General features: G+C 42.9%; 3 protein-coding genes and 1 pseudogene across 6 annotated transcripts in view; all 4 read left to right on the top strand.

Annotated features, from left to right (window-relative positions):
- LOC115150230 (helicase ARIP4) overlaps positions 1 to 671 on the top strand; it is a 31,407-nt gene extending 30,736 nt beyond the window's left edge. The window contains exon 22 of the mRNA XM_029693313.1: positions 1 to 671. This exon is cut by the window's left edge and continues 2,886 nt beyond it. The gene's annotated coding sequence lies outside the window, so the exon portion shown is untranslated.
- A 15,229-nt stretch (positions 672 to 15,900) lies between these two features.
- Positions 15,901 to 32,159, top strand: LOC115151178 (ras association domain-containing protein 1-like; annotated as a pseudogene).
- A 153-nt stretch (positions 32,160 to 32,312) lies between these two features.
- Positions 32,313 to 38,232, top strand: LOC115150229 (tumor suppressor candidate 2). The gene is made up of 4 exons (XM_029693312.1): positions 32,313 to 32,459; positions 34,634 to 34,923; positions 36,435 to 36,555; positions 36,961 to 38,232. Exons 2-4 carry the CDS (start codon positions 34,769 to 34,771, stop codon positions 37,024 to 37,026), a joined length of 342 nt encoding a protein of 113 aa, XP_029549172.1. The 5' UTR covers positions 32,313 to 32,459; positions 34,634 to 34,768; the 3' UTR covers positions 37,027 to 38,232.
- A 4,235-nt stretch (positions 38,233 to 42,467) lies between these two features.
- LOC115150228 (hyaluronidase-2) lies at positions 42,468 to 67,601 on the top strand. Of its 4 annotated transcripts, none has more exons than XM_029693308.1 (4): positions 42,468 to 42,738; positions 61,167 to 62,136; positions 65,045 to 65,134; positions 65,701 to 67,601. In XM_029693308.1, the coding sequence occupies exons 1-4, from the start codon at positions 42,542 to 42,544 to the stop codon at positions 66,091 to 66,093; spliced, it is 1,650 nt and encodes a 549-aa protein (XP_029549168.1). In that variant the 5' UTR covers positions 42,468 to 42,541; the 3' UTR covers positions 66,094 to 67,601. The 4 variants fall into 4 exon arrangements, with proteins under 4 accessions (XP_029549168.1, XP_029549170.1, XP_029549171.1 ...); XM_029693310.1 differs by lacking the exon at positions 42,468 to 42,738 and adding an exon at positions 44,636 to 45,144; XM_029693311.1 differs by lacking the exon at positions 42,468 to 42,738 and adding an exon at positions 56,348 to 57,400.
- Positions 67,602 to 72,089: the final 4,488 nt, after the last annotated feature.

Here is a 72,089-nt window from a genome sequence, read left to right as displayed (position 1 = left end):
ACCACACCCCTCACAACCTCAACTCTACCCACCCACTACCGCTTACTTACCTGTCCTTATCCTTACAGCCTGTTTCTAGTCGATCATGTATGTTGGATGTTTTCCTCACCTCGCAACCTCCTTAACCTTTTTCTAGTTGGCCCGGTCTTGTGTCCATCAAATGATTCAGCCAATCATCCCAGTCCTTTTAATAGAGATGATTATTTCCTTGATGGAGGAAGAAGCCCCATCATCCCTCCCGATCAAAATTGTTTTACTGTGCTTCTTTTTTTTTGTTTTAAGTGTCATCATGAGGAGAACGTGATCCATATGTTATTTTTAGTTTTTTTTAGTAGCAATGTTCTTTTTTTAACATCTTGATGTTGGCTCGCCTCTACTAGTTTGTCCTTTTATTTCAATGTATGAATTTACCAAAATTATTTATTTATAATGATCTAAATGAATTCATCTGTCTTTTTTTTGTACATTATGGTCTCGTTTTTTATTCTCTTTTTATCCACGTTGATCTTTTCACCAGTGTCTGTGAAAGAGCAGACCAGTGTCGCAAACTGACTGTGAGAGATCAGGTCAGTCACCACATGTATCCAGCATAGAGGCGAGCATAAAATGACGACTGTGTTACTTTGTTAATATTATTTTAACAGTGAATAAACACTTATCTTGCGTTATTACATCATTTTGATTGTGTATTACACTGACGTGATGCTCTTTGCGCAGATGTTTTTTGAACATATATTCACATGGAAACACAAACCAATATGCTAAATGTATTTTTATTGAAATTGCAAGAATTATGTTCAACTCAACCTTCAATTGCACTCTTGCAGCTGGGAATCTGTGAAGGGTAATGGATTTGGATATGATGAAAAACTATGCGTATGTCCTTATAGTAAGACAGGTGCGGGAGTTGCAGATAGGATGGAAGCAAATACTGCACAGCTTTTTGACACTACATTGCAGTCAGACTACCACACATATGATATCTTACGTATTTGGCTGGAATTTTATACCTGAGTGTTAAAACTAGTACAATATTAGCAGATATCTGGTCCTCTGGTTTCAAGACCTGCCATTTTGGGGGCACAGCACAAGTGTCAACTTTGGAGAAAATAAATGAATCGCAAGAAATGTGCATTGGTCCATTCAAGCCTAAAGGCAATGCAAAGAAAACAAAGCAGCAACATCAGTAACGAGCTGGTTACATGACACCATAAAATATTAACATTATCAACAACCAATATCACCACTTACTGAGTTTTAGACACAAAACCGGCTTTCCTTTTCTCCTTGGCTCTCAGATACAAAATACTACTTTACATTACTAAATACTTCCAAAGACATCCCTCCGCTGTCCACCCAAAATAACCGTGAAGCAGATGAAGGACTGAGGCCTGTCATGAAAAAAACATCCCCAAAAAGGCAGATGATCGGCAGCAATAGCGCTCTCTCATGGACGTTCCACATATGAAGTTAGTAAGTATACACTACTACACTACTGTGTAATTCTCTGCCATACAATGCTTTTCTACTAGGCCATGCTGACATGTGCTATCCAATTCTATCCTTATTGGTGATTCCATACCACTTCTTTGCTCAAAGTTAAGTTAACACACAATTTGAAACAATTACCAAACTATGAAATGCTCTTCCACTTTGACATTAAAACTAGTTCAGGAGTAGATGTGACAAAATCAAAGTTGCACCATTGTAAGCCACCGATACTTTTGGGCATTAGGCAGAATGCATGTTGGTCCTCCAAAGAGCTCGACAGTAAAGCTTCTATTAATGCTTTAAAGGGTAAGTTCACCCATTTTTACAGGTGGCCTTATTTTCACTCTTTCTGTGCTTGTAGTTGATCCCCCAAACCGTTTTTTAATATTTTGTTTCGTTACAGAGAAAATTTGTTGTCACATTTAGCTGAGTCATCACTTGCTATGGACTACAATGCATAAACAGTAGCGGTGTGTAGGTAAAAGCACTGGAGAACCCAAGCCAGAAAAAAAGACCATATTATAACCTATGAGTTGTGATAATTGCCTTGTTTTCTTTATAACCTGTTCATTTGCCATGCCACTGTGATAAATAGGCCTAAGGCAGGGACAATAAGAAGACACAGTGGCAGAATAAATTCAACCACACCTTTTTTCCCCATCACAAAACCGGAGAGCTACCTAGGTCCGGTAAAGTCCACAAAGCATATTGCATGTAACAGTTACATGACATACCCCAAGCAAGTTAATATTTACAACATTTTCAGACTACTAAAACAACTATTAATTTATAACCAGGTTAGAGATTTACCGCAAGTTGGAAAGAAAACAGGAGCTGCGTCCACTATTCCAGCACCATTTCAACTTCAACATTTCAACATCAAATCCCCTATGCTCACAGTGACAACTAAAAGATACAACAACAAAAATTGTCCAGTCAACATAAACTAAATATGATGTGGCTGTCCATGGTTCTGATTTCTCTCCTTATGTGTGCGTGCGTGCAAGTAGAAAAAAACATGTTGACCCTACTTGAAGAGAAACGTCAATGTCATCCTCTCTTTCATGTTGACGAAACGGTCTATGACTCTGGCATACAGTACACAATTTTAGTTGTTGTCCTAGGCTACCTGGCTAAAATGCTTGCTCTCTAGTCTAACTTCCTTTCATGGGCAACAATGAACCAAAAAGTTAACATTAGCCTACTACATCTAGCCACATTTTGAACTTCCATCCTCTTAGGACAGGGGCACAATGTATGAATTTATAGTTAGACCAGAATCATACTCTTTTTGACCAGACAACATCAGATAGATGGGCTACACATACAGAAACAGAGGGGTGCTGTTTGGCTCGCTCGGATGCTTTCTCTGCTGAGATGCATTCAACCTCTTGCAAATTGAAGGAAAATTATGAAACACATTTTACAGACGCTCTTATCCAGAGCGACTTACAGTAGTGAATGCATACATTTCATTATTTAATTTTTTATCCATACTGGTCCCCCGTGGGACTCAAACCCACAATCCTGGCGTTGCAAACACCATGCTCTACCAACTGAGCCACACAGGACCAGAGAGACTGGCTTCCCTTGGCATCCATGAATACAAACCACTGGTTATAAAACACTCCAAACTACCTCATATTACATCAGAAAGTCATTTTGGATAATGTCTCCACTCAATATTAGAAAATGTTTTCCACTGTTCCATGAATGCATATTTGCATATTTTAGTTGGTGTAAACTGCATTATTCAAACATTGATTTATATCACAGTGAAAAAAAAAATGTGAGTGCAAAGGCATTATTCAGATTGAGATTGTGATGTAATATGAGTTGGTTTGGAGTGTTTTATTACATGCTTTAGACACATTTTCATAATGCATTGTAGTCTATAGCAAAATATGACAACCAATTTTCTAATAAAAAATAAATGTTTGGGGGATCAACTACATGTAATGGACATACACAAAATAGTCCAAATTGGTGAAGTGAAAAAAATAACATGTTTCAAAAAATCATCATCATTGCTATGAAGCCAATAAGTAAGTTCTGGTACAACCAATTACCTTCAGAAGTCACATAATTAGTTAAATAAGTCCACCTGTGTGCAATCTAAGTGTCACATGATCTGTCACATGATCTTAGTATATATATACACACCTGTTCTGAAAGGCCCCAGAGTTTGCAACACAACTAAGCAAGGGGCACCACCAAGCAAGCGGTACCATGAAGACCAAGGAGCTCTCCAAACAGGCCAGGGACAAAGTTGTGGAGAAGTACAGATCAGGGTTGGGTTATAAAAAAATATCTGAAAATTTGAACATCCCACAGAGCACCATTAAATCCATTATTAAAAAATGGAAAGAATATGGCACCACAACAAACCTGCCAAGAGAGGGCCGGCCACCAAAAGTCACAGACCAGGCAAGGAGGGCATTAATCAGAGAGGCAACAAAGATCCCATTGATAACCCTGAAGGAGCTGCAAAGCTCCACAGTGGAGATTGGAGTATCTGTCCATAGGACCACTTTAAGCCATACACTCCACAGAGCTGGGCTTTACGGAAGAGTGGCCAGACAAAAAGCCATTGCTTAAAGAAATAAATAAGCAAACACGTTTGGTGTTTGCCAGAAGGCATGTGAGAGACTCCCCGAACACATGGAGAAGGTACTCTGGTCAGATGAAAATGTAGCTTTTTGGCCATCAAGAAAAATGCTATGTCTGGCGCAAACCCAACACCTCCCATCACCCCGAGAACACCATCTCCACAGTGAAGCATGGTGGTGGCAGCATCATGCTATGGGGATGTTTTTCATCGGCAGGGACTGGGAAACTGGTCAGAATTGAAGGAATGATGGATGGAACTAAATACAGGGAAATTCTTGAGGGAAACCTGTTTCAGTCTTCCAGAGATTTGAGACTGGGACGGAGGTTCACCTTCCAGCAGGACAATGACCCTAAGCATACTGCTAAAGCAACACTCGAGTGGTTTAAGGGGAAACATTTAAATATCTTAAAATGGCCTAGTCAAAGCCCAGACCTCAATTCAATTGAGAATCTGTGGTATGACTTAAGGATTGCTGTACACCAGCGGAACCCATCCAACTTGATGGAGCTGGAGCAGTTTTGCCTTGAAGAATGGGCAAAAATCCCAGTGGCTAAATGTGCCAAGCTTATAGAGACATACTCCAAAAGACTTGCAGGTGTAATTGCTGCAAAAGGTGGCTCTACAAGGTATTGACTTTGGGGGGTGAATAGTTATGCACTCTCAAGGTTTCTGTTTTTTTTGTCTTATTTCTTATTTGTTTCACAAGAAAAAATATTTTGCATCTTCAAAGTGGTAGACATGTTGTGTAAATCAAATGATACAAACTCCCATAAAATCTATTTTAATTCCAGGTTGTAAGGCAACAAAATAGGAAAAATGTCAAGGGAGGTGGATACTTTCGCAAGCCACTGTACATATTATTCAATCATTGCACCCACACTGCTCACGAGTGTCTGCATAGCCGGGCTCTAAAATAGAATTTGGTGGTATTTGTTACGCTTGATGCACTGCAAGTCCCGCCTCTCCCATCTCCTCATTGGTTTTTAGGAGCATATACCCACGTGGGTGATTGAAAGATGAACTGAGATCCACACTCCAGCCCAGTTGGTGGTGGTAATGCACCTTAAAGTTGGGTTGCCAACTGCCATATAAAGTCCGAAGAAAGGAAGCCTGAAGGAGGAGAGATTACTAGAAACAAACTCGGTTTACCCTATCATCTGTGGATTAATTGTCGGAGTAGAGGACCTCAGACATTTCAGGTAAAATAACAACCCAATGTTTATATCCCAGGACAAATTAGCTAGAAACAGCAAGCTAGCTAGCTAAATTGCCATAAATGTTTAATGCTTTTTGACCTGTCCCCAAATTATATAGTTGGTTCAGAGTTCGTTTTGATATTTCAACCTGCGTGTCCTGATCACGTCTGGTGTGGGTGGACGAAATCAACATGCGTGCGAGCGTTCTGGTCAGCATGTAATAAATAGTCCATGACTGTTTGTGAGCTTGGTGTTGGCACTAGCCTGTTTAGGACACCATTCGTTTCTTAGCCATGTAGGTATTGGACACCTGGCTCATGATGACCAGGGTGCTGACAGCAGAGTAGGGTGCCACCAGGTGTATCTTCCCACAGCGCCTGTAAACCACACAGAGCAGGTGCCCAGGAGCAGACTGGCACTGCCAAGCTGATAGGTGATGAGGCCGGACGCTGCGTAGCGCTTCAGCCTAGCCAGGGACCAGCCCTTAGCCAGAGAGTAGTAGAGGAGGGGCAGAGCTGCAAGAGTCTGCACCCCAACAACACATACCATCTCCAGGCCCACCAGGCCATGCCACAAGGTGAAGTGGGGTTTCCTGTTCAGGTACCAAGGTGGCACAGAGACACTGCAGGATCCAGAGGACATGTGTCTTGGTGGGGAAACTTCAGGATGGGAGAGCAGTGTGGAGAGAAGAGGTGTCATAGCCTCTGTCATGAAGAGGGATAACTTAGAGTGGAGGAGAGGAAAGAGGGGAATCAAAATGAGATCGGAAGAGAACAGCAAGTAGGGTGGCGATCAGAGAATGGTAGAGGAAAAATGTATGTCACGCTTCTGTGACATTTGAGTGAGATTCATTTACAAACTACATTATGTACACACAGATGTGTCAACTTACTGCTAGGAAAGGGTGCCAAGAAAACAAACCTGAAAAACAGATTAAAACCAAACCTATTGGGTTATTTAATCTCAATAGAAAATATTTATAGTGGGTTAAGGTGGAACCCAGTAGCTATGTAACCCCAAGGTTGGGTTACTCACTTGTTCCAGGCTTGGCCAGTATCCCACATGCTACTTTCCCATAACTGTTAATTCGAGGCTCTGATTCTAAGTTTCGCCATGGTTTCCTGCCTTTCCTTTGCGCACAAGATGGACAGGTAGAACTGTGCGTGCGCATCTGATGTCAGTTCAACCCCGTTTGAACCGACAGATAAGCCTCAACTTTTAAGGGGGAATTGATAACTTTTTCCTAATAAGTGGAAAAAAAAAATTTTTTTTAAATGTACATTCATCGAAACCCATAGTAGAGAAAATTAATTACAAAGTATTACACCAGTTTCTCACCAAATTCATTCTGTAAAGTGAAATAGGCTACATGAGAAAGCTGTTGCAACCCATTATTGACAAGCAAGAGTAAAACTTAAGCAGTCACAGCTGCAGCCTACCTAACATTAGTCGTTACACAATAGATGACAAGTTTAGCTAAATAACACAGTTAACTACTGGGCCAATAATTGAATTACACAGATATGGTAAAAAGGGTCATTCATTGCATGGAGTGTTTTATTCTCATCAACAGAGTCTCTGCGGCATTTATTGATATTGAAATTCAAGCTATGGTGTGACTGTCAGAAACCGTCTCTAATGTGTAGGAGGGGTGAAGTCAGGCGCAGGAGACAGAACTACGTGAAACACACGTTTAATGGAATAAGTCCAAAAATCCAAGGCAGGGTATAAAACTCAAAACAATAAGAATAAAATCCAAAATGAGTTGGGACGCAGCCCAGCAGACCCTCATGCCTAAAATGCAGCACAGTGGAGCATAATCAAATCCCCAAACTACGTAGGACGAAACAAAATGAATCCCGCACAACCCCAAACCAAAACCAGACAGTCTAAATAACCCCACTAATGACCTAACCCAAAACAGGTGCTAACCTAAACGGCCATCACAAAACAGAAAAGGGGATCGGTGGCAACTAGCAGGCCGGTGACGACGACCGCCGAGCGCCACCCGAACAGGGAGAGGCGCCACCTTCTGTGGACGTTGTGACAGTGACGTGAACAGAATCAGTATTATTCCTACTTTCTCATGTGCATTTTGGGAATTGTAGTTCCGATGAGCTGTTGAGTGAGTTCTAGATACAGTCATTGGTTTCACACTATTTCTTCCTTGACCAGACTCCATGAAGAGGGGTTAATTACTTAAATTTGCATTGTGGAACAGACTGTGAATTCCAATCGTTAATGAATAACCTCTATGGCACCAATATTGTCTTTATACTCAGAAGGAATGTTTAAAATAATCATCATGGAGCACAAGCCATCAATCAGCAGCCCTACATTGTCTTTTATTTTCTTCACTAAATTAATGAACCTTTCCTGATAATTGTTTTGTAGAGAAAGTTGCAACTGGGCAGTATAGTAGAGCTTGCAAGTATCACGCAGTATAGTCCTAGAGAATGAAAAAGCAATCAAGATTGCAACTGAATGTCCAGAAGTAATTGCCAAAATCTAGAATATTGCACAGTCTGCAACCTCATCATGGTGTGCATATAATGCTCTCTCTGTGGAGCCATGGTATGATGGTATGATGGTAGCATTGTGCTGTGTGTGGCTCACTGCTGTTATTAAACCGGGCACCTGGAATACCGCCCATTCCAAACCTCACCACTCAATGGACACTCAGTGCTCCTCCATTCATTGGTCATTGTGCTCCAATTCCTCCCAAACTAGCATGTGACTCATCCAACATGGCTAAACACTAGACTGCCACATTCTAACTAAAATGGTGCCGGAGAAGAAGGCAGACGTTTTACATGTCCCCAACTGATTGTGTTTTTTTGTTAGTTTATTTGCGTTGTTTGTAACTTATTTTTTTACTTATTTTGTACATAATGTTGCAGGCTTCATCAATAAGTGCATCGATGACGTCATCCCCACAGTGACCGTACGTACATACCCCAACCAGAAGCCATGGATTACAGGCAACATCCGCACTGAGCTAAAGGCTAGAGCTGCCGCTTTCAAGGAGCGGGACTCTAACCCGAAAGCTGATAAGAAATCTCGCTATGCCCTCCGACGAACCATCAAACAGGCAAAGCGTCAATACAGGACTAAGATCGAATCGTACTACATCGGCTCTGACGCTCGTCATGTGGCTGGGCTTGCAAACCATCACAGACTACAAAGGGAAGCACAGCCGAAAGCTGCCCAGTGACACGAGCCTACCAGATGAGCTAAACTACTTCTATGCATGCTTTGAGGCAAATAACACTGAAACATGCATGAGAGCACCAGCTGTTCCGGAAGAATGTGTGATCACGCTCTCCGCAGCCGATGTGAGTAAGAACTTTAAACAGGTCAACATTCACAAGGCTGCAGGGCCAGACGGATTACCAGGACGTGTACTCTGAGCATGTGCTGTCTTCACTAACATTTTCAACCTCTCCCTGTCTAAGTCTGTAATACCAACATGTTTCAAGCAGACCACCATAGTCCCTGTGCCCAAGAACACTAAGGTAACTTGCATAAATGATTACCAACCCATAGCACTCACGTCTGTAGTCATGAAGTGCTTTGAAAGGCTGGTCATGGCTCACATCATTATCCCAGAAACCCTAGACCCATTCAAATGTGCATACCACTCCAACAGATCCACAGATGATGCAATCTCTATTGCACTCCACACTACCCTTTCCGACCTGGACAAAAGGAACGCCTACGTGAGAATGCTATTCATTGACTACAGCTCAGCGTTCAACAACATAGTTCCCTCGAAGCTCATCAATAAGCTAAGGACCCTGGGACTAAACACCTACTTCTGTAAATTGTATCCTGGACTTCCTGATGGGCTACACCCAGGTGGTAAGGGTAGGTAACAACACATCCGCCACACTGATCCTCAACACAGGGGCCCCTCAGTGGTGCATGCTCAGTCCCCTCCTGTACTGCCTGTTCACTCATGACTGCACAGCCAGGCACAACTCCAACACCATCATTAAGTTTGCCAATGACACAACAGTGGTAGGCCTGATCACCAACAACAACGAGACAGCCTGTAGGGAGGAGGTCAGAGACCTGGCCATGTGGTCCCAGAACAACAACCTCTCCCTCAACGTGATCAAGACAAAGGAGATGATTGTGGACTACAGGAAAAGGAGGACCGAGCACGCCCCCATTCTCATCGACGGGGCTGTAGTGGAGCAGGTTGAGAGCTTCAAGTTCCTTGGTGTCCACATCAACAACAAACTATCATGGTCCAAACACACCAAAACAGTCGTGAAGAGGGCACGACAAAGCCTATTCCCCCTCAGGAGACTGAAAAGATTTGGCATGGGTACTCAGTTCCTCAAAAAGTTCTACAGCTGCACCATCGAAAGCATCCTGACTGGTTGCATCACTGCCTGGTATGGCAACTGCTCGGCCTCCGACCGCAAGGCACTACAGAGGGTAGTGCGTAGTGCCAGAACAAAGGAGACGATTGTGGACTACAGGAAAAAGAGGACTGAGCACGCCCCGAATCTCATTGACGGGGCTGCAGTGGACCAGGTTTAGAGCTTCAAGTTCCTTAGTATCCACATCAACAACAAACTATCATGGTCCAAACACACCAAGACAGTCGTGAAGAGGGCACGACAAAAGCTATTCCCCCTCAGGAGACTGAAAAGAGGTCCAAGAGGCTTCTAAACAGTTTCTACCCCCAAGCCATAAGACTCCTGTACACCTAATCAAATGGCTACCCAGACTATTTGCATTGCCCCCCCCTCTTTTACACCACCGCTGCTACTCTCTGTTGTTATCATCTATGCATAGTCACTTTAATAACTCTGCCTACATGTACATATTACCTCAACTAACCGGTGCCCCCACACATTGACTCTGTACCGGTACCTCCCTGTATATAGTCTCGCTATTGTTATTTTACTGCTGCTCTTTAATTAGCTGTTACTTTTATTTCTTATTCTGATCCCTATTTTTTTAAACTGCATTGTTGGTTAGGGCTCGTAAGTAAGCATTTCACTGTAAGGTCTACACCTGTTGTATTCCGCGCATGTGACTAATAAAATTTGAAATGATTTGAAAATTTGATTTGATTTCAACACGAAGATACACTGCAACCAACTGTCTGTCCACTTACATGTGCTCACACCATGTTCTCTCTCTCTCTCTCTCTCTCTCAATCAAATTTCAATCAAATGTATTTATAAAGCCCTTTTTATATCAGCAGATTTTACAAAGGGCTATACAGAAATCCAGCCTAAAACCCCAAACAGCAAGCAATGCAGATGTAGAAGCACAGTGGCTAGGAAAAAGGAAGAAACCTAGAGAGGAACCAGGCTCTGAGGGGTGGCCAGTCCTCTTCTGGCTGTGCCGGGTGGAGATTATAAGGGTACATGGCCATTTAAGGCCAGATTGTTCTTCAAGATGTTCCAACGTTCATAGATGACCAGCAGGGTCAAATAATAATCACAGTGGTTGTAGAGGGTGCAAAAGGTCAGTACCTCAGAGTAAATGTCAGTTGGCTTTTCATAGCCAAGCATTCAGAGGTCGAGACAGCAGGTGCGGTAGAGAGAGAAAGTCGAAAACAGCAGGTCCGGGACAAGGTAGCACATCCCGTGAACAGGTCAGGGTTCCCTAGCCGCAGGCAGAACAGTTGAAACTTGAGCAGCAGCACGACCAGGTGGACTGCGGACAGCCAGGCGTCATCAAGCCAGGTAGTCCTGAGGCATGATCCTAGGGCTCAGGTCTTTCGAGAGGGAGAGAGAGAGAGAATTAGAGGGAGCATACTTAAACTCACACAGGACACCAGATAAGACAGGAGAATTACACCAGATATATCAGACTGACCCTAGCCCACCGGCACATAGACTATTGCAGCATAGATACTGGAGACTGAGACAGAGGTGTTAACCCTCGCAAGGCAGCAGGCCCAGACGGCATCCCCGGCCGCGTCCTCAGAGCATGCGCAGACCAGCTGGCTGGTGTGTTTACAGACATATTCAATCAATCCTTATCCCAGTCTGTTGTCCCCACATGCTTCAAGAGGGCCACCATTGTTCCTGTTCTCAAGAAAGCTAAGGTAACTGAGCTAAATGACTACCGCCCTGTAGCACTCACTTCCGTCATCATGAAGTGCTTTGAGAGACTAGTCAAGGACCATATCACCTCCACCCTACCTGACACCCTAGACCCACTCCAATTTTCTTACCGACCCAATAGGTCCACAGACGACGCAATCGCCATCACACTGCACACTGCCCTAACCCACCTGGACAAGAGGAAAACCAATGTAAGAATGCTGTTCATCGATTACAGCTCAGCATTTAACACCATAGTACCCTCCAAACTCGTCATTAAGCTCGAGACCCTGGGTATCGACCCACCCTGTGCAACTGGGTCCTGGACTTCCTGAGGGGCCGCCCCCAGGTGGTGAGGGTAGGTAACAACATCTCCACCCCACTGATCCTCAACATTGGGTCCCCACAAGGGTGCGTTCTCAGCCCTCTCCTGTACTCCCTGTTCACCCACGACTGCGTGGCAATGCACGCCTCCAACTCAATCATCAAGTTTGCAGATGACACTACAGTGGTAGGCTTGATTACCAACATCGACGAGATGGCCTACAGGGAGGAGGTGAGGTCCCTCGGAGTGTGGTGTCAGGAAAATAACCTCACACTCAATGTCAACAAAACAAAAGAGATGATCGTGGACTTCAGGAAACAGCAGAGGGAGCAGCCCCCTATCTACATTGACGGGACAGTAGTGGAGAGGGTGGAGAGTTTTAAGTTCCTCTGCGTACACATCACGGACAAACTGAAATGGTCCACCCACACAGACAGTGTGGTGAAGAAGGCGTAACAGCGCCTCTTCAACCTCAGGAGGCTGAAGAAATTCGGCTTGTCACCAAAAACATTCACAAACTTTTACAGATGCACAATCGAGAGCATCCTGTCGGGCTGAACCACCGCCTGGTACGGCAGCTGCTCTGCCCATAACCAGAAGGCTCTCCAGAGGGTAGTGAGGTCTGCACAACGCATCACCGGGTGCAAACTACCTGCCCTCCAGGACACCAACACCACCCGATGTCACAGGAAGGCCAAAAAGATCATCAAGGACAGCAACCACCCGAGCCACAGCCTGTTCACCCCGCTAACATCCAGAAGGTGAGGTCAGTACAGGTGCATCAAAGCTGGAAACGAGAGACTGAAAAACAGCTTCTATCTCAAGGCCATCAGACTGTTAAACAGCCATCACTAACATTGAGTGGCTGCTACCAACATACTGACTCAACTCAAGCCACTTTAGTAATGGGAAAATTGATGTAATCAATTTATCACTTGCCACTTTATATTATTTCTATTAGATAATGTTTACATAACCTACATTATTCATCTCATATGTATATACTGTACGCTATACCATCTACTGCATCTTGATGTATTAGATGTATCACTAGCCACTTTAAACAATGCCACTTTATATAATGTTTTCATAACCTACATTACTCATCTCATATGTATATACTGTACTCTATACAATCTACTGCATCTTGCCATCCTGATGTAATGTATCACTAGCCACCTTAAACAATGCTGCTTTATATGTTTTCATACCCTACAATACTCATCTCATATGTATATACTGTACTCTATACCATCTACTGCATCTTGCCTGCCGTTCGGCCATCACTCATTTATATATTTTTATGTACATATTCGTATTCATTCCTTTACACTTGTGTGTACAAGGTAGTTGTTGTGGAATTGGTAGATTACTTTTTAGATATTACTGCATGGTTGGAACTAGAAGCACAAGCATTTCGCTACGCTTGCATTAACACCTGCTAACCATGTGTATGTGACAAATAAATTTGATTTGATTTGATTAGGTGGGTCGGGGGACACTGTGGCCCCGTCCGATGATACCCCCAGACAGGGCCAACCAGGCAGGGTATAACCCCACTCACTTTGCCAAAGCACATTCCCCACACCACTAGAGGGATATCAACAGACCACCAACTTACTACCCTGAGACAAGGCTGAGTATAGACCACGAAGATCTCCTCCACCGCATGAGCCCAAGGGGAGCTGGTGCGGTCTCTCTCTCTTTTCTCTCTGTCTCGCTCTCTGTCTCTCTTTCTCTCTCTCTTTCTCTCTGTGTCTCTAACTTTCTCTCTGTCACTCTATCTGTGTCTTTCTCTCTCTCTCTCTGTCTCGGTCTCTCTCTCTCTGTCCATCTGTCTTTCTCTCTGTCTGTCTGTTTGATTATACACTACATGTATCTTAGTTTCTATTTCAACTGTGTACAAATGGACAGGAAGGAAACAAGCTGTTTGCATCATTACTTTTTCCTCTTGCCTTCTATTTGCTTTCTCAAGAATGAGAAAAAAAAATGTTTATACAACACAACACATCAAAAGGTAGGAATACACTTTCTTGTAATTCATGAAATGGTTTCGGTTCAGGATTACCAACTGGGTCAATATTAATAATGCAACATAATTCTTGTGAATTAGTTTTGCATCCTGTTCATTAATGTTGGTTTACTCGGCAGAAAATAACCTACTCTGATTGATTCATTGAAATGAGGGGATAAATTTCGGTTTTCAGCAGCCATAGCAAATCAGAATGGAAAAACAATTAAAATTTGTGTTTTTTTTCCAATGGGAGAGAAGTAGAGGATTCCTCCCACCACTGTGACCCATGGCCCAGTGTCAGACTCTCTCTCTCTCAGCCCAGTGTTAGGTTATCTACTATGGGCCTCTTGGAGTCCCTCCCCTCCCTTGGCCCTGAAAAAGATGGGACTTCCTCTCTGAGCAAGGAAGAAGATCAAGGATGAACATAAACTCACGCTGGGAGAAAACCATAAAAAGCAGGGAACATGATAGTGTATAGGCCAACCATGCAGATCACTATAGGGGGGGTCTGCCTCCCCATAGCCTACACCTGCTGTTTATCACTTCATTCATCTTGTTCTATATATATTGCCTTTAAAATTCATACAATATAGCCGAACTCCTCTGCTTACAGGAGAACATGGCTCCATATTTCTAACCCGAGGCTTCTCTTCGGGTGATTTCCAAAACATTGATCAGCTGAACATTTTAATATTTAATCAGTCAGACAGGGCATTTGGAGAGTTGGAAATTACACAATGTCTTGGAATATCATATCTGATTAATATTTTAATATACAAAATTACATACCTAGTCTAGTATTTTAATATCACATCTCATAAAATTGACTTTCTCTCACACCTTACTGCTGATCGATTTCAGCACCTTCAGCACGCCTTCAGCACTGGACAGCTCTCTATTGGCATGTACTTGCAACTTGTTTCATGTGAACGATTACATTTTAAAAAACTTTCAGGAATTTGTAGCCTGTAAAAGTAGTAAATGTAGAAATATTCTGCTCTGTTTGATGGAGAAGAAGCTATCCCGGTAAACGGATGAGTGGGGAACGACCTGAAACAGGATCGGATTAGGCATCAGTAATCTCTCAACGACAGTGTGCATGCACAAACATTGATGAGATTGACAAACAGATTTGGGGGGAGAAAAAAACGAATCTATGGCCCTAAACCTTGGACCCCAGTCAACATTTGCCCACGGTTAATTCGTAACCAACGACGAGGAGGTGAACACAAAGAGAGGTGAGCAGACTTCCAAAATCCTCTTTTACGAACGTACGGTTTGTGGTGCATCATGGTGGGTCGCACGCGGTGTCACTAAAACTGGGTAACTCACCCGGTTTCAGAGAGCCATCGGATTAAAACGGGTGGTTAACTGGTCGTTATTAACATCATCATCGAGACTAGTGATGTTGTGGAATGTATATATATCTATAGCCTAGTGTTAAATTACGTTTAAAGAAACGATGTGATGACCTCAATAACATCTCCAATGGTAAATTACAATTTAACACCAATATACATTATAGGCTTTCCTTTTAACCTATAGATTAAAAAAAAACTGTTAAACATGGTCGAGTCTGTGTAACTAATGTGTAACCAATGTGGATAGTTCCCTCCTGTCTCAGCCTCCAGTATTTATGCTGCAGTAGTTTATGTGCCGGGGGGCTAGGGTCAGTCTGTTTCATCTGGAGTATTCTCTTGTCTTATCCGGTGTCCTGTGTGAATTTAAATATGCTCTCTCTAATTCTCTCTTTCTTTCTTTCTCTCGGAGGACCTGAGCCCTAGGACCATGCCTCGGGACTACCTGGCATGATGACTCCTTGCTGTCCCCAGTCCACCTGGCCATGCTGCTGCTCCAGTTTCAACTGTTCTGCCTGTGGCTACGGAACCCTGACCTGTTCACCGGACGTGCTTGTTGCACCCTCGACAACTACAATGATTATTATTATTTGACCATGTTGGTCATTTATGAACATTTTAACATCTTGACCATGTTCTGTTATAATATCCACCCGGCACAGCCAGAAGAGGACTGGCCACCCCTCATAGCCTGGCTCCTCTCTAGGTTTCTCCCTAGGTTTTTGGCCTTTCTAGGGAGTTTTTCCTAGGGAGTTTTTCCTAGCCACCGTGCCTCTTTCACATGCATTGCTTGCTGTTTGGGGTTTTAGGCTGGGTTTTTGTACAGCACTTTGAGATTTCAGCTGATATACGAAGGGCTATATAAATAAATTTGATTTGATTTGATTTGATAGTTGTTGCTGAGCTACGCATAGTGGTGACCCAGTTGGCGAGGTGTGACCGTGCAGCGCCTGTTCTTATTCTTGTCAATACAGTATGCTATAGGGGACACAATAGTTCCAACTCCAACAACTGCATTCCTAATATCAAAAATATTATAGTTGCACTTGACTTGGTCACAGCTAGGGGGTATAGGGGGTCGACCTTTGTCAGGGCTGCTCTTTTAGCTAAGATATATCACTTGCAGTTCAGAGTGAAGGAAATCCTTTATTCTATTCCAGAAGTTATAGCCTAAATGAGCATACAGCATATGCTTGGAATAGCAATATATAGGCTATTGTCATTCAACCTCTCAATTGTATGCATTCCCTAGTAGAATAGTGCCTTTTTGTCTACGGTCTGTATAGTCATGGATTATTTTTTCCTCATGTCAATCCCTGCTGAGTGCCTCTTTCCCAACAGTCACATGAATACAGGTGGCCTGTCATGTTGTCATGTTTCTGTCATGTCAAAAGCTTCCATTGAATGTCTGTAATATCTTCCTCATTCGCTGTCACGTGAAAGCTATGCTCTCTGCTGTGCTCTCGTGCAAGATTAAACTAGTCAACTTTCCCAACTTGTCTTTCTCTAGTTTTGGTGGATGAAAATACAGTCTGTGAATGGCATGGTGAAAGGAATGAGTGCAGCTAGCTGGTTCATCTTCTGTCTTTCTGTTCCAGGTATAGACAGCAGTCAGAATACTGGGATGTGATGAAGTCTGATTGTGATTATAGAACTCCTGTAGAAAGCCTGGTTGGTCTGTAACAGAGCCTGAAGAGGACTCCATGAACAGATGTTGTTCAGCTGACACCTGTTCTGGCACACTGCTCATCACGCCGAAGATAGCTTTAAATACAGATGCTGCGAAGGTCCGTGGACGGATTAATACCAGCGAGACTGAGTTCGCTGCATGGACCAGGTGTAGGTGTAGTCCATGCTAACCATGGGCAGTGAGCCCCCACAGGCCGTTGCCCGGCTGTTTGCCTGGGTCAACGGGATCTCCAAGTGTGAGCTGATTGAGCTGAAAGATCTCAGCCTAAATGATTGCATTGAGCTGGCACCGGAACCACCAGCCGCTCTGCCCCCAGCAGCACCCCTGACTCCCAGGCAGGTGAGGTATTCGCAGAGGTCCAGCCAGGTGGTCCGGCTGGTGGAGGACAGTGTGAGAGTTGAGGGGCCCTCGTGGTTCACAGGGCAGGGTGGGAAGGGACATGACTTCCAGCCCTGCAGCTACACCCAGATCACATGGTGCGACCTGTGTGGAGAATTCATCTGGGGCTTTTACAAACAGAGCCTGAGCTGTGCTAGTAAGTACCAACCCTGTGTGTGTGTGTGTGTGTGTGTGTGTGTGTGTGTGTGTGTGTGTGTGTGTGTTGTGTGTGTGTGTGTGTGTGTGTGTGTGTGTGTGTGTGTGTGTGTGTGTGTGTGTGTGTGTGTGTGTGTGTGTGTGTGTGTGTGTGTGTGTGTGTGTGTGTGTTTGATCACTATATGTGTGTTGGTATGTGGGTATATACACTGATAATACCAAACATTTGCACCCCCCCTTTTACCCTCAGAACAGCTTCAATTCGTCGGGGCATGGACACTACAGGGTGTCGAAAGCGTTCCACAGGGATGCTGGCCCATGTTGACAACAATACTTCGCACAGTTGTGTCAAAGTTGGCTGGATGTCCTTCGGGTGGTGGACCATTCTTGATACACATGGAAAACTGTTGAGTGTGAAAAACCCAACAGTCTTACAGTTCTTGAAACAAACCTGTGTGCCTGGCACTTACTACCATGCCCAGTTCAAAGGCACTTAAATATTTTGTCTTGCCCATTCACCCTCTGAATGGCACACCTTTGCAATCCATGTCTCAATGGTCTCAAGGCTTAAAAATACTTCTTTAACTGGTCCCCCCCCTTCATCTACACTGATTTTAAGTTTATTTAACCAGTTATATCGGTAAGGGATCATAGCTTCCACCTTGATTCACCTGGTTAGTCTATGTCATGGAAAGAGAAGGTATTCTTAGTATTTGTTATACTCAGTGTATGTGCGTGTGTGTGCAGCATGTCAATTTGTGTGAGAATTGAGAGAGTCAGAAAGTCACACAAGCAGGAATATATATATATAAGCGTGTTAGCATGTTTTCTGTAGCAATCTCTTTTTCCTATAGTGTGATAGAGCCTTAAAATATTATTTCTCTCATATCTTGTGTACTCATCCCAATAGGATGTTTATTGACTGGGAATCAGATCTGTCTTATTGCATCTTAATAAAGATAACTAATCAGACTAATCTTTAGATAAAGTTGATTATTTCTCAAATATATGAACTACTCCATAAGCCAAACGGCCTGCTTTTTGGATTTGTTTTCTCATCCAATCAGGTGAGAGCTTGTCCCAGAGCACAACCCTATCAGCAGGAAGCCTAGAGCATAGGGGATAGCAGGAGCATGGGAACATTCTTGTCTTCTAAAATAACCTTTGGACTGCATTTATTTCTGTGTTGTGTATTTTAAGTGACAGTGAAGAAAGGAACTGCAACAGCCATCAAAAATATATGGCCAATCCCAAGTGGGCCACTAGACCCTATGCACTTGTGGAGACCAGAGAAGATTTCACATGTGGTATCTTTAAGCTTTCTTAATATGAATGCACTAACTTTAAGTCCCTCTGGATAAGAGTGTTTGCTAAAGGACTCAAATGTAAATGTAAAAATTGTAATAGCTCCCCCTTGCCCTCTGATTTCTTATAGCAATCAAGTCTTCTCAGATCTCCACAAGGGTGTACAGTCTAGTGATCTATTTGGGATAGAGCTCACCAGCTTTGCTATTTTGTTGTCTTAGGTCTCTCTTTATGTAGTGTTGTCTCTCTTGTTGTGATGTGTGTTTTGTCCTATATTTATATTGCATTTATTTATTTATTTTAATCCCAGGCCCCTGTCCCCGCAGGAGACCTTTTGCCTTTTGGTAGGCCATAGTTGTAAATAGGAATTTGTTCTTAACGGACTTGCCTAGTTAAATAAAGTTACATTTTTTAATAAAAAAATAAATAAATTGCTTGTAATCCTAAAATCCAGAAATTACTTACCTCTGGTTCGTTCAGCCATCCCTATGGGAATTGTTTTGGGGGAATGAATAGGGATTTGGAATAAACGCAGAAATTAGGAGATCTTACGTTTTGTTATATGAGATAATATCAGTCAGTTAACATGACCTTTATGAATTATGAAGCCTTTATGTGTTTTTATTTAAGGTATAATGCCCGAGAAGCTGGTGTTTGGAGGATATATTGTTGTTAGACCCGAGACAAAGACGAGGGCCGGCAAACCGTGCCAATGTTTCCTCCAAACATTGGCTTCAAGGCATTATCACTTTTATACAACGGCTTACATATTCAAATAATAATTGACATATTTTCATGAACTTTATTTTTATGAATTTATTCATACTATTTAGTCTTTGCAAAAGACACAAATCTATGTTTGCTACCCAAACCGGCTGGTCGTTCGTTCTATCGGTTCGGTTCCCAGAGACTCGACTCAGTCGTTCAGTATTTTTGTTCTGTATCTATGGACATAACCCAGATGTTTGTTCTAAATGTTCCATTGCCATAGTGGCTGGCAGCGTTCTTATCCCTTGCTTGCTAGCTAGCCAACTACGGCTAACTCAGTCACGTCAAACAGTGCAGCCAGAATAACAAAAGTAGCTTCATTTGTTTAAGCTGCTTTCTAGTGACATTTATTTGGATACATCCATAACAATGAGCTAATGAGGCATGATTTCGCCTGGCATAGAAAATGTGCTCTCTCATCAGGTCACTGTTGTTGATAGGAGCTAGCCAACACAATCACTTCCAACTGAAGCTGGAAAGACTGCAAACTAGCTGCACACCTTATTTCAATTAACATTTCTTTGTAAATATTCATAAAAAAATTATACCAGCTGATTCATGATTTCGACTGGCTGAGTAACGCTGCCTGCCTGTCTGTCTCTCTCATCCTGACTCCCGACACGTTCATTACTATGGGAAAGCTGGAGATCTAATTTGAATATTGAAACAATGTTTCAAATGTCAGAGAAACAGACAGCAAGGTTTATACAAACCTTCGCTGTTGAAAACCTAATGTTAGTCTAAAAGAAATGTGAGATAATATCTAGATGCTTTTATAGTGGAGATCAAGTTTATAAATTGCCTGGATGGGCTGATGAGACAACAGATTGTGCAGTCAGAGGAAAGAAAGTAAATATACATTTTAACGTCATAGATTTAGCCTTGTGGAATAGCCACCTGCTGGAATGCGCTTTTAACCAATCAGAATTCAGGATTAGACCCACCCGTACCTCGACCTACTGGTGCCCCCGCACATTGACTCTGTACTGTATATAGCCTCGCTATTGTTATTTTACTGCTGCTGTTTAATGATTTGTTACTTTTATTTTCTATTTATCTATTTTTTACTCAACACGTTTTTCTTCTTAACTTCTTAAAGCATTGTTGGTTAAGGGTTTGTAAGTAAGCATTCCACTGTATATCTGTTGTATTCGGAGCATGTGCACAATCAACCGTCTCTCGTCTTCACATGTGACCCATCTCCATCTATCTACCTCTCCCCCCCCCTCTGTCTCCCATCTGTCTGTCTGTCTCCCATCTGTCTGTCTGTCTGTCTGTCTGTCTGTCTGTCTGTCTGTCTGTCTGTCTGTCTGTCTGTCTGTCTGTCTGTCTGTCTGTCTGTCTGTCTGTCTGTCTGTCTCTCTCTCTCTCTCTCTCTCTCTCTCTCTCTCTCTCTCTCTCTCTCTCTCTCTCTCTCTCTCTCTCTCTCTCTCTCTCTTATCCTACCTCATTTGCACATGCTGTATATATATTTTTCTATTATATTATTGATTGTATGTTTGTTAATTCCATGCGTAACTCTGTGTTGTTGTATGTGTCGAACGGCTTTGCTTTATCTTGGACAGGTTGCAGTTGCAAATGAGAATTTGTTCTCAACTAGCCTACCTGGTTAAATAAAAGTGAAATAAATAAACATCGGCTAAAGAGAGCATGATCACGCAGTCGTCCGGAACAGCTGATGCCCTCATGCATGTTTCAGTGTCACTTTCGAGCATAGAAGTAATTTAGCTCGTCTGGTAGGCTCGTGTCACTGGGAAGCTCGCGGCTGGGCTTTCCTTTGTAGTCTGTAATAGTTTTCAAGCCCTACCACATCAAATCAAATCAAATCAAATTTATTTGTCACATACACATGGTTAGCAGGTGTTAATGCAAGTGTAGCGAAATGCTTGTGCTTCCAGTTCCGACCATGCAGTAATATCTAACAAGTAATCTAACAATTTCATAACAACTACCTTATACACACAAGTATAAAGGAATGAGTACGAATATGTACTTAAAAATATATAAATGAGTGATGGCCGAACGGCATAGGCAAGATGCAGTAGATGGTATAAAGTACAGTATATACATATGAGATGAGCAATGAGCAATGCAGGGTATGAAAACAGTATATGAAGTGACATTGTTTAAAGTGGCTAGTGATACATTACATCAAGATGCAGTAGACGTATAGCATACAGTATATGCATAAGAGATGAGTAATGTAGGTAAGTAAACATTATGTAATATAAAGTGGCAAGTGAAAAATTGATTACTTCAATTTTACCATTAATAAAGTGGTTGGAGTTGAGTCAGTATGTTGGCAGCAGCCACTCAATGTTAGTGATGGCTGTTTAACAGTCTGATCGCCTTGAGATAGAAGCTGTTTTTCAGTCTCTCGGTCCCAGCCTTGATGCACCTGTACTGACCTCGCCTTCTGGATGATAGCGGGGTGAACAGGCAGTGGCTCGGGTGGTTGTTGTCCTTGATGATCTTTTTGGCCCTCCTGTGACATCGGGTGGTGTAGGTGTCCTGGAGGGCAGGTAGATTGCACCCGGTGATGAGTTGTGCAGACCTCACTACCCTCTGGAGAGCCTTCCGGTTATGGGCGGAGCAGCTGCCGTACCAGGCGGTGATACAGCCCGACAGGATGCTCTCGGTTGTGCATCTGTAAAAGTTTGTGAGTGTTTTTGGTGACAAGCCGAATTTCTTCAGCCTCCTGAGGTTGAAGAGGCGCCGCTGCGCCTTCTTCACCACGCTGTCTGTGTGGGTGGACCATTTCAGTTTGTCCGTGATGTGTACACCGAGGAACTTAAAACTCTCCACCTTCTCCACTACTGTCCCGTCAATGTAAATAGGGTGCTGCTCCCTCTGCTGTTTCCTGAAGTCCACAATCATCTCCTTTGTTTTGTTGACATTGAGTGTGAGGTTATTATCCTGACACCACACTCCGAGGGCCCTCACCTCCTCTCTGTAGGCCGTCTCGTCGTTGTTGGTAATCAAGCCTACCACTGTGGTGTCGTCTGCAAACTTGATGATTGAGTTGGAGGCGTGCATGGCCACGCAGTCGTGGGTGAACAGGGAGTACAGCAGAGGGCTGAGAACGCACCCTTGTGGGGACCCAGTTTTGAGGATCAGTGGGGTGGAGATGTTGTTACCTACCCTCACCACCTGGGGGCGGCCCGTCAGGAAGTCTAGGACCCAGTTGCACAGGGCGGGGTCGAGACCCAGGGTCTCGAGCTTAATGACGAGTTTGGAGGGTACTATGGTGTTAAATGCTGAGCTGTAATCGATGAACAGCATTCTTACATTGGTATTCCTCTTGTCCAGATGGGTTAGGGCAGTGTGCAGTGTGATGGCGATAGCGTCGTCTGTGGACCTATTGTGGCGGTAAGCAAATTGGAGTGGGTCTAGGGTGTCAGGTAGGGTGGAGGTGATATGGTCCTTGACTAGTCTCTCAAAGCACTTCATGATGACGGACGTGGTGTGATCATAACAATATACAGGAACTCAAGTCCTTTTGTTCACCTGACTTAGAATTCCTCACTATCAAATGCCGACCGCATTATCTACCAAGAGAATTCTCTCGATCATAATCACAGCCGTGTATATCCCCCCAAGCAGACACATCGACGGCCCTAAAAGAACTTCATTGGACTCTATGTAAACTGGAAACCACATATCCTGAGGCTGCATTTATTGTAGCCGGGGATTTTAACAAGGCTAATCTGAAAACAAGGTTCCCCAAATTCTATCAGCATATCGATTGTACCACCAGGGGTAGCAAAACCCTGGATCATTGTTATTCTACCTTCCGCGATGCATATAAGGCCCTCCCCCGCCCTCCTTTCGGAAAAGCTGACCACGACTCCATTTTGTTGCTCCCAGCCTATAGACAGAAACTAAAACAGGAAGCTCCCGCCCTCAGGTCTGTTCAACGCTGGTCCGACCAATCGGATTCCACGCTTCAAGATTGCTTCGATCACGTGGACCGGGATATGTTCCGCATTGCGTCGAACAACAACATTGACGAATACGCTGATTCGGTGTGCGAGTTCATTAAGAAGTGCATCGGTGATGTTGTTCCCACAGTGTCTATTAAAACATCCCCAAACCAGAAACTGTGGATTGATGGCAGCATTTGCGCAAAACTGAACACGTGAACCACTGCTTTTAATCAGGGCAAGGTGACCGGAAACATGACCGAATACAAACAGTGTAGCTATTCCCTCCGCAAGGCAATCAAACAAGTTAAGCGTCAGTATAGAGACAAAGTGGAGTCGCAAGTCAACGGCTCAGACACGAGAGGTATGTGGCAGGGTCTACAGTCAATCACGGACTACAAAAGAAAATCCAGCCCCATTGCGGATCTCGATGCCTTGCTCCCAGATAGACTGAACAACTTTTTTGCTCGCTTTGAGGACAATACAGTGCCACTGACACGGCCCGCTACCAAAACCTGCGGGCTCTCCTTCACTCTAGCCAACGTGAGTAAAACATTTAAACGTTTTAACCCTCGCAAGGCTGCAGGCCCAGACGGCATCCCCGGCCGCGTCCTCAGAGCATGCGCAGACCAGCTGGCTGGTGTGTTTACAGACATATTCAATCAATCCTTATCCCAGTCTGCTGTCCCCACATGCTTCAAGAGGGCCACCATTGTTCCTGTTCTCAAGAAAGCTAAGGAAACTGAGCTAAATGACTACTGCCCTGTAGCACGACGAGCGTCGGAGCCAGTGTAGTACGATTCGATCTTAGTCCTGTATTGATGCTTTGCCTGTTTGATGGTTCGTCAGAGGGCATAGCAGGATTTCTTTTAAGCTTCCGGATTAGAGTCCCGCTCCTTGAAAGCGGCAGCTCTACCCTTTGGCTCATTGCAGATGTTGTCTGTAATCCATGGTTTCTGGTTGGGGTATGTACGTACGGTCACTGTGGAGACGACGTCATCGATGCACTTATTAATGAAGCCAGTGACTGATGTGATGTACTCCTCAATGACATTTTACAGTCTGTGCTACCAAAACAGTCCTGTAGCTTAGCATCTGCTTCATCTGACCACATCTTTATTGACCGAGCCACTGGTGCTTCCTGCTTTAGTTTTTGCTTCTAAGCAGGAATCAGGAGTATAGAAATATGGTCAGATTTGCCAAATTGAGGGCGAGGAAGAGCTTTGTACGCATCTCTGTGTGTGGAGTAAAGGTGGTCTATAGTTTTTTCCCCTCTGGTTGCACATTTAACATGCTGGTAGAAATTAGGTAAAACGGATTTAAGTTGGTAAATTCCTGATCGTAGTGTTGGTAAGTTGACGTTGCTCTTATATCCAGTAGTTCTTCCCGGCTGTATGTAATAAGATTTCTTGGGGTAACAATGAAAGAAATAATACATCAAAAAACAAAATACTGCATAGTTTCCTAAGAACTTGAAGCTCGAACCATCTCTGTCGGCGCCATGCTCTCTCACCACCTCCTACTGAATAGCAGTAGGAGGACTACGCCTATCCATGACGGGAAACAGGTACAGTGTCAATTTCTCTTACTTCGGTATGTTGCACATCAACTTGCTCGTCAACAGATTCCAATGCAGCCTCGCTCTCGCTGCTGCGGCTCGTCGCCATCGCTCTTGCAAGCTAGCATCTTCAACTACTCACGTCAGTTGACTTGTGGTAGAAAGTTCAAATTTCGTCGCGGAAATTTGCAGTTACTCCTTTCTTTTCTCTGTCTCATCATAGCGACTACCAATCTGACACCATGATATGTTTGCTTCTTGTATAATGACAAACCGTGGCGTAGGTTTAACTACTTTTAATGAACATATACAGTTGAAGTCGGAATTTCACATACACTTAGGTTGGAGTCATTAAAACTTGTTTTTCAACCACTCCACACATTTCTTGTTAACAAACTATACTTTTGGCAAGTCGGTTAGGACATCTACTTTGTGCATGACACAAGTCATTTTTCCAACAATTGTTTACAGACAGATTATTTCACTTATAATTCACTGTATCATAATTCCAGTTGGTCAGAAGTTTACATACACTAAGTGCCTTTTGAACAGCTTGGAAAATTACAGAAAATTATGTCATGGCTTTAGAAGCTTCTGATAGGCTAATTGACATAATTTGAGTCAATTGGAGATGTACCTGTAGATGTATTTCAAGGGCTACCTTCAAACTCAATGCCTCTTTGCTTGACATCATGGGAGAATCAAAAGAAATCATCCAAGACCTCAGAAAATAAATTGTAGACCTACACAAGTCTGGTTCGTCCTTGGGAGAAATTTCCAAATGCCTGAAGGTACCACATTCATCTGTACAAACAATAGTATGCAAGTATAAGCTCCATGGGACCACACAGCTGTCATACCACACGGGAAGGAGATGCATTCTGTCTCCTACAGATGAACATACTTTGGTGCGGAAAGTGCAAATCACTCCCAGAACAATAGCAAAGGACCTTGTGAAGATGCTGGAGGAAACAGGTACAAATGTATCTATATCCACAGTAAAACGAGTCCTATATCGACATAACCTGAAAGGCAGCTGAGCAAGGAAGAAGCCACTGCTCCAAAACCGCCATAAAAAAGCCAGACTACGGTTTGCAACTGCACATGAGGACAAAGATCGTACTTTTTGTAGAAATGTCCTCTGGCCTGATGAAACAAAAATAGAATTGTTTGGCCATAATGACCATCGTTATGCTTGGAGGAAAAAGGGTTATGCTTGCAAGCCAAAGAACACCATCCCAACCGTGAAGCACAGGGTGGCAGCATCATGTTGTGGGGGTGCTTTGCTGCAGGAGGGACTGGTGCACTTCACAAAATAGATGGCATCATGATGTAGGAAAATGATGCGGATATATTGAAGCAACATCTGAAGACATCAGTCAGGAAGTTAAAGCTTGGTCGCAAATGGGTCTTCCAAATGGACAATGACCCCAAGCATACTTTCAAAGTTGTGGCAAAATGGCTTAAGGACAACAAAGTCAAGGTATTGGAATGGCCATCATGAAGCCCTGACCTCAATCCCATAGAATGTTTTTTGGCAGAATGAAAAAGTGTGTGCGAACAACGAGGCCTACAAACCTGACTCAGTTACACCAGCTCTGTCAGGAGGAATGGGCCAAAATTCACACAACTTATTGTGGGAAGCTTGTGGAAGGCTACCCGAAACGTTTGACCAAAGTTAAACAATTTAAAGGCAACACTACCAAATACTAATTGAGTGTATGTAAACTTCTGACCCACTTGGAATGTGATGAAAGAAATAAAAGCTGAAATTAATTATTCTCTCTACTATTATTCTGACATTTCACATTCTTAAAATAAAGTGGTGATCCTAACTGACTTAAGACAGGGAATTTTTACAAGGATTAAATGTCAGGAATTGTGAAAAACTGAGTTTAAATGTATTTGGCTAAAGTGTATGTAAACTTCCGACTTCAACTGTACTTCAGCTAGAAAACTCTTTGTTTAGCCATCCAAGGCATTCTTCAACCACCTGCCCCCGCATAGCCTGCTGGGTAGTGTAGTCTTAATGTTATTAACGCATAACAACACGTTGATTTAAACAAATTATAGGGGGAAGGGAAATATAGGCTTTTGTCCCCTATGTTTTGTCCTGTCCAATTATTTGAATAATGTATATGTCCATTCATTCCTTGCTGAGTGACATCACTTAACTATATTAGCTACAGTAGTTTCAAGGTGAACAGCGTTCAGCTCATAATGTTGTGTCATGGTGGCATGGCCCCCAGTCTTCAACAGTCTCAAAATTACCCTATGGCTATCTACTAGGCAACTATTATGTTCTCATGCTATTGCCATTTGATGCAAGAAAGTAACACATACCCAGAAACTCTCTGTAACACAGAGTTGGGTCAGGTAGTGTGAGATGTTTGTGCACACAAAGCTCCACACTGGCACAGTGTGTATTGCTTTTTTCCCAGTTGGAAGTTATTTTGGTTTTGCATGAGACATTGGAGAATTGATGCAAAGAGAACTTGTGTTGCTGTGTGGAAATGTTTAATATGCTGGTTGGAACTGGCAGAGATATGACTTCTGCTCCTCTGTTCTTGTGGAAGGCAGGGTTTCCTGATGTGCTTGCTAGCTGGGCTTGGTAGGGAGGGGGCTGAGAGAGCAAGGTTGGCCACAGCTTCCAGCTGCTTCATGCACCTGTCTTTAAACCCAAGGGAGTGAACTCGCTGTTTACTGGACAGAAAGAGAGGTTGCATTATCATGTGAAAAAGTAATGCCAGATGAGGACATAGGATACTTTGTACAACTAACTACTGTACATGGAAGGGACGTAGAACACGTTTATTTACCACATACCCCAAAAATCACTTGTTTCATGAAAAAAATAACATTTAGGAGATCTCTCATAAAGCAGGTGTATATAAAGCTATAGAACAACACAAGTAAGTTCTTTGCTGACCTCTTGTGGGGGGTTAGCTTGTGAGCCTACAGCCAGACCACAGGAATCGGTCCTAGGATAATTGTTTTGATACTCACATTCCTCTCCTCTATTTCAGATTGAACCTATTGACTGGGTGAAACGAGTGCTTTCTGTCGGTGACATCCAGCAGAAGGTGAAGGAATACAATGTTCAGATCAACAGCAATCTCTACATGGTGCTGGTATGTAAATGTAAATGAATGTACACACACACACACACACACACAAACCTGTGTCGAATGGCCAGTTAACCTCGCTTTGTAAATGAGTTGCTGACCCCTTATGTCCGGGTGTCCTGTATAAGTATGTGGTAATCTGTAAGTTAATACACTATACAAAAATGTAAACACAACATGAAACAATTTCAAAGATTTTACTGAGTTACAGTTCATATAACGCGCTGACCAAACCGGACACCAGAAGTGTGGACACGCAGGTTGAAATATCAAATCAAACTCTGAACCAATTATATTAATTTGGGGGCAGGTCAAAAAGCATTAAACATTTATGGCAACTTAGCTAGCTAGCTTGCTGTTGCTAGCTAATTTGTCCTGGAATATAAACATTGGGTTGTTATTTTACCTGAAATGCACAAGGTCCTCAACAGCGACATTTAATCCACATATAAAATGGAAAAACAAATTTGTTTATCGTTATCTCTCCTCCTTACTTCAGGCTTCTTTTTCTTCTTTGGACTTTGTATTGCGGTTGGCAACCAACTTTACAGCATTACTACAACCAACTGTGGTGTGGACCTAAATTAATCTTTCAATCACCCACATGGGTGTATGCTTCTAAACACCAATGAGAAGATGGCACGTTGGTATATGCTCTTAAAAACCAATGAGGAGATGGGAGAGGCCGGACTTGCAGCGTGTTGAGCGTCACAAATAGAACCTATTTCTATTGTAGCGCCTGGCCACGCAGATGTTTGCTGAGGCGTGCGAGCAGTATGGGTGCAATGATTGAATAACATGTATGTGTACATTTATTTTGCAACTCTCACGCACGCGACGCGAGCGGTGTGGTCAGCATGTAAGCAAATCAGTCAATTGAAATAAATTAATTAGGCTCTAATCTATGGATTTCTCATAACTGGGAATACAGATGTGCGTCTGTTAGTCACAGATACCTTTTATAAAAAAGTAGGGGCGTGTATCAGAAAACCAGTTAGTATCTGGTGTGACCACCATTTGCCTCATGCAGCGCGACACATCTCCTATGGAATGTTGTCCCACTCCACTTCAATGGCTGTGCGAAGTTGCTGGATATTGTTGGGAACTGAAACACGCTGCCATACACTTTGATCCAGAGCATCCCAAACATGTTCAATGGGTGACATGTCTGGTGAGTAATGCAGGCCATGGAAGAACTGGGACATTTTCAGCATCCAGGAATTGTTTACAGATCCTTGGACATGGGGCCGTGCATTATCATGATGAAACATGAGGTGATGGTGGCGGATGAATGGCACAATAATGGGCCTCAGGATCTCATCACGGTATCTACGTGCATTCAAATTTATATCAATAAATTGCAATTGTGTACGTTGTCCGAACTTTGTACCTGCCCATTCCATAACGCCACCGCCACCATGGGACACAGTTCACAAAGCAAACCGCTCGTTCACACAACGCCATACACGCTGTCTGCCATCTGCTCGGTACAGTTGAAACCGGGATTCGTCTGTGAAGAGCACAGTTCTCCAGCGTGCTAGTGGCCATCGAAGGTGAGTATTTGCCCACTGAAGTCGGTTACGATGCCGAACTGCAGTCAGGTCAAGACCCTGGAGAGGACGATGAGCATGCAGATGAGCTTCCCTGAGACGGTTTCTGACAGTTTATGCTGAAATTCTTTGGTTGTGCAAACCCACAATTTTTTCAGCTGTCCAGTTTGCTGGTCTCAGACGATCCCGCAGGTGAAGAAGCCGGATGTGGAGGTCCTGGGCTGTTGTGGTTACATGTGGTCTGCAGTTGTGAGGCCGGTTGGACGGACTGACAAATTCTCTAAAACAATGTTGGAGGCGGCTTATGGCAGGGAGATGAACATTCAATTCTCTGGCAACTGCTATGGGGCACATTCCTGCAGTAAGCATGCCAATTGCACATTCCTGCAGTAAGCATGCCAATCTGGGGCATTGTGTTGTGTGACAAAACAGCTAGAGTGGTCGTTTATTGTCCCCAGCACAAGGTACACCTGTGTAATGATCGTGCTGTTTAATCAGCTTCTTGATATGCCACACCTGTCAGGTGGAGGGATTATATTGGCAAAGGAGAAATACTCACTAAGAGGGATGTAAACAAATTTGCGCACAAAATTTGCGAGAAATAAGCTTTTTGTGCGTACGGACAATTTCTGGGATCTTTTAACATGGGGACAACACTTTAAATGTTGCATTTATATTTTTGTTCAGTGTATATGAGTTCCTCAGGCACATTATGTTCACACTGTATTGACATGTCCATTGACAATCCATCTAAGGACTCTATGTTCCTGTATCCTTTTTTCAGAACCGAGACGGATCATACACTGGCTTCATCAGGGTCCTTTTTAAGCTGACTCGTCCCGTGTCACTCCCATCCCCTTGGAAGGCGTCTTCACCACAGGAATCAGGGCAGCTGGGGGGGGGGGCTGAAGTGCCAGACCTCTTTCTACCTCCCCAAAGACACAGCCAAACACCTGCACATAAGCTCCCGGACACAGGCACGAGAGGTCATAGAGGCCCTGCTCAACAAGTTCACTATGGTGAACAACCCGGGCAAGTTCGCCCTGTTTGAGTGCAGTGAACGTCAAAACCAGAGTGAGTGTCCGTAAGCAATATAACCTAAATGCACTGTCATGAACATGCTCAAATCATTCCACTTAATATGATACCAAACACAATGTATGAAAATGTCCGGGTCACCTCTCTCTCTCTCTCCTCTCCCTCTCTCTCAATTGTCTGTCTGTCTGTCTGTCTGTCTGTCTGTCTGTCTGTCTGTCTGTCTGTCTGTCTGTCTGTCTGTCTGTCTGTCTGTCTGTCTGTCTGTCTGTCTGTCTGTCTGTCTGTCTGTCTGTCTGTCTGTCTATATAATATATTTCTATGTCCAAAAAATACACAAAGAGGGCTCTCATATGCGCAATACTGAAAATGAAGTGTATTGTAAAGTGTTGACAGAGTAATTACTCTGTAATGTAACTTTATTGCATTGAGATTGAACATTGAGTTACTCTCTCTCCCACAGTGGGATGCATTCAGCTTCCCTGAGCTGCACAATTTCCTGCGGATCCTTCAGCGCGAGGAGGAGGAACACGTCCGGCAGATCATCAAGCGCTACGCTCTGGGCAGGGACAGGGTGAAGGAGGCAATGGCCAGCATCACCACCCCCGGCTGATGTGATGTAATGGCATCATGGTGGAGAGGCATGCACACTATTGACCAGCAGCCACCAGGAGCATGGTACACAATATGCCATTCAGAGTTCAAAGGTCTTTAGAGCTGTCCTTGCTGTAGCAGATAGAGCACAGCACAACAACCTCTGCAGCTGTAGATGGCAAATATGGCCAAAGGGGGTTAGATAGGGGGAGAGACAGGAAGTCAGAGATCAATCATGAACATGTCCTTGAGACAGACTTTGGCCGTGTTCGAGAGGATCAACATTGTAATGTATCATGGGTAAATTGTGACTGACTGACTGATCTACAAATAATAATGAGTCGTTATTTGTAGATGTAGATGGGTGTTGTGTGGCCTGGATTGGGCACTACTGTGAATGACTGGAAGAAGTTGTCTGAGGAGTGAGGACAGAAGATAAAGCCATTGACTGGACGCCCAGGAGATGTCCTGGTCTGGACACTGCTTAACTGGAGAACTGGAGTTTTTCCACTGGGAAAATGTATTCTGCTGCTCAGATGTTGGGGGAGGGTGCGATAACTGAAGATGTAACTCTATTGTTGTTACTCTAATAATTCCCCTTGTTGTTAAAGGGATCATTGAATGCATCTGACATGGTAATCTGTTGTGGGCTTTCTCTAGATTTCTATCTTAGTTTAGGGACGTGTGATGGAACTTGACAACCGTTTTAGACCAGGGTTGTATTCAGTAGGGCATACTGTAGCAAAAATGTATTTCAATCGAAAACAAAATTCTGTGTTCTTACAGGGACAGTTTAGGTCTCTCCCTGTTTCAAAAATATTTTCTTCCTACTGCACATGGCCCAACTTTCTGGGAAGCCATCTGTCAAAATGACTCAGATAAATCTTTTACACTTTTAATTAGCCAGTGTCATGCATGTTTTATTATGGAAATTACATATCTAAGGAAATTAATCTATTTTGCAGTGTTCATATTTCCACTAATAATAAAAAGATAAGTCATTGAATATCTTTTTTGTTATCAGTGTTATTATTATGACTTAACGTTACATCACCCACTTTAGAGTAGACTATTTTGCTTATCTGCTCTCTTTCCTCATCTCCTTTCCTTCCCAACAAGGAAAGTAAAAAAAATAGACTGGAAGTGACGCAGATACATTCCCTCCATTTGACGGAAGTGGGTGAGAGGCTGAAAGCTGTGGTTAGCTTTTTCAGCGTGAGAGAGCTGTTTCTGTTTTGAAGGCATTCGTCGTCAAAGGAGGTTTCCACTTCCTAGATTTCAATCGACATCAATCTGAAATTTCTCTGGGTATGGCGATAGTGAATGCGCTTTCAAGCATGTAATAAATCAAATGGAAACGTGACAGCACGTATTGACAGCAAGTATGGCGTTTTGTAGCTAGCTATCTGATATTCTGAAGGGCCTTAGCTACAACTAGCATATCACCGCATCAGACACGCTGGAATGTTCTGCCAAGCTCAATACTTCAACCTGTTTCAGATATGACATGCTGCTATTTAACAGGAAAGTTATAAAAGTGAGTTGTCGGCTAGATAGCTACGGATGATGACAGGACGTCGTTGGTGTAAACAGCTCGCTAACAGCTAGCTAAGATACATTGGTTTGGGGAAACTAACGCCAGCCTCATCCTATCATGCTCGTTTGCTATGTTTAAAAATAAAATAAACTGGGTGATTCGAGGCCTGAATGCTGATTGGCTGACAGCCGTGGTATATTTAAGCAATAAGGAACGAGGGTGTGTTATATGGCCAATATACCACGCCTAACGGTTGTTCTGAATCGCGACGCAACACGGAATGCCTGGATACAGCTCTAAGCCGTGGTATATTGGCCATATACCACAGACCCCCAAGGTGCCTTATTGCTATTATAAACTGGTTACAAACGTAATTACAACAGTAAGAATATATGTTGTCATACCCGTGGTCTACGGTCTGATATACCATTGCTGTCAGCCAATTAGCATTCAGGGCTGAACCACCAAGTTTATAATTAAGTGCTAATGACCGAGAAGCTGGTGTTTGGAGGGTATATTGGCATGGGGTGTTGTTAGGGACGAGACAGTCTATTTTATACAATGGGTTAGCAACATATTCAAATAATTATTGACATTTTCATTAATGTTATTTTGATGAATTTATTCATACTATTTCGTCCTTCCACAAGATATAGTCCTGACAATGTGTTGCTACCCAAGCTGGCTGGTCTTTCGTTCTATCGGTTCGGTTGCTTGAGACTCGATTAGTCGGGAAAGTCTTTTTGTTCTGTATCTATGGATATGACCCAGTCATTCGTTCTAAATGTTCTATTGCCATAGTGACTTGCTAGCTAGCCAACTACAGCTAACTTAGTCACGTCAAACAGTGCAGCCAGAATAACAACAGTAGCTGTATTTGTTTAAGCTGCTTTCTAGTGACATTTATTTGGATACATCCATAACAATGAGCAAATGAGACGTGATTTCGCCTGGCATAGAAAATGGGCTCTGTCGTTGTTCATAGGAGCTAGCCAACAACACAGTTAACACAATCACTTCAAACTGACGCTGGAAAGTGTAAACTAGCTGCACTTTGTTTTGTTGTAGCTTTTTTCAATTGACATTTCTTTGTATATATCTGTAAAAACAATGCCATCTGATTGATGATTTCGACTGGCTGAGAAACGCTGTCTATCTCGTCCCAACTCTTGGCATTCCCATTAAAATGGGAAAGCTGGGACTCCCAATCATGTCCGGTTGTGATACAGCCTGTAATCGAACCAGGATCTGTAGTGACGCCTCTAGCACTGAGATGCAGTGCCTTACCGCTGCACAACTCGGGAGCCCATAAATGTGAGATAATGTCTAGATGCTTTTTAAAGTGGAGATCAAGTTTACATATTGCCCGGCTGGGTTGATGAGACAGTGGATTGCGTAGTCAGATGGAACAGAGTAAATGGGCGTTTTAACGTCATAGATTTAGCTGGTGGTAATTTGTGGAATAGACACCGGCTGGAAAGCGGTTTTAACCAATGAGCATTCAGGATTAGAAGCACCTGTTGTATAACAGACCATATACCACGGGCATGACATTTATTTTTACTGTTCTAATTTTGTAGGTAACCAGTTTATAATAGCAATAAAGCACCTTGTGGGTCTGTGGTAAATGGCCAATATACCACGGCTAAGGGCTGTATCCAGGCATTCCGTGTTGAGTCGTGATTCAGAACAACCATTAGACATGGTATATTGGCCACATACCACACCCCATCTGGCCTTATTGCTTAGTATAGTATACTAGATGAAAGACCACTAACTCATGCTAAATAGTCACAAATAGCTAGCTAGCCAGCAAAAGATGTCAACATAGCTAAGATTGCAGGTAATGTGGTCTCTAGCAAAATCAGCAGCTGCCAGGGAAACGTTTATCACCATTCATCAATATCTAACTTCTAGTAACTTCCTTTCTCTGTAATTCCTTTAGATTCTAGCTAGCTACTGTCTTCTACTTGATAAACAACGTCCCTGTCTCGAACTGTCAACACCTTCATCGAGCACCAACAAGCTACATCTCTCCTGGGTGCAGTCTGGCCAAGAAAATAATGTCCTACAGTTGAAGATGGGAGGTAGTGGCTCCAAAACCAAAGGTTATTGGCCTTTTGCTGGTTCAGGCAGTGTTGATGGTGATCCAACCAAAGAGGGAGTCGACGAACAGTCGCTGGCGAGGCTCCGAAGTTTCCGAAGTGCGACGCCCTTCGTGTTTACCAGACGAAGGTAAATATAGCATCATAAGTAGCAATAGTGCATTCGGAAAGTATTCTGACTTTTTCCACATGTTGTTACGTTAGACTTATTCTAAAATAGATGTTTAAATTCCCTCCTCAATCTACACACACAATACCCCATATGACAAAGCAATAACAGGTTTTTAGAAATTGTAGCATACCCTGTCTTCTTGGCTATGACTCTACAAGCTTGGCACACCAGTATTTGGGGTGTTTCTCCCATTCTTCTCTGCAGATCCTCTCAAGCTCTGTCAGGTTGGATGGTGAGTGTCGCTGTGCAGCTATTTTTAGGTCTCTGAGACTTGTCCCGAAGCCACTCCTGCGTTGTCTTGGCTGTGTGCTTAGGGTCATTGTCCTGTTGGAAGGTGAACCTTCGCCCCAGTCTGAGTTCTTGAGTGCTCTGGAGCAGGTTTTCACCAAGGATCTCTCTGTACTTTGCTCCAATCATCTGTCCCTCGATCCTGACTAGTCTCCCAGTCCTTGCCACTGAAAAGAGTGTGCAAAGCTGTCATTAAGGCAAAGGGTGGCTATTTGAAGAATCTCAAAAACAAAGCAAAATGTATTTTATATAACACTTTTTTGGTTACTACACGATTCCATATGTTACTTCATAGTTTTGATGTCTTCACTATTATCCAACAATGTAGAAAATAAAGAAAAGCCCTTGAATGAGTAGGTGTTCTAAAATTTGACCGGTAGTGTATCTGTGGACAACACCTAGTCTGATTTAATCACACTGTAACACAATTAATTGGTATATACAGCCTCAAACTAATGCTTGCAAAATCATTTAAATGTTCCTTACAAGAAAGAATGTTGAATAAAATGACATTTAAACTTACTCTACTGGTTGTCTGTGTGGTTTGATCTTCAGCTGCTTGAAATTGGACCAAATATCTACAGGAAAGTATTATTTACTCAACTTTTTAGAGAGCCAGTAGGTGTATGGTTCGGTTCAGCACCAAAGTAAAGTTTGTTTTGTCGGATATTTGGTTTTATATAGTCAATAGCTATTGAACCAAGCATGCCATGACAATGAACATTTATATATTCTGGATCGGGCGGATGGAGAACAATTGAAATTTGCATACAAAAAAAGGTGTGGATTTGTTCTCCATCCTCCCCAATTGTATAATTGTTCATTGTCATGGAATGCTTGGTTCAATAGCTATTGATGAGAGAACAGAATATCGCATATAAAACAAACTTTCCTTGGTACTGAACTGAAACAACCAGGCTCTCTAAAAAGTTGTGATAATACTTTCCTGTGGATATTTTGTCTCAAATTTCGAGCACCTGAAAGATAAACCTCACAGACAATTGGTAGAGTAAGATTATATTATATTATATTATATTCAACATTCTGGCTTGTAAGGAACATTTACATGATTTTGCAGGCATTAGTCCAAGGCTGTATATACCAATTAATTGTGTATTACAGCCTGATTAATCAGACTAGACCACACCCAGCAGTAACCCTTATGTCTTATCTGCTTTCAGCTCCCTGTACTTTGATGAGGATGGAGACCTGGCCCACGAGTTCTATGAGGAGACGGTTGTGACGAAGAACGGCCGCAAGAGGGCCAAACTGAAGAAGATCCAGAAAAACCTCATACCGCAGGTAACAGCCCCCCCTCTGTCGGGTAACAGCCCCCCCTCTGTCGGGTAACAGCCCCCCCTCTGTCGGGTAACAGCCCCCCCTCTGTCGGGTAACAGCCCCCCCTCTGTCGGGTAACAGCCCCCCATTTGGAATATAAAATTCAAGGGTGTATTTGCTAGCAACCAAATGGAAGCAAACAGGAATTTCCCTGTTTCACCCTATCTGAATTTGTCCAATAGAAACTCTATTGGACACCCCCCTAATATGCATGATGAAAATTGTCCCACCCCCACACCAGTATATCCGATATGGCGAAATCCAATATCCTGTTCTCACATCTGAATGTTTAGGTAACTAATGAATGATCATGTGCTTTAGTTTTAGTTGTGTTCATCATTCTGTCTCTTTCGTTTTTTTCCCATATAGGGAACCATAACCCTGGAGCACCCCAGCATCCATGTGGATTTCCCTGTCGTTCTCTGTGAGGTTTGATGAAGCCTGGAGCCACGTTTTGAGACCAGACTCAGACTAGCCAATGTGTCAACTCCGTCCCCCTGTTTCCCTCTCCACCTATACTTTACCCTGAAGTCCTCCACCTACCCTCTAAACCACCGTGGTCTCCCTGTGATGATGTTTGGCCGGAGCCCTGACCTGTGATGATAGACAGGCTGTCTAAACACATGATTGTGTTGAGCCCCTGCATGTGGACTCTGTAAAATGTGGCCTGTGTGCAGTCACGTTACACAAAGTAGTAAGTGGCCACTTACGGAGACCGTCGATGATCTGTGAAACACGTCAGTTAAGATGGCTGAAGACATAATTATGCTCCCGTTACCCTCAACCTATTCAATATATACAGTATGTGTGTTAGTGGATATGGAATGAAGTGTGACAACAGCTTGTCTGCCTGTCTCACAGCAGCAGTGTGTTCTGGTAGGAGGATCCATTGTACTTTGTAAGGAGAATGTAATGGGACAATTTGAGTTGAACCATGGGCTGTTAAGTAGAGTAGTGTCTCTCAGAATAGGCCGGCAATCCTATATCTTTAAACCCCGCCCTAGAGAGTTAATTTACCATCTGTACGTATTAAGGGGTGATATTTTCCGATACCTGTTCAGTCTTCAGAGCTTCCAGAGTAATGATAGGGCTTCAACTGTTAGGGCCATATCCTGAGGTCAGAGATATTGGAATATTTAATGCACATTTTATGTTTACAAGTAAAAAGAAAAACGCCATGGCATGATATAATTTCCACCATGCATGACGATGGCTCTGCTTCTGTCATTTCCCTATGGTGGAGCTAGACAATTGGTGGCCAATGTGATCTAAGCTGATCTTAATGTGATGTGTTGGGATGTTTGACTGGCCGTGGTGATCATGGTGTCAAGACCAGGGCTTGTAGTTATGAAACGTCTGAGTATGCGCTGATCTAGAATCAGTTTTAACCTTTGAGATCATCATAGTGAATCACATTAACATTAAAGGGACTGGGGGGGGTCTGATCCTAGATCGGCAATCCTACTGAATTGCTTTTTTTTTAGTACAGGCCCAGGCCTCAGACACATGTACAGAGAAGCAAGAACTTCAGTCCCCCTGGGAAAGGCCTCTGTTCCTTCACTGCTTTAGCGCGATACATTTCCCTGTTAATTTATTATAACTGTTACAATGGCATTGTTTTTAATTACAACTCAAAATGTATCCGGTCGTGGTCCCTTTGTCTTCTACACACCATTACACAAACTGATGTCTCCCTCTTTCAACTGTGGAATTTCTCTGTTCTCTTCTCCCCACGTCTGTGTTCATAGATAGTGTTATGGAATAGGTTACTTAGTTTCGACAGCACACTACAGCTCACTACCACTTCCACACTCCATCCCCCCCGCCAGGGGGCAGCAGTAACCTTGTCCAGCTGTTGAGCCTGGTTGATAAGCACATCAGGTGCTGCCAATTCAGGTGGTCATTAGTCAGTGTCCCAGCTTGAAAGCCATGAGGCTGCTGGGTTGTTTTGGTGGCCATGAGGCCTTTTGTTTTTATGTAGGCTCTTTAGTTTAGGTATGCCTGTTTTTAGTTTTTTATACTTTTGTTTCCATCACCATCTGAACATAATAATCCGCTTGGGCTCGCTGACCCAAAGGAGTCAAGTCAGAGCTGGACCTAAGGCAAGGTTGCTGTCTCCCTGGGCACATGTGCACCCAGCACGGTCCTCAAACACTGATTTCTCATACAATGAACAAAAATAAACCCAACATGTAAAGTGTTGGTCCCATGTTTCATGAGCTTAAATAAAAAATCCCATAAATGTTCCATATGCACACAAAGCTTATTTCTCTCATTCTGTGCACAAATGTGTTTACATCGCTGTTAGTGAGCATTTCTCCTTAGCCAAGATAATCCATCCACCTGACCCGTGTGGCATATAAAGAAGCTGATTAAACAGCATGATCATTACACAGGTGCACCTTGTGCTTGGGACGAAAGGTCACTTTAAAATGTGCAGTTTGGTCACAACACAATGCCCATGATGAATTGAATGGTAATTTCTCTACCATGAGCTGCCTCCACTGTCGTATTAGAGAATTTGGCAGTATTTCCAATTAGCCTCACAACCGCAGACCACGTGCAACCATTTCAGCCCAGGACCTCCACATCCGGCTTTTTCACCGGCGGGATCGTCTGAGGTGGGGTGTGGGTGTGCTGAGGAGTATTTCTGCCTGTAGTAAAGCCCTTTTGTGGGGAAAAACTAATTCTGATTGACTGGGCCTGGCTACCCAGTGAATGGGCCTGGCTGCCAAGTGGGTGGGCCTATGCCAAAGCCCACCCATGGCTGCACCCTTGCACAGTCATGTGAAATCCATAGATTAGGGCCTAATGAATTTATTTCAATAGACTGATTTCCTTATATGAACTGTAACTCAGTAAAATCTTTGAAATTGTTGCATGTTGCATTTATTTTTGTTCAGTATATAAACGCACACATTCAATCATGTTATAGATCATGTAACTAGGCCTAAGACCCCTATACAAAGCCAGTGCAACAATATCCATAGGCTAGTTGTTTTTGTAACAATAGTTGTGCCTGATTCAGCCACAACGGGGAGTATTTGTCACTTGATTCTGCAGAACCTTTGATCTTTGCCCTTTAGCCTCCCATACTAGTGATTGGCTCAAGCTTTTCCCCTAGCGACCCCAACAGAAATGTGATTCCCTCTGCCCAATACAACATCATTGTACTGACCAACTGATGAGAGCATTGCTCCAAGGGAAATTTTCAGACGCTGTACAGATGATTACTTTATCCGCCAGTCATATTGAAGTGGTGGAAGCCTGCCCTATCTAACGGGTGTATACTTCCAGACCTCTCCCTAAAGTGGAAAAGATCAACATTGGGCCAGAGCACGTTCATGTTCACAACGGCACAATCTAATCACCATGTCCACAGACACACCTCTCTAGCCTGCCTCTCAGGGGATGTTCATTTAATTTCAGAGCCCCCATTGGCTACTCACCCACACACGGGGCCCCTATAGTCTCTAATTTCCTTCTGAGGACAGACTCTGAGCTCCCTGCAGACAGCAAGATAGGTTTAATTGGGTAAGAGGTGTGAGTTTCTAATTTTATAATCTACGCCATATGAGCCCATCATGTCTGTCTGTTTTATGGGCTTTTGTCTGATAAATTGCTTCTTGTATCCTCAGTTAACTCTGAGCTCCATGGAAGAGGTATACATGGTGGTAAAATCTAGCTAGACATGACAGGAGCCTTCTAATGTAAATGTCTCTATTGTAAATAGAAGGCTCTGGACATGACTGTGCTTGAGTTCTGCAATGTCAAGCCATATTATTAAAAAATCATTTCACACTGTTAGGAAAGTGATTGGGCGTGTTTGACATTGCAGCCGATGTGATGCATTTTCAGTCAATTGTGACTGAATGATCTACAAATAATATTGAGTAATTATTTATGATGCAAGGTGATTTGTAGATCCAGTTTGGAACAAGCCCAGTATCATTGTTTGACAACCAGGGTGGTACAGTGTCAGGGAGGAGAGGATGGAGTTCAGCAGTCAGGTGAGGGTGTGTTTCTACATATTATAAATAACTTCTAAAGTGGTCCTTCCGCTCTGTCACTATTCTAGGTTGGAGGGTGTGTGTGTGTGTGTGTTTTACACATAGCATGCCGTTCTGTTGTAAATTGTGTTTGTCTGATTGCTAGCAGATGACCCACTGTACTTACACTGTAACTTCATTCAACTTCAGAGCAGTGGATAGACGCCACAGAGGCTGCTTCTGCTGCAGTTTCCCTACCACTGATCTGAGCATGTGTAGTCTGGGGTACACTACTTGAAAAGTTGTAATTGTCATCCACTAAATTGTGTTTATGAAAGTGAATTGTAGATATTGCATAGAGCTTTGTTTCACTAAGATTACTAAAGGCACTACTTCAAACATTATTTCACACAGAGGTTAAGATTAGATCTGGTTGACAGGCTTGAGAGACATTGTTTTGCGTCTCACATTATAAAACTATTGAAGGCTGTGAAGCTCTGTGTTCACACGAGTGTGAGTCTGTGTGCCCTTGACCTTGGCACATTTGGCAGCTGTAGATTGCGCCCAGGGCAATACCACTATGTTCAGCAACAGCATGTGGCATGTCCTTGGCCCTGGTGTCACACTGGCGGGTACTCTGCTGATGTGCGGTCGTCTTTGTCACGCTGTCGTTGCAGCCACATTCCACCAATGTTTCTGTTGTTATGGAAGGCGTCTTCCTGTCCCCCGTCCTCTATGGGTCTGGACATGCTAAGAGGGGAAATTGAAACCTGGGAAGGATGTCACTGACATATACACAGGGTGGAGGAAACGACCCCAACTACACTCTTAGAAAAAAGGCTTCCAAAAGGGTTCTTCAGCTGTCTCCATAGGACAACCATTTTTGGTTCCAGGCAAAACCCTTTTGGATTCAATCTAGAACCCTCTGTGGAAAGGGTTTTACATGAAACCAAAAATGATTCTTCAAAGGGTTCTCTTATGGGGCCAGACAAAGAACCCTTTTAGGTTCTAGATAGCACCTTTTTTTCTAAGAGTGTACTGCACAGGAAATGGTAGAGGCCAACTCTCACCAGGGGTGTTTGAGCGGGTATACTGGTCGGTGTGTTGGTGTTTGTGGGGCTACCTTTCACTCTCATACCTTTTTCCTATTTATTACTCATGAGGAAGGTGGGTCGTTCCACCTCCAAAAACCACAAGAAAGAGGTTTTCTACGGCCACCATCTCAGATTGTTCTGAAATTGTTTCTGTTGTTAGAAACAGTTAAGATTAGCATTCCTGCAACATTATTTTGTTGAAATTCTTCTGAGAAATTAGGTTGATTGCACCCAAATATGCCATTTTAATTTAACCTAACATCCGATTTGGACCAAGCTTTTTTCTAACAGTGAGTTAGACATGAGGAATCCAGAGAAACTGTCAAAAGCCACCCAGAGTCATTGAAGTTGTTAGGTTTATGTCCCATCCTACATCACCTAACAGCAGAAACAGCACCATCTAGTCAGACCTGGTAATATCAGGATGTAGGATGGGACATAACTTCAATAACAAATTTTTCTGAACAGGGCGGGGGGGAAAATACCAAATTCACTGAGAATACATTACATGAATAACAAATACTCAGAGCCGCAGCTGCATACTAATTCTCCGACATAGAGAACTGATATTGTATACTCATTGTTAGGGTGGTATTGGTGTGGGTGGCTATTAACAATTTCTTTGAATTCCTCATGTCTTACTCACTGTTAGAATTGGATGTTAGGTACTTTATTGAATATTATATTTATCATATAAATGAAAATGGCCAATTTGTGTGCAATCAATTAGCTTAATTTCTCAGAGATCAAATTATATTTCAACAAAATAATGTTGCAGGAATGCTAATCTTATCTGTTTCTAACTACAGAAACGATTTCAGAACAATCTGAGATGGTGGGTGTCATGGCTTGCTGAAATGACATGGAATGACTCAGATGTCTTTTATCACCCTGTTCTTTGCCCATCTGAAAGTGTATGTTGAGTGTGTTTGTTTGTCCTGCAAAGAAGTCTGTGTTATTGTCTGCTTAGAGGATAAAAGAATGCTGTGTCATGGTCCACTTCACTTTATTGCTTTTATACAAGGTTTTATTCTTGTCTTTTCAGCCTACAAAAAAACTCTGAGGTGAGTTGCTGTGTGCAGTTTTTTTTACCTCTGTACTTTTCCACAAAGCTACAATAATATTCCAGAGGTTTGGTGAAGGGCTATGCACAGGTGAGATGGAAAGTTTCGGGTTTTTTTGGTAGGTTGTGTTCTGAACTTCATAATCTTTCTGTGGAGCTTTCAAGAAACCCCAAATTCTCTTTGGGTCCAAAGAAAAGGGATCATGAGTGTCTTATTTGTTCACGTTGGCTTTTATACAAGCATATTGTTTTCATTTCACATATTGTAGGCCTTATTGTGGCAGTCTCAGAGTATTTATGAGGAAACTCAATGCCCATTCACCCTGGAGGACATTTGTCTTTCAGTTTAGGGAAATAACAAGTATTAGTAGAAGAGCTCTTTCTAGCATCACACTTCCGAGAAGGGAACCATTATTTTTTCTGTCCCTGGCTGTCTTATAGCGATGCGCTCACTTCAGAATGTTTTGCATAGTACTTATTGTAATTGTCATTTCAAAGAATTTTGTGTAATGTTGCAATTAGTGAATTACCATAAAACATGTTTGTGGGTGGGACTGGAGCCAACCGAACTGTAAACAAACATAAACACATCAGAAAAGCCAAAGGATAGGAAAGAAAACGAAAGCCAAAGAATGACTAGAAGCTATTTGGAAAGCCAATGATTCAAGGAGCCATTTTCCACAACCTCGTGTGGCTTTTCTGTTATCCCTGGCCATCGCGTATGTCCTAACAGACCTGTGGTTTTATGGGGATGTAGATTAATGCAGGGTCAAAGGTGACATTCTCCCTGCAGGACAGTCAGACAGGAGTCTTTGAACTGGCCCTGTCTCATCTCGAGTTACCTCTTTAGAGTTGGGAATTCTAACCTGTTACATTGTGCATGAGTGGAAAGCAAACCATTTTGATTGGAGGCATCCAGAGGCTCTTCCCAGTTCTATCCTATAGTTATGTAATGTGAAATATGATGGTGGCAAGGAAAGGGATAATTACTACCATCACTAGCAGTATCTACACATTCATAACACAAGCTGAAAGTCTGTACCAAGATAGCCTTGACTCCAGTCGTTCTATGTTTATCCATAGAAACAAACTAGAATATCGTGTGATGTCTGGTAGCACGAGACTAGTACAAAGTTCCTGCTAAACCCTGCATATATTTCAGACTGAGTAACCTGATGAAGGTCAGAACTTGATGATCATAGTTAACATAGTTAATACCGTGATTATTACCCTAATTTTACCCTTATCCATCTCACTTCAGCACCAACCCCACTAACTGGCACTGATGATTATTCACAAGCCTAGCTTCTTAGTTTACTGACTGTTATTGGCTTTGATCTATGACCTTGCTTTTGCCCAGCGTATAAAAGCAGCTTTTGTTTCTGCCTATACAGGGACACACTAAGGACAGGGTCTATCACGCAATGAGAAAGTGTCTATTATATAGGGCTCAACACAATGCAGCACAAAGTGGCAATGTTCCTACCACAGAGGCCTTTTGTGTCAACAGTCACCCAAAATACCCAATGCAAAGAACAGAATGTACATTCATGATCATTTGAATGTACTTTCAGCAGCATTTAAAGTGCTGATTAGACAAAAAACTATGGGTTTCCAGTAACTTTTCATGCTAGCCCCAAGCGTTATCGTGTGTGTGTGTGTGTGTGTGTGTGTGTGTGTGTGTGTGTGTGTGTGTGTGTGTGTGTGACCCCAGACATACCCTTCCCCCCAGTACAGGGTCAGAATGAACTTTATACCCTGAGCTGGACAATGGGAGACGCTTGAGGTCGTACTGCAGTCAGATGATCAGTGACAAAAACAAAGGAAACCCCTGACTTCAACACTAAACCCTAACATGTGCCTTATCTCTCTCTCACTCACACACACGCACACATACACAAACACAGGATTTTTGTAGGGTTTGGGCATTTGGGATTGTCTTCTAATAATTAGTCTTGTAAAATAAGTAATTTTTATGCCTCAGAATTGATACCTAGTATAATACCTGATCCAACAACCTGTCCCTTTACCATTAAATTAAGGGATAGGGGGGAATTGACTCTTGTGAGCATGAGAGGGAAGGAAGTACCTTCTGGTTTGTTTGAGCCCTAAGTCTAACTAACCCTAACCTTGGTGAGAGTGGTGAGTTATATTTTATTGAGTTCATGAGCCTGATGTCTATTTGGCATGGTTGCATGGGCGGGACAGAGGTGGGGTCTGTCAGAGGTTGAACTAAGATGTAAGGCTGGATCTCTGCATTTAACTACTGGCACACTCAAAGGATTGTCAATGCAGGGGGACCAGGGACACTTTAGCCAACATTATAGGGGGGAAAGAAACTGGTCTGTACAACACATCCAGTCCTCTTCGGTGGTTTTGCAAGGAAAAGGACTCTAGCCTCTGTTGGGTAAGTGGGAAAAACTTCAGAGACCGATTTATTCAACAATTGATTATCACATATTTTTTTACTCTATTTCTTACTATGCATGTATCCATCATCTAAAAGTCATGTGCTCTACTCCTGAATCAATTACCCAAGGTTGATTACTAGTTGCATTTCAGAAACCATTTCTCAAAGTCTGCTATGACAGGAGGCACATCACATTGATGCCTTTTGTAAAATGTCTAAACATATCACAAAGGCCTCAGTGTGTTAAGTCATTTTAATTTGATAACATTCCAATTTACTCTAACATTTATTTTCATGTGTTTTCAGCTTTTTAATAGTTGTTCCGTGTGTGTGTGTATGCATGGGAGATTGTCTAAAAGTTGTGAGTTTTGTAAGCATGCTATCAATTAGGGAGTGTTGCATAAAACAAATCCATCCCTAAACTTCCCCGCTAGAGAGTTTCTACCTTGGATAACTACTTCAAACTACAAAACACATTTCCACAACATCTTTGTCATTCCTCTCTGCACTGCACTGCCCTCCTCTCAAAAAAACACTGTCAAATCCCCTCTGGTTTGCTGAATGATTTGTTCCTGTCAAGTAGATTCCTGTCTGGATTTCACAACAGTGGACCCTAGGCCAGACTTCAAAGCACCACACATCTGTAGCTGCATAGCTGTGTGTGGGTGGCATACTAAGGCACTGATTGCATTGCGGTAAATGCACTCTACTGTGGTCAAACATTCAATCAAATTAAATCAAACTTTATTTGTCACATGCGCCGAATACAACAAGTCTAGACTTTACCGTGAAATGCGTACTTACAAGTCCTTAACCAACAGTACAGTTCAAGAAGAGTTAAGAAAATATTTACCAAGTAGACTAAAATAAAAGTAATAATAAAAAGTAACACAATAACAATAACGAGGCTATATACAATCAAATGTATTTATAAAGACCCTTTTACATCCACAGTTGTCACAAAGTGGTTATACAGAAACCCAGCCTAAAACCCCAAAGAGCAATTAAGCAATGAAGAGGTAGAAGCACGGTGGCTTCACTACTACTGTAGTTTACCTCCAGGTGTGTGTTAGTTAGTAGCAATTCCTGATTACTGCCCGCTCCACAGGGCTAAGAGAGAGGGGAAGGCTTTAAACCATGGACATTCAGTGGGGATAGACCAGACTACAGGCAGATACACCTGGTGTAACCGGTGCTGTACTGCACCTGTAATTCTGCATTGTGTGTGGTTGATTGAGACTATAGAGGTGGACTTTGACATGGTTGTTTAGCAGAATTCACTCTATGCATCCTGCATCTGCATCCAAAAGAAAATAAAACATTTGTAGAGCACATATGTTCTGCGAATCGTCGCATCGTTCCACAACAGATGCACAATACAAGGGACTTGGATCATTCGAGGAGCTAGCCATCGTTCACACATACCATAGCCTGCTAATACCTTAGCTAGCTATTAACCACATGTTGAATTCAGAATGTTGATATCATCCTAAAAAGTACAATTACAAGTGCATCTGTAAGGGGTGCGTAACCGGTGGCAGGGAAGTCAGACGCAGGAGAGCAGAACTAGATAATAGCCAAAGCAGTTTAATAGCAAAACCAACGGCATAAAGAGTAAGAAGACATGGGTACAAAACCCGTCGCGCACCAGTCAACATGTGCACAAGCACTTACAATAAATAATACCACACAAAGAAGCTCGCATCCGCTACAAGACCATGGTGCTTGCCTACGGAGCTGTGAGGGGAACGGCACCTCCGTACCTTCAGGCTCTGATCAGGCCCTACACCCAAACAAGGGCACTGCGTTCATCCACCTCTGGCCTGCTCGCCTCCCTACCTCTGAGGAAGCACAGTTCCCGCTCAGCCCAGTCAAAACTGTTCGCCGCTCTGGCACCCCAATGGTGGAACAATCTCCCTCACGATGCCAGGACAGCGGAGTCAATCACCACCTTCCGGAGACACCTGAAACCCCACCTCTTTAAGGAATACCTGGGATAGGATAAAGTAATCCTTCTAACCCCCCCCCCCCCCCCCCCCCTTTAAAGGATTTAGATGCACTATTGTAAAGTGTTTGTTCTACTGGATATTATAGGTGAATGCACCAATTTGTAAGTCGCTCTGGATAAGAGCGTCTGCTAAATGACTTAAATGTAAATGTAAATGTAAGACATGGGGGGAACAGAGGGTTAAATACACAACACGTAATGAGGGAATGAAAACCAGGTGTGTGGGAAAACAAGACAAAACAAAATGGAAAATGAAAAATGGATCGGCGATGGCAGAAGACCGGTGACGTCGCCCGCCGAACACCGCCCGAACAAGGAGAGGAACCGACTTCGGCAGAAGTCGTGACAGCATCTTAACAATACCATCCACTTAAGAGTAACCTCTACATATACATTATTCATGAACAAAGCACTGTGTGTATGACTTTGTGCTTAAAAGAATCAAACTTTTCTGAAGACAGAAAAAGCGTGCCTACCTCTCATAGTGCATCAAAATGATTTGAGCACGAGCACGCAGGGCAAAACGTAAGTACACACTCCCCTACTCCCAGGATGCAGGCATGCATAATAACAAATCAACAAGACATATTAATATATGAACCTGGTGAAATTCACACAGTACTTTAACAACTGTTACATTCACCCCTCCTGAATTTCACCAACCTTGTAAAACAACAAAATAACCTACCAAGCTCAAGGCATAATTCTGTTATGAGAATTTTGTACTATGCGTCTCTAGTTTCAATTATACTAGCAGTTCATCACCTAGAAGTTGTAAGGTTCTAGTTAACAATGATGCAAACTGAGTCCCGTTCTACAAGAGTCAGAATCCTTTGTTCAGAGAGCTCTCCCCACATAGCCTTTTATACCCCCACATGACATATACTTGATAAATGCCCCTCCTCTTGTCTAACTCTGTCACAATGTCACAATGTTCTACTTCGATAGCTCCTTCTGTCTAACTGGGTTCCTCTATCTTCATGTCTGCAACTGACAAGTCGAGCTCAAAAACAGAAAACCTCTGTGGTTTCCCAGCACCTGACTTACTTCTCCTCTCGGAACACAGTCTAGTCTATAAGGTCAGAGTAATATAACACAATTGTTTCCTGCAAATCCTCACAGACATGTTCCATCCCAGAATTGTTAATGTTTCTCTAACCAATTTTATAACACACACACACATGTTAAATGCCTCCTATTATTTGGCATTAACTCAACACATGAATACTATGTGCAAGTCTTCTCCAAACGGTCATTGCTTATCAAATTCTGCAACATGTTTCCTAATCTACTGCAAGCCTAACGGTTTCTCCCCTCCCTGGGTCAGGAGACCTCCTTCCTGTTATCAGTTTCACAGTTGTCACAATACATTGAGTGGTTGTTTTAACTTTTAGCCCTTAACTTATATAATTTCTATATCAAATTCTGAATTCAGCTCAACGCTACTGTCGTGGACGAATCAGAATTAGTTGGGTAACATAGATAATTAAGATGTTTTATTAGTATAATATGCTTATTTGAGGTACTTGTCATTAGAAAGTGTCCATTGGACTCTGATGTCTTTTCAGTTGCACGTCTACCTTAGCTGGGGCTCAGACACTTGGGGCCCAGAGAGGGGAGAGGTCAGATTTGTCTTCATATGTGAATGTGTCTTTACTTATTCTTAAACCATGTGAAGGGATGGCGTGATTAATGGGGAACCAATGACTTGTCTCCACAATGTCTGTGAGCAAGTCACTCCCTCCTTTTCTTTATTGTGGGGAGGATTATGGCAGTGTCTGGACCCTTGTATGTCCTCTGTTAGATCTCACACTTATCCTGGGATATTATATGGCCTAGAGGCTCACTCCCTCCAGTGAGCCTGTCCAGGAGTAGGGTCAAGAGGGGGTTTGCTTGAGATGGGAGTATCTAGAGTTGACAATTGATATATGCCATTGGATGAAATAGTTCTGTTCAATACCGTACCAGGGAGGGACGGTTCTAAGGAGACCAGATACTGGTCTATACCATTAATCCTGTTGACATAGCAGTTACTGTCTGATGTGTTTTATGGATATCTGTCATACAAAACTTAACCTTTGTGAACTGTTACTAAGTATCTGTGGTTTGTCAATGTACGTTGAAGGGGGTGTATCGTTGCTATAAAAGATCCCTGTAGCCATTGTGTAATCACCTTCCTGGTTCATTCCGGAGAGTGCATTATTGAAGGTCAAGAACTTTTGCAAAAGTATCTTAAGTATTAAAGATGTAGTTTAACTCGGACTGGTGTGTTTGTAACTTCTCATTTGGTAATGCAGAAATTAGCCACCACATTACCCATAGGGTTCAGGGCAAGTGAAAGTTGGTCAGGCCTTCAACTGCCCCTAGATGCATAGTGCCTCTTACACTATACCTACCTTCTTAGCCTTAAAAAAAACTGTAATTCTGTACTAAATCATATCTCTGTACTATGTTAAACTTGCAACTTCTGGTGGATTGACTCAATTAGTCTCTTGACTGGTTTAACTACCCTCCCCACCCTTGTGCGACCTGCTACTGGGCTAGGGGCCATGGTTAACAGTGGCTCTGGCCTTAGATCATTGACCAGAAGAGGGTTTGAAGGAATCAGCTCCAGGATCTCAGAGGTGCTTCCCAGGTCATTTTCCTCAAGCAAGCAAGGTTCTTCTGGTTCTGACTTTCCATCCAATGTCCAGAGCTCGGAGTAATCGCTTGAATCCTCCACCAGCCAAGATGCACTTTCCTCCCCAGAGTCCTCCATGTCTTCCCTGTCCAGTCCATCGCCGGAGTGGGTGACCTCTCCTGCATCTACATTGATTGAAGGCCCTGCAGTATCACTGACATTGAAGTGCAGGGAATCATCAATTTCAAATGGCAGGAAATTCACCTGTAGCAGAAGATTCCTGTGAACCACTTTCTCTCTGCCGTAACGGTCTTGGATTATGTACGTGTGAGCTTGTGGATTGACTGAAGTCACTGTGAAAATCTCGGGGTTTCACTTGTCAGCCAACTTGCGGCGGCCCCTTTCACCCTTGTTGGCGATGAGGACACGATCCCCCATGGACAAACTGATGCGTTTAACCCGCTTGTCATACTCCCGACCTTGTCGTCTCTGTTGCTTGTCAGTGTGCCTTTGGGCAACACTCATAGCTTCCTTCAGCCCAGTGATCAGAGTCTTGACATACTTGTTGCAATCCACAACACTGGAGTCGTCCAAACATTGCAGAACATAACATCCACTGGTAGCCGAGGGACCCTACCAAACATGAGAAAGAATGGAGCATAGCCCGTAGTCTCGTGAACAGTGGCATTGTAGGCAAATGTCAATGACTGGATTTGTTCAGGCCAATGTTCTTTGGTTTTCAAGGGCAGACTCCTGAGCATGCTACCTAAAGTCCTGTTGAAGCATTCAGTTTCTCCATTCCCCATTGGGTGATATGCCGTGGTTCTTGACTTTTGGACACCGGAGAGCTTAAGCAGTTCTGCTATTAGCTCGCTCTCGAAATTTGCGCCCTGATCAGTATGGATCCTTGAAGCAAATCCATAGACACAGAAGACATGATCCCACAGTTTACGAGCTACTTGCTTGGCTGTCTGGTTTCTGCATGGCCATGCATGGGCAAGTTTAGTGAAGTGGTCAGTCACCACCAGAACATCAACTGAGTTCTTCTTACTGTCTTCTCCTGTCCAAAAATCCAAACACACCAACTCCATGGAAGAGCAAGTTTTGATGCTCTCTAACGGGGCTCTAGCCGCTGGCTCTGGAGTCTTTGCTAGAACGCATCTCTGGCAGCAGCGCACATACTCCTTGATGTCTCTCTCAGAAAAACCTCTGTCTGGCCAGGGCTGGAGTTCTAGCTTTGCCTTGATGTCCTGCAAGGTCGTGAATGCCAGTCATCGCTTTGAGTCTCAACACCTCTGGCAAGACATACTGGAACTTTCTCAGGTTTGTGTGACTCTCCTTAATGACATGATACAGAACTCCCTTTCTTAGGATCAAGCGGTCCTACTGTTTCATCAGCAACAACACTTTAGAAGAAACATTGTATCAATCTCGTCTGGTGGGCCGTTTCTTATTGAAGACGAAAGAGATGACCTTGGAAGTCACAGAGTCTTGCAGCTGAAGATCTCGAAGTTCCTCGTGCGAGAGTTCAGGCAAAGTGTCAATACCAGGAGAAAGCAGCTGTTGGGTGTTGGAACCAAGCTGGATTGCTTGCATCTCCGTTGGACATTCCCAGTCGATATGGAGCTGACATATGGCCTTCACTTCAGCAGTGGTCAAGGAGGTTATCTCCTGGGAATAAGAAGCCCAATGGAAGGCATCTTGGACATCATCATTCAACGTCCCAACAGCCTCAGACAGAAGTGCTAGGTAGGACTCCCTCGTCAGTCTCTGTGCGACAGTCACTGCGAAGGGGTCGCGGCTCAGTGGATCTGCTACTGTATTCTTGCTGCCTGGGATACGCTTCAAATTGAAGTTGTATGGTGCCAGCTTGGCAACCCATCTTTGCTCGCAAGCGTCCAGCTTGGGTTTTGTCATGATGTACGTTAACTGGTTACTATCTGTCCAGACAGTGAACTCGTGCCCCTTAAGCCAGTGACTGAATTTCTCACACACACTCCATTTCAGTGCTAGAAATTCAAGTCTGTGTGCCGGATACCTTCTCTGCGACTTACTCAGGGTCTTGCTCGTGAATGCTATGGGCCTTGCCTTATCTTCACCTTCGGGCACTTGACAAAGCACAGCCCCAAGACCATCCAAGGAAGCGTCAGTGAAGAGAATCAGGGTGAGCTAGCACGACACAATTCAAAAACGCATCCTTCAGCTTCTGGAATGCAACAACACACTCCTCAGTCCAATCCGATAGCGTCAGCTTCCGGAAAATCCCACTGTTGCCCTTCTTCCCATCTCTTCCTCTTCTCTTTTGAACCCCAGTGAGTGCAAACAAACGTCTGGCTATGGCGGAACAGTCAGGAATGAAGTGCTGGTAATATAATACCATACCCAAGAAGGATTTCAGCCTCCGAGCAGAGGGAGTGCATGCGTCTGCCTTCATCAGCTGAGCTTGGCTCATCTTGGCAATGGCCTCCACCTTCTCAGGATCCACTGACACACCATCCTCTTTAATGATATGTCTGAGGAATTTCACTGTTCTTCGTAGGAAGTGGCATTTCTTGGGGGCTAGTTTGAGATTGTTGGCTCTTAGACGGCTAAACACAACTTCAAGTTGCTGTAGAGCCTGTTCCTCGGTGGGTGCAAAGACCAACAAGTCATCTAAGTAACAAAGGAGATTTGAGAAATTTAGGTCCCCAAATATACTTAACATCGTTCTCATGAAAGAGGCCGGGCTGTTACACAAACCTTGTGGCATGCCATTGTACTCAAAGTCCCATTGGTGTGGTAAAGGCTGTGTACTTCTTGTCCTCTTCATGAACTGGAATGTTATAAAGTCCATGGTGCTGAAAAATGCACTGCCACCAAGGGCTGTGAGGCAATCTGCTTGATGAGGAAGGGGATGAGCGTCCTTCACAGTTCGTGCATTCATCCACCTGAAGTCAGTGCATAACCTCAGACTCCCGTCTTTCTTCCATACCATGACTAAAGGGGAGGCATACTCACTAACCGACTTGCGTATAAGACCTACTTCTTCCATATCTGTCAATGCCTTCCTCAGCTTCAGGTAATGAGCAGGCGGAACTCTTCTGTATGGTAGCCGGAAGGGTCTGTCATCAACCAGGTGGATACGGTGAACATAACCCCTGGCTTCTCCGCAGTCCAGATTATGTTTTGAGAAGATGTCTTCTCTTCATGAAGGCCCTGAAAGATTGTTGCATCCTCAACAACCAAGCATGTAGACACATCGGCCAGCTTCATGTCACATCTTAGGGTGAGATGTTTGTCAGAACAGTTTACTACCTTTAAAGGGACCCAGTCATCTCCCCACATGGGTGTAATAACTCTACCCACGAGTATGTTTCTGGGCATGACCTTTGAGCTGGTAGGCTCGACTGTTACAGTGCTGCCTGAAGACAATGCCACATTTTTAGGAAGTTTACCCCAAACTAAGTGTTCAGTCTTGGGTGAAAGAGTCACAGCTTGAGTGAGCTCCACTGTCCCAATCTTGCCATTGACTTGCTGTCCCTTCCATCTTGTGACACTTGTCATCATCTGCAGAAACTGCTCACCCTCTGGTGAGTGGGTTACAGAGGTGTAAAACAAATCTGAAAAAGCCTCAGCCTCTTGTGAACCTAACATAACACTTTTCTCTCCTTCTTTCGCATCAGAGCACAAAATCTCCTATGTTTTCTCAAGATCATCAGATTCTTCTTGGGGTAGACAGTTGAACACCCACATTTCCCCCCTTCACCTGTGGGAGTGTCAACGGTTGCTGCTGTGGTGAGTTTCTCCGCTGTTGTGGTGGGCGTCTCTCACCACTGGGATTGGCATAGGGTTCCCCCTGTTTTGAACAATTTGACTTCCAATGATCTGGGGAAAAGCACCAGAGGCACAGATTCTCATGTCTACAGTTCATCACAGTGAAGTGATCTGTTGAGCTACAAACCCTGCATTCCCTACGCCTGAAGGGTTGGGTGGGGAAAGATGGTGCCTTGGCCTGTGTCTGTGAAACCATAACGGGTAGTATGCTCTTCTCTAAGGTACGTTCAAGCAGGTGGATGAGTTCTCTTGATACTTGCACTCTGCCCATCTTGTTTGGCGCTAGATGTGAGAGAAGTGTCACTGCACGCACCAGCATTGACCCTGCCTTCAAACGGAGTTGTCTGGGGATGTACTGTTACTTGCTTTGAGGATACAGTGGTAGATTGACACATGGTGGCCTTACTGCGGCGTTCATGTTCATAGATTCTCTCCTGATCTTCACTCGCAGTCCATTTCTCAGCAGACTTGTATTGGAATACTGCTGCCAGTTTGGGGTCAGGGCAGTATGTTACAAACATCCTGACGACATCGGAGTTGGAGCTGTCAATCTTCTTACCTTGTCTCTTAAGGCCCTTGTCAGCGACATCTATGGCCTTGTTCAATCGAACCCAATACTCCATAACAGCCTCTCCGGGTACAGGTTTAGTATTGTAAAAATCAGCCAAAGGCATGCATGAATAGGCCAATTTGCTGAAATTCTGTTTCAGAATGTCAAATACAATCTCTGGCTTCTCTGTAGGATCAAGAGTGGTCTCATCGCGTAAATGTATCTTTACCATGTCTCTTGCTTTGCCAGATAATCGACTAATCATCTCATCTGATTGTTCCCCAACAGGACATCCCTTCCTCCTCAAGTATATTCTCATCAACTCCTCCCCTTCATGAATGGAGCATTTGTCTGTACCATCTCCTCTATATGTAGGAGGTTCCTTTATGTCTGATTGTATGATTAACTTAATTTTACTGAGGTCTACATATCCTATTGACTCTGAATGATGATCACTTATCTTCTCTGTACTTACTGGTGGCTCATAAGTACTTGGCCTGTCACTCTGTAGTTCTTCCCTAATGGAGCTCCCTATTTCCCCGGCTTGCTGAGTGACTAGCTCAGCTAGACCATCTACAGGGGCATTTGGATTAACAGTAGATGAAGGGCTTTCATCTGAATATTTTGTGGAGCAAAACATGGGGGAACCTCCTGCACCTACACGCTTTACAGGGGTTTGATCAGAATATGAGAAAAACCTCCCCCTCCCAGCAGTGAATTTGGGTTCATCACCATTATAAGATGCCATGCCACTAAACCACTAATGTTATGTAAAAATGTCTGTTGATGAACACACTTCTATGTTAGTTAACAGGCGTTCCGCCTCGCCAATATCGAATGGTAGCACCTGGCCCGAAATACGAAAAACCTTAAAAATGCTATAATTTCAATTTCTCAAACATATGACTATTTTACACCATTTGAAAGATAAGACTCTCCTTTATCTAACCACATTGTCCGATTTCAAAAAGGCTTTACAGCGAAAGCAAAATATTAGATTATGTCAGGAGAGTACCCAGCCAGAAATAATCACACACCCATTATTCAAGCTAGCATATATGCCACAAAAACCAAAACCACAGCTAAATGCAGCACTAACCTTTGATGATCTTCATCAGATGACACTTCTAGGACATTATGTTATACAATACATGCATGTTTTGTTCAATCAAGTTCATATTTATATCAAAAACCAGCTTTTTACATTAGCATGTTTTGTTCAGAACTAGCATACCCACCGAAAACTTCCGGTGAATTTACTAAATTACTCACGATAAACGTTGACAAAAAACATAACAATTATTTTAAGAATTATAGATACAGAACTCCTTTATGCAATCGCGGTGTCCGATTTTAAAATAGCTTTTCAGTGAAAGCACATTTTGCAATATTCTGAATACATAGCCCGGCCATCACGGCTAGCTATTTTGACACCCATCAAGTTTGGCACTCACCAATCTCAGATTTACTATAAGAAAAATTGGATTACCTTTGCTGTTCTTCGTCAGAATGCACTCCCAGGACTTCTACTTCAACAACCAATGTTGTTTTGGTTCCAAATAATCCATAGTTATATCCAAATAGCTCCGTTTTGTTCGTGCGTTCAAGTCACTATCCGAAGGGTGACGCGCAAGTGCATTTCGTGACAAAAAAATTCTAAATATTACATTACCGTACTTCGAAGCATGTCAAATGCTGTTTAAAATAAATTTTTATGCGATTTTTCACGTGAAATAGCGATAATATTCCAACCGGGAGACGTTGTATCCGTTCAAACACTGAAAGAAAAACATGGAGTCGTCACATGCACGCGCGCACCAGTGTCATTGTTCTCAGAAGGACCACTGTCCAAAACCCCTGCTGTTTTTCGCCCAGGGACTGCAGAGCTATCATTCCACGTTCTGGCGCCTTCCTAGAGCCAATGAAAGCCTTAGAAAATGTCATGTTACAGCAGAGATCCTGTATTTTTGATAAAGAGGCTATAGAAGGACAAGAAATGGTCAGACAGGGCACTTCCCATATAGAATCTTCTCAGGTTTTGGCCTGCCATATGAGTTCTGTTATACTCACAGACACCATTCAAACAGTTTTAGAAACTTTGGCGTGTTTTCTATCCAAATCTACTAATTATATGCATATTCTAGTTTCTGGGCAGGAGTAATAACCAGATTAAATCGGGTACGTTTTTTATCCGGCCGTGAAAATACTGCCCCCTATCCCAAACAGGTTAACCATAAACAGCGCTCTCAATACATCGTTGTCGGGAAAAAAAATAAACAGGAAAGAAAATACTGCAGTTCCTCTTTATGCCACAAGGCGGCAAGAGTACCTCAATGATGTAATTAGTCTTTAGAGCAGCAGCGCCGCGGTGATTGAGCTGACGTCGATCAACGATGAACCTGGGTCACGGCACCAATGTAACCGGTGCTGTACTGCCCCGCTGTAACTCTGCGTTGTGTGTGGTTGATTAAGACTATAGATGTGGACTTTGGAGATCAGGTTGTTTTAATTCATCAGAATTCACTCTCTGCATCCTGCATCCAAAAGAAAATAAAACATTTGTAGAGCACATATGTTCTGCGAATCGTCGCCTCGTTCCACAACAGATGCACAATACAAGGGACTTGGATCATTCGAGGAGCTAGCCATCGTTCACACATACCATAGCCTGCTAATACCTTAGCTAGCTATTAACCACATGTTGAATTCAGAATGTTGATATCCTCCTAAAAAGTACAATTACAAGTGCATCTTAACAATACCATCCACTTAAGAGTAACCTCTACATATACATTATTCATGAACAAAACACTGTGTATGACTTTGTGCTTAAAAGAATCAGACTTTTCTGAAGACAGAAAAAGCGTGCCTACCTCTCATAGTGCATCAAAATGATTTGAGCACGAGCACGCAGGGCAAAACGTAAGTACACACTCCCCTACTCCCAGGATGCAGGCATGCATAATAACAAATCAACATGACATATTAATATATGAACCTGGTGAAATTCACACAGTACTTTAACAACTGTTACACTGGCACAGATGTAAAGCAGGCAGGCCCTGTTTACATGATATGTTACTTTAAGGTATCCCAGTTGACTTAAAATGGTCTGGTCTTCTGTGTTCCCTGTACTGAAATTACATCTGGGAACAAGCAAACAGAGTCAGAAAGAGAGCGAGAAATTCCTGCTGTAGGTCTTAACCTGCTTAGTCAGCAGCCATGAGAGACGCTTTCTTCTTCATAAATTTGACCCTGCCAGGTGAGTCAGCATGGTGAGTCAGTGGTAGCTCCCAACTTTCACAGGAACAGCAGCTATGTATGTCCACAGCACATTGTCAACGGATGTCATGCTTTCTAGGGGGTGAACTGCAGATGTGTGGATGTAGTTAGACAGCTGTAGGCTTTTTTGCTGTAGCTTTATTTCAGCTTCCTGCAAGATTTGAAAGAGTATGGTCTCATAGCTTTTCAATTACTGAAAAGTATCAGTAAGGACTACATTAAGATGACTGAATTATAACAAACACATAGTCTAAAAGTAGGATGTGCTCGTTTAAAGTGAACATCCACACTCCTGTAACACCTGGTATTTATAGACTAGCTAAAAGTTTTCAGTCTTTCAGTAGTTCAACTCAAGCAGTGCCAGTCACCCACATCTCTTCTATCTAAACCTACATAAACATGATTAATTTGATTTTTCCTACATGTGACTATCTCTTATCTTAATTTAAAGAACACATTCTGGCGTGATATCCTACCCCTTAGCGAAATTGGAAGACTAAGCCACCATTGACATTTAAATGGAGTAGTCGTAAACAAACGTCAAACCAAACACGCTACAAACACATTAGTATGGCTTTAACATACAAATACATATATATTGACATTAATTAGTCCAATGACATATATTTATTACTCCTCATCAAGACGAAGTGACCTAAACATTGACGTCAATGTCTGAACGTATCCCCCCTTTCCCGTAGAATGGAACGAGCAGTTCTGAACTCGTAGCACATCGCATCGTTTCTCTGCTTGGAACGTTGTTGGCCAGATGGGATTTTCACGAAAAATGTATTGATTATAATATGTTATTAGCAAGAAGACTGGTGGAACATTTCCATCATGGGGAGATATGTATACCAGGATGTCGGCAGATTCTTCTATGTCGTTTTTTGTTTGAAACCACAACCGCTGTCCTGATCTAGTCGTCTGCTACAGGTCAGATTCCCTTGGTCAACTAGTGAAATTTGTGTTGCTACAGTAGCAAGTAGTGTAACATTATTGCACAGTTCGCAACTGTATCGTTCAATTTCAGTTATTGAATTTGGCTACAATGTAATGAGTAAATGCAAGGACTGTGAAACTAGCTCGCGCTAACGTTGTGCGCGTGTACAACTACATCGCGTGTTCGTACTAGTTTGTGGTGAATTTGGTATGAATATAGTTACTTATTTGATTAACGAATTAGCGAGTAATGATAATGTAACGATAATCATGCACATTGTCTGAAACTGGTGAGCTGGTTTGGTTTTACATTTGAGTGTATTATTCGATTCGTTTCGAGGCCAGCAGAAACACGAAAAACAGGGTAAAATGCAGTCATCAGTATTTTTTTGTCTACAGAAATAATCATGGTTGGGGTGTAATCCGTTACATGTAAAGGATTACAAAAACGGTAACTGTAATTAGTTACATTACCAGCAAAAAATATTGTGATCAGATTACATATACTTTAGAAAAACTAGATGATAACTTCAAGGGTTACTTTTAAATTCAGAAAGGATGTTAGCGAAAAACATATTTTACACTTGTTTTCTCAATCACATTCAAATCAGCATTGAAAAAAGTTACAATTTGTTCCACCTGAGCGAGTCTGACCACAAGTCAGAGACCACTATGATGACACCAAATGTGTTTGATCGATCGTGGTAAAAGAGCAGGAATAGGCTTTTGTAGGCTACAGTACAGTCCAAGCTATGTCTTCCAATGGTGCGACTGCTGTCGGCATCCAAAGATTATCCAACTTGAATAAACGCTTGGAGGTAAGGATGAGAGCAGTGGTGTAGTCTACGGCAATACGGATGTCACTTATAATTGATATCTACATAGCACATTGATGTGAATCACACTCCTGCTCTGTGCTCTCTCATTTAGTTATTTGCGCCTTACGGATTGTGGTTGTTGTTGTTGTTGTGGATGGCTGTTCTCAAATCTAAATGTCTATTTGAACCCAATAATGGTTGAATTCAAGAAGTTTAAACTGCCTATGAATCATTGTTTTTGAAACCAGTGGACATCCAGTGAACAATACACTCTTGCAACAGCGGCCTATGGAATAAAAGTGGGGCTTTTATTGCTCAATCTAATTCATGCTGATAAAATAAAAATACATAGGCCTAATGGACACATGCTCAAACTCACACACTTTTGATAGACTTAAAGGGGCAGTCTGTAGTTGCTACATAATTTTTTTGACTTATAGATTATATATATCCGCTAACTAGCTAGCCATTTCACATCGGTTATATATATATATATATATATATTTGATTCTTGAAGAATATAACTTGTAAATGCCTCATGAGCTTAGTTCAACTGTCACACTCCATGAGAACCCAAAATATAAGCTTGTTTTTCTCCAATGTTTGTAAATGTGAACGAACACTGTATAGCCTCATAACATGGTTAAACAATACTTTTGATATCATTGATGGTCAGTCCTTGCATCCATAGCTCTGTCTATTAATCTGAGAGTGATTACATTTCTCCAGGCCCATCCCTCAGCTTTTTACCAAAACAGAGGCGGGGTGCGGTTTTGTTATTGTTTTATCTGTGGATTTGCCCTTTAAACAGCTGCATATTATCAAGATATCAAAAAGTGTCACCAACAAAAGGTCAACAATAGGCCTATAGCAAATGCAGCATATGGCATTCATTTTTCACATGTACTGTAAATTGCACTTTTCAGTAGTGCTCAAAGCATGCCATTCCATGAGCACAGCATTTATTTTTGAACTGGAATCAATGAGCCCAATCAGTCCTCCATGACAACACAATCATAAACAACAGAGTAGGGCTGGCTAATAAGTCCTTAGTTTTGGGGTTATGCTCAGGTAAATCAATTTGTCTAATCTATAATTCATAAATCTATAAATCCTATTCTTGAAGATCAAGGGACCATTTATTGGAATGACTGGAATTCTGATAGACTTTGGTTTTTAATGTAAAGATATAATTTAATCATATTATTTTTTATATGTAGTAGAAAGTGATGGGTTAGAAGAAGCCTACATAACCAACCCATAAAGTAAAATGTTACATCCATATATGGCCAGCTATATAAACTTTAACATTGATTTATCCTGCAATAGATGTGGTTCAATTGGTAACATACATTTTTGTCGTCTTCTAATGTCTCTTCAGGGGAAAGTAATCTAAAAGTAACTGAATGTAATCAGATTACATGACTGAGTTTGGGTAATCCAAAAGTTACGTTACTGATACAATTTTGGACAGGTAACTAGTAAATGTAATCCATTACATTTAGAAAGTAACCTACCCAACCCTGGAAATAATATATTATCTCCCCATGCATTGTCAGACAGTTTTGTGTCTTTTGTTTGTGTTATTTACTGCAGGGTACATGACCTTCCAACAATGGTAGTATGAAGAGTAGTACCAAGATACTCTCTTACATTTCATAGATATCCTACAAGCTAGCCCTGTCATAATGGTTGGCAATCTCCTACCATATGTGTGCCAATCAGTGTTGTGAAAGGAAGTTAATGTTGATTTGAAGTTGAAAACACACACTCTTGCTCAAGGCGTATTAATACATAACACAGTTAGAAATGGTTTATGAGGGCACCTGGAGAAATGTGTATTAAGTAAACATGCCATTTCATTCAGTAAAAATAGCTATCTTTGTATCACTGCCAAATTATATAGTCTGTACTGAGTAACTGGAGAGACTCATTTCCTAGGCTGTGATTGTAAAGAGCTACATTAACATTGTGTGTCTCTTCCAGGGCAGAGAAGGTGGCCATGGGGGTAGCGCCTCACTCTCTCCTGGCCCTGACTGGCCAGCTGCCCTGGCTGCTGCTCCTGGCTCTGCTCACTCCCTGGAATTTCCTCAGAGCTGAAGAACTGAAGCCCACTAGATGGCCCATGTTCTCCCAGAAGCCTTTGCTCCTCGCCTGGAATGCCCCGACAGAGGACTGCCGCCCCCGGCACGGTGTGCGTTTCCCGCTGGAGCAGTTCCAGATTGTGGCGTCGCCCAACGAGGGCTTTGTCAGACAAAACCTCACCATCTTCTATAAGGACCGGTTAGGGCTGTATCCGTATTACGAGCGGGATGGCACCGCGGTGAACGGTGGGCTCCCACAGGCCGCCAGCCTCATGCAGCACTACGAGAAGATGCCCGAAGGTGTTCACAAGTACATAAGTGAACCAAACGCCAAAGGCCTTGCCGTCATCGATTGGGAGGAGTGGCGTCCGCTGTGGATCCGCAACTGGGACGTCAAGGACGTATACCGGAACCAATCCCGGCAACTGGTGGCCAACAAAAACCTGGAGTGGCCCATGGAGCGCGTGGGGAAAGTGGCCCAGCAGGAGTTTGAGCTGTCGGCCCGGAAATTCATGCTGGAGACCTTGCGGCTGGCCAAGAGCCTGCGGCCCAACCAGCTGTGGGGGTTCTACCTGTTTCCAGACTGCTACAACCATGACTACCGGAGCGGCCTGGAGAACTACACTGGCCGCTGCCCTGACGTGGAGGTGGCCCGCAATGACCAGCTGACCTGGCTATGGACTGAGAGCACGGCCCTGTTCCCATCTGTCTACATGAGCACAGTGCTGCGCTCCACCATGTTTGGGCGCCAGTTTGTCCGCAACCGGGTGAAGGAGGGGATGCGTCTGGCATCGGCGGGTGACGGGCTGGCACGGCCTGTCTTTGTCTATACCCGGCCTACGTATGCCAACGAGCTGACTCCGCTGACTGAGGTGAGAGGGCCCATGTTATAGGCCTGATTCTGTCCCTATACTGTAGATATGATTAGCCTACTCATCGTGACCACAACTTGTGCTATGCAGAGACCTGATATCTCTGTTTTTGTTATTCCGGTAAGAAATCAATCAGACACACTATAGCTTTGAAATTCTCAGTTGCCTCTTATCACAACTGTTTTTTTTTCTGTCGAGAAAGTGTGTGTATGTGTGTGAGACTGAATTAACCCTGATGTACGCTACCGGTCAAAAGTTTTAGAACACCTATTCATTCAAGGGTTTGTCTTTATTTTTAATATTTTCTACATTGTAGAATATCCAAAAAAGTGTTAGACAATTCAAAATATATTTTATATTTGAGATTTTTCAAATAGCCACCATTTGCTATATATTTTGATTTGTTGAACACTTTTTTGGTTACTACATGATTCCATATGTGTTATTTCATAGTTTTCATGTCTTCACTATTGTTCTACAATGTAGAAAATAGTAAAAATAACACATATGGAATCATGTAGTAACCAAAATGTCACAGGTGTCAGAATGAGTAGACCAAGGTGCTGCGTGGAATATGTTCATCTTGAGTTTAATGAAGAAATTAACACTTTACAAATTAAACAAAAATGACAGCTGACAGTTCTGTCAGGTACTTAAACTAAACGGAAAACAACTACCCACAAAACCCAAAGGAAAAACAGGCTGCCTAAGTATGGTTCCTAATCAGAGACAACGATAGACAGCTGCCTCTGGTTAGGAACCATACTCGGCCCAACACAAAGAAATACAACACATAGAATGCCCACCCCACACCCTGACCTAACCACATAGAGAAACAAACCCTCTGTCTCAGGTCAGGGCGTGACACAAACAAGTGTTAAACAAATCACGTTTGAACATGTTAACCAAGAGTGCAGACTGAGGGACATACTATAGTCTGTCAGTCCCCTCTGGTCTTACAAGGCAAGTGTTACTCTAACCAGTGCCTAAAAATATAGGGCTGGTGGTTTTACAGACACAGATTAAGCCTAGTCCTGGAATAAAAAGCGTTCTCAATGGAGATTCTCTATTGACCATGGTATTTATTTCAGGACTAAGCTTAAAGGGATACTTCAGGATTTTGGCAATAGGGCCCTTTATCTACTTCCCTAGAGTCTGATGAACTCGTGGATACCATTTTTATGTCTCTGCGTGCAGTTTGAAGAAGGTTGTTAATTACTCATGCTAGTAGATACCCATAGACTTCCAGTCATTGTGCTAACACTAGTTAGCGTTGGCTTATGAAACTACCTCTAACTTCCTTCATACTAGACACAGAGACATACAAATGGTATACATGAGTTCATCTGACTCTGGGGAGTAGATAAAGGGCCTCATTGACAAAAATCCCAAAGTATCTCTTTAAAACGTGTCCGGGAAACCGGCCCATAAGGATCTGAATGCTTTGTTGTCTGGATCGTATATTGTTAAAGAAAGCCAGGCTAATATGTCAGGGCTAAATACAGAATATTCACATGTCCACACACACTCCTACATGACCAGCCTTCGCATGTCCACACACACTCCTACATGACCAGGCTTCGCATGTCCACACACACTCATACATGACCAGGCTTTGCATGTCCAGCAACACAGAGTTGCCTGTGTTTCCCTAGAAACCTAAATATGTCTCTCTGCGGTTTCTACACCAAATATCATTACCCTTGGCCAACTTTCCAATAACACGCACATGCACAAATCAGGAGTACACATACACACACCCATTGCGCACAAAATACTGTATCTCAAGCAGCAAGTGATTCTTACCCACACCAGAGTCATGAATGAATTGTTTGGGCCATAGTAGAGCCATTAGCCTAGTCTAAATAATTCCCTTCACTCTTTACTGTCCAGTTTTACTCTATTTAGGACAAATGCAGGAAGGAAGACAGACTGTCCCCAAGTTCAAGTAAATTTCCTGTGTGTGTGTGTGTGTGTGTGTGTGTGTGTGTGTGTGTGTGTGTGTGTGTGTGTGTGTGTGTGTGTGTGTGAGAATGTACTGTTTAAAAACTCCACTGCTCGTCTGAAGAGTGACGTTTGTTCGCTGGTTCCCATTTCTGTTAGCAGTTTTCATTACATTTCCTGCAGCTGTTTCACCAAGGGATAGAAGAGGGGAGTTAGACAAATTCACTGTAGTAGTGAGTCAAGAGACAATTGGAAATAGATTACTGACATAATAGATTTAAATGAGAGGTTGGTTGTGTGTGTGCTGAATGGGTGTGGTTGGAGAGGTTTGTTGTGTGTGTGGATGAATACATTTCTGTCAGGCAGCCTGAGCATCAGTGTTCACTATCCCACTGGACCACTCTTCACACAGACACACTGGATGAGAGAGGGAGAGACAGAATGTGTGTTTGTAGGATCATTCTGAATGAACGAGAGATCATGGTTAGCCTATATATTGTATCATGCTTCATTTCTTACTTTGAGTGTGTCTGAAGCCTCCATAAGGATGTGTCGGAGTGAAAGGATGTGTGTGGGAGAGAGACATCTGTCTGTGTGTTTAAACCAGGGAGTAAAGAGGTATGTGTCAGTTCCTCTGACATTCCGTTCTGAATCACCATCTTTTCCATATAATGTGACCTCATCATCTACATGAAGTGTAAAGGGTGTGGGTCAGCTCAGCTGGTCAGTGTTAAAGAAAAGATTAAATGATGTGTGTGTTTCAGATCGTTTACAGTTCATGTCACTGTAGTCAGCCACTGCAGACTGACTGAACTACAAATCACCTGACGTCATGATGACTACTCATTATGATATGACGGGTCGTCGCCGACTGCAATGTAGTCGATCTCAAACATGGCCAGAATGTTCATAATGGGCTGCCGACTTCCATACTGAACTTGTGTGTGTGATTGTGTGTGTGCAGACAGACCTGGTGTCCACTATTGGGGAAAGTGTAGCCCTGGGAGCATCTGGGGTCATCATCTGGGGAGACCATACCTACGCCAGCAGCAATGTGAGTGTTCTCATCACTCAAGCTGTTTAATCATTCATATATTATGCATAGCCTAGTTTGAGTCCTCTGTCTGGTGTTCCCCTCTGTAACATACTTACGGCTGCAGCAATGGGATTGTTCTCCCTGAAGATTCCCTATTCCCAACATAATGACTCAAATTATGCATAATCTATGAATGTTCAAATTGGTGTGTTTCCCAAACGGCACCCTATTCCCTACGTAGTGCACTACTTTTGACCAAGGCCCTGTAGAGAATAGGTTGCCATTTGATCATTCATAGATTATGCCTAGTTTGTGTCATCAGTCTGGTGTTCCCCTCTGAAGCTACTATGTAACGACTATTTCCTGTCTATCCACATTAAATGCTAACATGTGTTGGTGTCTCTGTTTGCCCCGTATCACACTTGACCTCCAATTCCCCACTTTGTTTTTCTCTGAGTTTCTAATTTCCATCCTGAGTCTGCACCTCTGTCTCACTCTGTGGGTATATGTGTGTGTCTCGCTGTATGTATGTTTGTGTGTCTCGCTGTATGTATGTTTGTGTGTTCGTGTGTCTCTCTCTTCAGGCCAGCTGCTCCAGTCTGAGTGAGTACCTCCGGGGTCCACTGGGCCGGTACCTATTCAATGTCTCCACAGCAGCAGAACTGTGCAGTCAGAAGTTGTGCGGCTTCCATGGCCGCTGCCTCCGCAAACACTCAGACACTGATGCCTACCTGCACCTCAGCCCCCTCACCCACAGCATCAGCAGCCAGGGGGGGAGGCTGAAGGTGACTGGGCAACTAGGCCAGGGGGAGCTGGCTGGGTACCGTCAACACTTCCATTGCCAGTGCTACAGTGGGTACAAGGGCGAGGGTTGTGCCCAGAGAGAGCTGGGGAAGAGTGGTGCTGCCCCTGTCTGGAAAGTCTGGTCTGTACTGACTCTGCTGCTCCCTCTGGGGCTTCTCACTGTGCTCCACTGAGGCTGGGAGGAGCAGGCGCTGACACCGTGCAATATGGGGGAAGCCACCACCACCACACCCTGGTCCTGGTTCTAGTCCTGGCCTCTACTGGTGCTCAGGGATCTTCCTGGTCAGGGATGGGCACTAGCTGCTCTGTGGGACTGATCCATGGAGGAGAGGACATGGGAGTGCCTGCTTCTCAACATGATGAAGGAAGGAGGGGACTGAAGATACCCCTCAGTACCCTTCAGTTACCCACACAAGCTAAAGGGACAGCATTTGAAGTGGGCAAAACAACAGGCCTTCTATTTTGACTTGATGATTTTAGTGAGTGGGTGCGCTGCAGGTGTGGCAGAAATGAAGGTCTTTACTGTAGTGATCTATCCCTCCCTTCACCAGAGCTGGAAGACATCTGGAGCTAACAGCTAGAACTACAACTAAGATATCTGCAAGGTGTATGAATGCTAACCAGCTGTATTATTGAGTTTGTGTGTGTGTCTATGTGAACTGTCATTAGTTAGAAGTGTACTAGGGTTACTAGTTAGACTGTAGTTTGTTAGAATGTGCCTCTCTCTTTTTACTCATGTTGAAACTTATGAGGGAGTTGAATCTTCAACAACAGAGAAGCTAACGCATCACACAAGAACGCTACTTTTCTATGAAGAGACTGCCACTGTGAAGCTTCTGTCCAAAGAGACCTGTGCTGTGCTTGGATAGTCCTACCTCTCGGCTAGACGGCTACACCCTCACCCAGTTCTGATCTGGTCCAACTGCAGATACGGCGAGGAAAATCAACAGTAATTTTCAGCATCTTTTTTGTAATGGTCTCTTTTTCTATGGTCTTATTTTTTTTATGCCTCTAATGTTGCTGTGGAAAATAACTGGAATATTTGAAAAGACTGCTTCATTTTAATATTCATGACCTTCAATAAAGCTTAGCATTGTGGCAAGGAACTCATTTCATCTACGTAGCTGTCTGTCACACGCGGACTGCTTTTGCAACACTCAGTCACATTAACAAGAAACGACTCATCTAAGAATGTGTAAGAAATGTTTGTAGTCCACAACATGTTCTTTGACATTTGTAAACAAACCACTCATCTGCACAGATGACAGTGCGAAGTGCCTGTCCAACGAGTGTGTTTGGCCTAACGTGTCTGTGGTCATCATCCTTATTGTCATGCTTCTTATTCTGGTGCATCTACATTTTCTCTGTGTTGATGTTTTCTGAGTGTTTGTGAGGATTGTAAACCAAAGCTGAAAGCACTTTCGCTCACTTTGTCTTAACTCTATTCTGCCTTCTGTTGCCTGAAACCAAATTCCTTAGAAAATGGCTTTGTCCTCTCGTAGGCTTCTTCAGGGGGCCTCCAGGGGCCTCAGCGTGGGTCTGTCATTTTCACTGCTCTTATTTATGTCCCAAACATGCTTCTCATTTACTCTCCTACATGTGCATTAGATGTAATTGTAATTAAGTGTAATATGTCGTTTCTTTTTATTACATTAAACTTGAAATATGAGAAGGCTCTCAATGAATTTGTGTCTTGGAGCTGCTGTGCTGCCGTTATTAACATCATGGTGGGTCAGAGTTCACAATCACATACCACGTGTTGCATACACAGTGAGCAGTTTGACATACATTTTGGAAAAGCATGTTTTAACCATTCATGGTCAGTACAGTGGCACAACATTTAGTTGTAGTTGGATTTAATGGCATCAGAAAAATAAGGGAAAAGGCTATACTTAATCAGTTGCACAACTGGATGCATTCACCCAAACCCTCTGAATCAGAGAAGTGCAGGGGGCTGCCTTAATCGACGTCCACGTCATCGCCTCATAGGCGCCCGGGGAGAAGGCTGCAACGTGTCTGGTAAGGTTTTCACGTGAAGGCCTTTGCACCTTGGTAACTTGCTCTCCTAAGTCACCTACCTCTGTGTCTTGCCAACATTTCACTTTTCCTCTTTTTCCCCTCTCCATTTTTGGGGATCTCTTCCATTTATAAGGGGGGTAATTTCATGGTGCCAAAAGCAATATTACTGTGCTAGGAGTACAGAGAAAGCCTTGTTTTATAACTAAAACCAGACTTCGAGCCCCCCCAATCTTCCAGTTCCGACCCTCCAGAAGGAAGGGTACTGCTGTTCACTCATTCAACAGCATCCCAATCTTTTGGCACGTGTAATACTATTGATGCGTGTACAGTTGGACTATTAAAGGCAATGTGTGGCCAAGATGTGAATTCCATAAATCAATAGACTGTGAATGCAAGACTGCTGTTACTGTAGTTGGTAGGTAAACAAAACAATCATTAACAAACATGTTACTAAAGCCCTATAACATCTTAGCCAATACACAGGACCTTTATAACATTTTTAGATTGATAGGAAAATGTCAATCAAATCAAACTATTTGTCACATGTGCCGAATACATGTGAAATGCTTAATTACAAGCCCTTAACCAACAGTGCAGTTCAAGAAGAGTTAAGAAAATATTAACCAAATAAACGAAAGTAAAAAAATTATAAAAAGTAACACAATAAAATAACAATAACGAGGCTATATACAGGGGGTACTGGTACCGAGTCAGTGTGTGGGGGTACAGGTTAGTTGAGGTAATTTGTTCATGTACAGTTGAAGTCGGAAGTTTACATACACTTAGGTTGGAGTCATTAAAACTTGTTTTTCAACCACTCCATACATTTCTTGTTAACAAACTATAATTTTGGCAAGTCGGTTAGGACATCTACTTTGTGCATGACACAAATAATTTTTCCAACAATTGTTTACAGACAAGGCCTACCTTCAAACTCAGGGCCTCTTTGCATGACATCATGGGAAAATCAAAAGAAATCAGCCAAGATCTCAGAAAAATAATTGTAGACCTCCACAAGTCTAGTTCATCATTGGGAGCAAATTCCAAATGCCTGAAGGTACCACGTTCATCTGTACAAACAATAGTACGCAAGTATAAACACCATGGGACTACGCAGCCGTCATACCACTCAGGAAGGAGACGCGTTCCGTTTCCTAGAGATGAACGTACTTTGGTGCGAAAAGTGCAAATCAATCCCAGAACAACAGCAAAGGACCTTGTGAAGATGCGGGAGGAAACAGGTACAAAAGTATCTATATCCACAGTAAAACGAGTCCTATATGTCGACATAACCTTAAAGGCCGCTCAGCAAGGAAGAAGCCACTGCTCCAAAACCGCCATAAAAATTCCAGACTACGGTTTGCAACTGCACATGGGGACGAAGATCGTACTTTTTGGAGAAATGTCCTTTGGTCTGATGAAACAAAAATAGAACTGTTTGGCCATAATGACCATCGTTATGTTTGGAGGAAAAAGGGGGAGGCTTGCAAGCCGAAGAACACCATCCCAACCGTGAAGCACGGGGTGGCAGCATCATGTTGTGGGGGTGCTTTGCTGCAGGAGGGAATGGTGCACTTCACAAAATAGATGGCATCACGAGGCAGGAAAATTATGTGGATATATTTAAGCAACATCTCAAGACATCAGTCAGGAAGTTAAAGCTTGGTCGCAAATGGGTCTTCCAAATGTACAATGACCCAAAGTTATGGCAAAATGGCTTAAGGACAAGAAAGTCAAGGTATTGGAGTGGCCATCACAAAGTCCTGACCTCAATCCCATAGAAAAGTTGTGGGCAGAACTGAAAAAGCATGTGAGCAAGGAGGCCTACAAACCTGACTCAGTTACACCAGCTCTGTTAGGAGGAATGGGCCAAAATTCACCCAACTTATTGTGGGAAGGCTACCCGAAACGTTTGACCCAAGTTAAACAATTTAAAGGCAATGCTACCAAATATTAATTGAGTGTATGTAAACATCTGACCCACTGGGAATGTGATTAAATAAATAAAAGCTGAAATAAATCATTTTCTTTACTATTATTCTGACATTTCACATTCTTAAAATAAAGTAGTTATCCTAACTGACCTAAGACAGGGAATTTTTACAAGGATTAAATGTCAGGAATTGTGAAAAACTGAGTTTTAATGTATTTGGCTAAGGTATGTGTAACAGTGTAGCTTCCGTCCCTCTCCTCGCCCCAACCTGGGCTTGAACCAGGGACCCTCTGCGTACATCGACCACTGACACCCCACGAAGCATCGTTACCCATCGCACCACAAAAGCCGCAGCCCTTGCAGAGCAAAGGGAACAACTACTTAAGGTCGCAGAGCGAGTGACGTCACCGATTGAAACGCTATTAGTGCGCACCACCACTAACTAACTAGCCATTTCACATCGGTTACATATGTACGTTTCTGACTTCAACTGTAGGTGGGGTGAAGTGACTATGCATAGATAATAATCTGTGAGTAGCATCAGTGTACAAAACAAATGGAGGGGGGATGTAAATAGTCCGGTAGCCATTTGATTAATTGTTCAGCAGTCTTATGGCTTGGGGATAGAAGCTGCTGAGAAGCCTTTTGGTCCTAGATTTGGCGCTCCGTACCGCTTGCTGTGCGGTAGCAGAGAAAACAGTCTATGACTTGGGTGACTGGAGTCTCTGACAATTTAATGGGCTTTCCTCTGACACCGCCTATTATATAGGTCCTGGATGGCAGGAATCTTGGCCCCAGTGATGTACTGGGCCGTACGCACTACCCTCTGTAGAGCCTTACGGTCAGATGCTGAGCAGTTAATCCATACTTCTGACCTTTTTCAGTGAACGTTGCCTTCTTATACAGTCTTTTTTTATATGGGAGAATATACTGTATAGTATGAATTGTTTAGAAAGAGAAGCCGTCTTAAAGAAATAGTTAGATGTAAGAGATCAAAACCAAGGCATTATGAAACGCCAGGTGTGGAGGGTGAGAGATGAACACAATACCATCCTCTAATCTGTCATTATACAAGTCTGGACCACAATGATGCTCTGTGATCACTCCATGTGGACACTATGGAACAACACTATGGAACAACACTATGGAACAACACTATGGAACAACACTATGGAACAACACTATGGAACAACACTATGGAACAACACTATGGAACAAAAAGGATAGAGTGTTATTATTACACCATCTCTTTGTTTTATTGGTCATCAACATCTGTTTCATTGTTCATTTTCAAAATGTTACAAAAGAGGTAAGAGTAAAAATATACTATAAAATATGCATGCAAGCTTCCTAACTGCTACAATAACAAAATGTTGAAGGATATTTGGATATGTATGCCTGGTCCTATAGACATTCTTCAGTGGGCATTCAATACAGGAAACAACAAAATTAATTGTTTGATTTTATAATTGTCATTGTTAAAATGCATGATACAATTTGACCATTTTAAACACAATATAACCACTAATTTGAAAACGTATTTCCATTGTGGTCCTGAAAATACACAAAAACAAAATATACACAAGATTATAGACCGGGTAGTTTGTGTCCTGGATATTGACTTGCTGAAAGCCGTGGTATATTTAAGCAATAAAGCCAGAGGGGGGTGGTATATGGCCAATATTTATTTTTTATTTCACCTTTATTTAACCAGGTAGGCAAGTTGAGAACAAGTTCTCATTTACAATTGCGACCTGGCCAAGATAAAGCAAAGCAGTTCGACAACATACAAAAACACAGAGTTACACATGGAGTAAAACAACATACAATCAATGATGCAGAAGAAAAAAATAAGACTATATACAATGTGAGCAAAGGATGTGAGATAATGGAGGTAAAGGCAAAAAAATGCCATGGTGGCAAAGTAAATAAAGTATGGCAAGAAAAACACTGGAATGGTAGAATTGTAGTTTGAAGAAAGTTAAAAATTAAAATATAAATAATATGGTGCAAAGGAGCAAAATAAATAAAATAAATAAATACAGTAGGGGAAAAGGTAGTAGTTTGGGCTCAAATAAAGATGGGCTATGTACAGGTGCAGAGATCTGTGAGCTGCTCTGACAGCTGGTGCTTAAAGCTAGTGAGGGAGATAAGTGTTTCCAGTTTTAGAGATTTTTGTAGTTCGTTCCAGTCATTGGCAGCTGAGAACTGGAAGGA

This window comes from Salmo trutta, chromosome 16 (assembly GCF_901001165.1).
Source record: "Salmo trutta chromosome 16, fSalTru1.1, whole genome shotgun sequence".
In the NCBI taxonomy this organism is placed as follows: domain Eukaryota; kingdom Metazoa; phylum Chordata; class Actinopteri; order Salmoniformes; family Salmonidae; genus Salmo; species Salmo trutta.
This window is presented reverse-complemented; position numbering and strand designations above follow the sequence as displayed.

Excerpts from the sequence above, each read along its gene's own strand:
- LOC115150229 (XM_029693312.1), top strand. The coding sequence starts at position 34,769 with ATGGGAGGTAGTGGCTCCAAAACCAAAGGTTATTGGCCTTTTGCTGGT. Across the intron at positions 34,924-36,434 it reads TTCGTGTTTACCAGACGAAG|CTCCCTGTACTTTGATGAGG; the intron begins GTAAATATAGCA and ends ATCTGCTTTCAG. Across the intron at positions 36,556-36,960 it reads AGAAAAACCTCATACCGCAG|GGAACCATAACCCTGGAGCA; the intron begins GTAACAGCCCCC and ends TTTCCCATATAG.
- LOC115150228 (XM_029693308.1), top strand. The coding sequence starts at position 42,542 with ATGACTCAGATGTCTTTTATCACCCTGTTCTTTGCCCATCTGAAAGTG. Across the intron at positions 42,739-61,166 it reads GCCTACAAAAAAACTCTGAG|GGCAGAGAAGGTGGCCATGG; the intron begins GTGAGTTGCTGT and ends TGTCTCTTCCAG. Across the intron at positions 65,135-65,700 it reads ATACCTACGCCAGCAGCAAT|GCCAGCTGCTCCAGTCTGAG; the intron begins GTGAGTGTTCTC and ends CTCTCTCTTCAG.